Here is a 71563-nt window from a genome sequence, read left to right on the forward strand (position 1 = left end):
TGAACAGTTAACACTATGCGTGGCATCTTTCACGGAAATCTCGTCCAATCTTTGCAGCAGTGAAATGATGAGACCTGCCCTTGTTTTTTTTGGAAAAAATGATCACATACCCTAGAGACGACACATTATTCATTATGCAACAACATTGCTGCTTACAATCGATAGCTGCATAGCATAACAGGATTGTACATAATAGCCAGTTGACGAGGCACAGGGTCCGTTTGGTCCGGTGGATAGGGTCAATCGGAAGATGACGATCCAATTCTTTTTATGTTTGGTTAGCTGCATGGCATGGACAGGGCGGCTAGCATCAAAGTATATTCTCTTAGATTCCTAAATGAGTTGGTCCAGTCGAAATCGCTGGACCAAGTCATTAGGACGGTCTGGTCCGTGCGTTCGTCCGTATACGTGTTTGCGAATTTTTTTTAACTCTAGATTTTATTTGAAAGTATAAAATTAGTTTAAATATTTTAAATATTTTTATAAGCAAACTAGAGGTCGCTAGCAACTTATTTTAATTGATTTGATAAAAAACATAAATCAATATTTAATTAAATTTCTTCAAAAAAACTTACTTTTATAGCTCATTCTATCCACATTAAACCCACTGACCAAATAAAAAATTAACTCATCTTATTCACTCACATCTTATCAACTAAACAAAAAATTACTTCATCCTATCTATCACAACTAAGTAGAAAATTAGATCATCTCATTAAAAAAACATAGATAATTCTATCCCATCCAACTTCATCATTTTAACCAAACACACCCTACCAGAGCAGTATAGTATCACGAACATTCAGCTGTATGAGCTTAAATTCAGTGTCATAATATATTAGGAGGTCCTGGAACAAAGTTTGGTACAAGCAGTTTTCAGAAGAAAAAGAGAATGAGGCAACTTGGAACTTACAATAGCAGACGTACAACAGAAAACAATTTCCAAGAACTAAACGAATTAACCAATGCTGCCAGTGTGAGCCACGGTTCTCTAACACAAAAAATTATATCCTATCCATAATCACCATTAGCAAAACAAAATGCCTCCCAGATCCCAAGGGAATACTACAGGTATTATTTGACTTCTATCCTCGCTGTCCAATCGCTGAGGCGTGGTATAGGATTTGTTGCAGTCGGCCCCGATGTAGTTCCCCATCATATATTAGCTCTGGGCACTGACCGGACAAAGAAAGGATGGCCATATTTACTGTCTTCTAGTGTATTCACGGTTTGCTGCTTCGTTTTTTGGATTCACTGTAAAGAATAACGCCTATAACTGTAAGTGTGTAACCGAGCATTCCGGTTACAGAAACAGGATTCTTGAATATCATAATTGAGACGACAACTGCCACGGCGCCCTTCGCATTCCCAAGAACCTGGGGAGAAACATGGATGTTAAATCTTTCAACCATAATTGAAGGATTTAATGCATAATTCTTATACGAGCCAAGGTAAAGCAAGATGACAAACAAACATTATAGTTATAGTGCATAGTTTGCTGAAAACCAGGGTTACGTACTGGCAAGTGGTCAATATAGCAATATGATGACGTTTTGTGCCTAAAAGATGGAGATGAGCAGAAAACTTTACATGTTTCATTTAAGTCATGGAACCAGATGTTCAGTAAGGCATATATGTTACATTTTCCAAATGGGTTTTTAAATGGGCTGTACATCTCCACACAACTACAGTAGCGATACTGCAGCAGTTGAAAGGTAAATAACATAACAATATTATTCATTTTGACAGACCTATAAATTGCTTCAGTTTCACAGACATAAATATCTACTATTTGATGTCGGAATCTTGGAATGTAGATTCTAGTACCATTCCCCGACTCATCTTAAGTAGCTACAGCGCATAACTCAAAATCAAGATATGTTGATGTCGCATGTGAATGATGCAGGATAATGGATAACTAGTCAACGTAACTTCATTTTTAGACCATGTCTACATGGGGATATATGTCAAATGTAAAGCTTTCAACAAGAAAAGCCACATGTCACACTATATCTTGCACACAGCTAAACTCTAATCCAACTAACTTCTGCTGGAGAGTAGAATTGATTAGCAAGATAACATTTGGTACCTGTAGAGTCAGTGCACTAGTATGTTTGGTCACCAAGAAATTGGTCAAATTGACAAAATATGCCAAGCAAGAATTGAACAATAGCAACCAAACAATGGTGAAGTCCTTTTTAGCTAGTTCAATTGTAACGCCGACAACATTGTCCTCCATAAAGATAGTTGCAGGAAGCAAGAGAATAACAGCAATTGGAGCCATGTACAAGAGTAGATTCATAGAATTAAGCTTCTCCCTGCAAGATATCAGAACAGAAAAACCCTCAGCATCCACAAAAATGAGCAAAATGAAACTAGTATATGAATCTAAGACCATGAGTACAAAATAGCCAATACATATAAAAAAAGGGGGAGACAAATAGAGTGTTACCCCTCAGAAGACAGAAGAATTCCTTGCAACACTGTCTTCAACGCCCTTGCAGCAGTGGCTCCTATGCACATGATGAATCCAAACAGATGAAAGCTAGGCTCGCCCTGTAAGTTTGATTTGCATGCTCCATATCAGTTGATGTCAGAAACTTAGAAGTCCAACAACAGCTTTAGTAGTACACAATAGTATGCGTGACGCAAAGTGCAAACATAGCTCTAGGCTCTCCATTTTGACCCACAATTTGGGGTATACATACTAGCTGATGCAAGAAAAGTACAAATCCTAAAATCTTTCTCATAGCAACCATGAATAGCAACACAGAGGTTACAGTAAGTTTGCCATAGTCTTATTATGATATTATATGTAATGCCTCCACTAGTCATCCAACACTTTGCTAACCCAGTATGTCGTATTGCGTGCAATAGCCATTACAGAATGCAGTATACATTGCAAGAGAATCAACTTAATAATAGCACAATTAACACCAAGGTCCAATTAACGCCAACATTTAGATTCAACGAATGTATAGAAAACCTTTTGAGTCAATCTAGAAAGAGTGCAGCAATGCTTGAATATTAGATCGCAGACATTTTGCAAGTCCAATTTCAAAATATGGAACTCTTAACCGACAAGATTGAAAGACATATGTGATGTTTTTAGGTACTACACGACAAAAATAGGACCTACAAAACCACAAAATAGAATTTTGCGGCAGAACAAGCTATCCCTATCACATTTCCTCAGGGAGCGATCTCTGATCGCGCAGAAGCTTCGATCAACTTGATTGCTCTACAGCTGATCAAACAGATACTGGACAACTGTTGTGCCATTTGATCGTCTCAAATAGCCGGTGCATGGTAGAGGAATCAACAAGCACAGTGACACCCAGAGAACCGTTCCACAACTGAAAATCTCAGAATCCTATTCCCCAACGAAGGGATCACCACCCAATGAATTGAGGCTAGACGCATACAATTTTATTCCGGTTATAGTGAGATAACAGATCCACCTCTCCTCGTCAGCTCGATCCCAGTTCTCCTGAATTACGAACCAGCCAAAGCCGAATTCCCCTCAGATCTAACCCCAACTCCAACAGATCTATTGAAACGGAAGACGGAGGCGGAGCAGGCAGTAACTTACGCCGCTGGCGATGATGACTCCGGTGACGACGGGGACAAGGGTGAGGTAGGTGACCCATGACTCGCGTTTGACGGTAATGAGGTATGCGAAGACGGCGGTGAAGAAGGGCGTGGTGGCGCCGACCGCCTGGTTGAAGGAGACAGGGAGGTACCGAAGCGAGACGTTGCCGGATACAACGGAGCCGCAGAAGACGAGGCTGAGCGCGGCGATCTTCGCGAGCTGGAGGCGGGAGCGTACGAGCTGCATGGGCACGACGCGGAGCCAGGCGATGGCGGTGTAGGAGAGCAGGGCGCAGGCCGACATGTGGCACATGGTGAGAAAGATTGGGTACTTGAAGCCGTAGTTGCTGAGGAGGTACTTGTTGAGCAGGAGCACGCCGATGTTGGAGGAGTACCACGCGGTGACGAGGCCCACCGTGAAGAGGCGCCCTTTCCCCGCCGCGGCCCCCGCGCCGCCCGGCGACGGCGAGGCGCCGCCCTTCGCCGTCATCGCTCGGTCGTCGTTGCCGCGCGGATCTGGGGAGGAGTTGGGTTCGGTCGCGGTTGAATTGGTGGTGATGGGCTTGGGCTGGGAACGGAGGCGTGTGCGTGAGCCTGCGTTTATGGGGAGGGAGGAGACTCCCCTGTCGGTGGGTGGACGGAGACGGAGACGGAGAGAGGGAGAACGGAGGGAATAGATTTTTTTTTCCCTACCTTTTCTGCTGTGTTTTTTTCTGTAGAGGTTGGTGCTGTTTTTCTTTTAGAATCATCCCTTCTATATCATTGAAAATTTGCCGTATCTTATATATGCCACTGAAAACTAGTTAATACTGTAAGTACCATAGTTATTAAATTTGATGACCGAAAATATAATTGTCGTCGATTCTATTAGAGTGGACCATTAGTCAAACTTTGAAATACCTATTATACCCTTCCTCTCCCCCCTCTCTATGTTCCCTTCCTCATCCCAATCCTCTCTTCTCCCTCTCTCTCTCTGAATTCCCTGGGTGCCTCCACCACTCGCCTCGAGTGCCTTCATTCAGCGTTCTCCTAATTCAAGGATAGCAGTTGCAACGTCTGCTCCGGTATAGTTAGGCTCAATGCTGCCAATCAACGTGTCGATCTCACTTGAGGTGGCAGCGTGCGGGCCCCCTTCCCTCGTAGCTCGCTCGCCGACCTCAACTCTGGGGATGCCGACTCCACCATGCCTACACAGTAGGACACGATGATGACAGAAGGACGGCAACAATCAGACCCATGGAGGGGCGATGTTAGAAGGGCGGCGGCGGCCGAATATGTGGAGGGGCAGCGTTAGAAGAGCGACGGCTGCCGAATCCAACAGGGAGCAGGGCGCGACGAGAGGGCCACGTAGGCTCGCCTCAAAGAGACCCGTGATCTTGCCCTCCGCGTTGAAAGCCGCCATGGTGCCCAAGTTGGCCATAGCTTTGCCGCGCGATCTGCGTGGCCCTCGCGTGCACACCCTCTAGGTCCCTGAAGAAGCCCTTAATGAACATCTTGTGCAGGACGGTGGCACCGACGACGAGCGGGAAGACAGCGAGGAGCACGAGCTCGAGGTGCCACTGTAGGACGAAGCTCACGGTGAAGGTGATGAGCATGAGCACCGAGTTCTGGGCAGTGATGGGGATGCGGTCCCCGATGGCGGAGCGCACATTCTGGGTGTCGAGTGCGAGCCTTGCGGTAACGCACATGCTGGTGTTCTCGGTGTCATAGTGTCCCATAACACGTGCTGAACAACAGCGCCGCCAACTACATGCCGATGAGTATGTAATAGTACTTGGCAATCCCACGCTTCATGTACTGGGGGTCTAGCACGTAGTAGATGTTGAGCATGTCGCTGAGGATGTAGGCGAAGATAGAGTTGAAGGAGTCACATGCCTCCTCGAGCCAATCCAGCGAGGTGCAGCAGATCTGGTCACTGTTGAGCTCGTATAGGAGGAAGAACAAGGAGCTGCTGACATATGGGCCACAAGGGCAATACGGTCTTTTCACATGTTTGACTACCATAATCTAGTCAAAAATGGTATTTCTGGGTATAAAAGTTTAAGGATGGTAGCACTGAAGGAATAGGCACATTTTCAGTGGCATATTAGAGATATGACAAGTTTTCGATGGCACAGAAAAATTGCCCTTTTATAATGACCGGCAGCTCGACATTTGGGTTAGGGTGTTTTCAATTAAATATTTACTAATTAATTATCTAGAAAAACTATGCTAAACCTAAAAGGAACTAGACAACTTCCTACATTAGGAAAAATAGTCACATAAATTCACATCGAAAATAACTTAAATCTAAGACGTTCTAGTATAATATCATACCTTCAACCAACTAAATTAGATTCGATTAGTACTGATAAGTTTTCTAGATTGACTATGTAATAGTGTAATTGTACTTTTGTAGTTTTATTTGTAGAAATCGATTCACGTGATGTTGTTTCTGGGTAAATCATTTTTAACATAGACACAATGGATCAAAAAAGGCGTCTCGTTTTATTTTTTTGTGTAAATTCAATACAAATTTCTCGTTTGAAGCTCTATTATTGTAGCTATGTTGTACTAGCAAAGAGTCGTCTCGAAAGGTAGGACTAGACTACAAGTTATCCACCCAATTTAATAGTAGCCTAAGTTACGATCATTACACTAACTAACCACTAGGACTACTCCAAGAACTACAGGTGCGTTTGGTCAGAAGTTTGGCAGGGAGGCGCAAATTGGCAGCGACCTAAATTCGTTCGGCAACAGAGCACGGCAACACCGTCACAGAAACCCAACCCAACTCCGTGCCCCTCTGATTGGATTTTTTGCAATTATAGATTTTAAAAAAATAGCTATCGGCGATGGAAGCTGCAGGAGCCTAATTGTGGACCCTGCCGACTTGGTCGCCCAGTTCGGTGACACGGATACGATCAGCACGAGCAGAGCAACGCGCCAAACTTGGTCTATGTTAGAATTTAATTTCGCTTAGCGATCAATTAGCAATAAGGTATCTTTTTCAAAGATTTATTATTTGATTAAGAGACTTTGTACTTTTTATTGTGTTTATTGGAGAGACATATCTCTCTAATAACATATCTTCATCATATATATGTAAATATTTTATTGAATTAATATAAGAGTTTCATTCTACTACTCTCTACTATTCATTGCAATCTACACCGCAATACGTTATCAGCTCTCTGTGCTAATCGACCAATCTACCACCGATGAGAGCAGGATGAACACCATGGGAGATTCGTTGACACGCGCCTTCGTCTCAACGACCATGGAGCACATGATGCACGCTGTTCTCCATCACCAAAACAACATCAATATAGAGGCACGAAGACCTCTGCATAGACGGACGTGTGTGAGGATGATCATTGCTCGACCAGAAGCAATCAAGAACAGAGGCTATTAGGCCTTGACACAAGGTAAGCACCAAGGCATCATCTTTCGATTGAAGATGTTCATACCTTGAATGTGGTTCCTTCCGTCGTGCATGCCCTCCGACGTCCCACGGCGGCCTCCTCGCTCGACCCTGGGCCAGCAACGTCTAGCCGCGCGACGCACTGCGATGGCGTCCCTCCGATGACGTGCACGCACAAATCAATCCGGCGATGGCCGCACCCAGAACGGTGCGACCCGGTAGGCTCCCGCCCCCAGCGACCACCTGACCACCCGCCGCCTAACTACTAACGGCCGGCGGTGGGCTACCGCCAAATGGGACGGATCTAGGTCGGGTCCACGACGATCCTCAGCGACTGCTCCATCTTCACCAGGCACAGGTTGGCAGCGCGAACCGCCCTAGCGGCGGCAGTGGTGCCTACTCAACCAGTGGAAACCGGTCGCTCCATCGACAGCCTCATGTGACGCTCGGTCTTGCCGCACATTCGGTCCGCATTTCTTCCGGCGTCTCCCCTTGCCTTCCGATGGCGGGCCTTAGGCCGGCGGCCAGATCCCACGGCCCACAGCCTATGCTGGCGTCAACCTAGTGGTGGTGGCTTGGCTTGCCCGACGGTGGCCAGGTGATGACTTGGCCTGCCCGACGGTGGTGACTTCGCGATCGGCTACTTCTCCTTTCAACCGAGTGATCGACACCATCCCTTTTCGAAGGCGGCGGTGCATAGTTCAGCCGCCCAAACGGCAACGGCCTCAGCTTAGCCAGCAGCGGCCTACTAGGACGGTAGCTGCGTCCAACCCACCAAGAGAGGCGGCGACCAGAGAGCGTGAGGAGAGGGTGGAAACCTAACCCTAATGTTCCCCTCTCTCTCAGTTAAATATGCCGCCTAAACCCCTTCCACCTGGGCCTAATGGGCCAAAAGGCCTCATGGGGTGTAGCCCATGTGTCTCAACCCCTCACCGAGCCTAATGGTTATTTTACAGAAGAGCTCATATTTTTGTGAAATTACGTCATAAAATATACCGTGCACTATATTTTTACATTTTAACCCCTTTGGTTTTAAATGTATTGCACTACATTATATTTACATTATGTAAATATGCATTCCAGACCCTATATTATCTGGAATCATGTAATATTCAATGTGTTTGCTATTAATCATTTCCTATAACATGCAGTTGAATTAACGATCGTGTTAATTTTGCAATTAAGAATTTTCTTGCATAATTGCATATTAATTCTCCTTAATTAAGCCCAAAGAGCTTTTATGTCCAAAAGTGCTTAATTCAAGTAGAATAAAAATGCAAAATTAAGTAACTACCTCAACTAATATAGGTATAACACAAAGTCGTGGATGTTATGAAATCTACTGCAATATTTGCATATTATGTTCATAATAGTGAATTACCATTACTATGCGGTCTACACTATTTTTTGGTGACTACTGTCAAAGTATTAAACCATTACTATGCAGTCTACACCATTTTTGGTGACTACCGTCAAAGGATTAAATCATTATTTTTGAGGTCTACACCATTTTGGTGATTACCTTCTAGGTGATCACCTCATTTTAATATTTACGAAACATAAGGTGATGGAACAATGGCATCTGCTGTATATTTGTAGATTATCCCACATTACTGTGAGGTCTACATTTTATCATCATAACTTAATGATTACCTTCAATATGTTCTTCTAAATATTATAATTAGCATAACACAAGGTAATATGAACATAGGTGTCTACTGATAAATACCAGATTATACCTTCTACTACTGTGAGATCTACACCATATTTAGTGATTATCTTCAACGTGTTAGCTACATAATTTGAGGTCTACACTATATAATTCAAGTCTCAACTTGACTTTACAAATTTTTCATCATTATTACAACATTAATTTGATGATTTTAATTTACCTACTATAATTTAATTAAATCTATGGTCAATGGCCGGCAAAGAGTTCGATGAACTCGCATTCAATGGTCACAATTATCCAATATAGACAATTGACGTCAATGTCAGTCTTGTGTCCTGCGGAATAGTAACAGCACTACCAACCTCGCCAAAAGGGAGATCCACCGCTACCAAATCATGTTTAATATGGTGCATTATACATATGACATCATATCCATCCGAATCTCAAATCTGAGTATCTGATGGAAGAAAATCCAAGCACTATATGGCTAACTCTCAAACCCATATATGAACAACAATAGGCAGTCATTTTGCCCGATGCAAGTCATGAATGGACACATCACTGACTCCAGGAATTTATGTCTATCAGAGAACACAATCGTGATGTTCATAAATCTACTCAAAATTATGTTTTTGCAAAAAAGAACCTACAGATGCGGAAAAAATAGATAACACTTTATCTATTATGCTTCCCGCAGATAGGATCTTACAGCAACAATTGCATGCAAGAGAATACCAAATTTATTCTAACTTAATCCTTGTATTACTTCAGACCGAAAAGCATGATAAACTCCTTCTAAAAAATCATTATTAGCACCTAATAGACGCTGCTACTTTACCTAAAATACATCATAATGTCCAGAATAACAACAATTTTGATGGCTCTTTTAGATACCATCCAAAGAATTTTAAAGGTGAACGTAAACGCAACAGGAAGCAGAAGCCAGATAAGGGTCCAGGCTAAACTTGACAAATCTAATATTTATCGCAAGTGTGGATGCTACAAGCACTCTACTAAGAAATATCGCACCTTAAGATATTTAATTGATATGTATTTCTAATCCGTGAGACGTAACCGGCCTGCTTAAGGGAAAAGATTTGAAGTACACATCAACCTTCAAACTAACTCCACCAAAGAGGCTAGTTGTTCATAATAAGTTCTACAAGAACCAAGTAACAACTATACTCTTTTCAACCAGAAGATCCCATGAGAAAAAAACATGTTTATCAAATTTGATTCCCATGACATGTTTGGAGACTTTATCTAGTCTCCCAATTCCTTAGATACCATGTTATATGCATCATATTACATGTTGTAATACAATATTGTATCAGCACTTCTGCTACTACATAAAGTTATATATAGTCTATATATCTGATAAGAATTTCATATTAAATTCTTTATTTCTATATATAGATTTTTGTGCAAGTCAATCTGATGGAGGAAGATATATGCCTAGTGGACATATGCACCATAAATTCTATACTTAGGGAAACCAAAATATTTCCGAACTCTCACTAAGAGACAATGAAATATTTTGACAATTACTAGACGCGATACAAAGATTGTTGACTCTGATCGTGCCATAATTACTCTCCTTTTGGGTACACAAGTCATAATCGATAATGCTCTATTGTATTTCGATTCAACCCGTACCTTACTAAGTTATGAAGATATCTGTTAAAATAGTTTCCATATTGAAATCCATAATCAGAATAACGTATATGGCAAGTTTTCCAATATAAAATCTGGATTGTACTACATATACATCAAATTATGTATCATATATTGCGTACAAAATACTTTTCTATCTTGATCAAATCAAGACTTGACATGATTATCTTGGTCACTCTTCCTTAGAGATGATAAGAAAAATTATTAACAATTTTATTGATCACAATATTTCTAAAATCTTTAGATTTGTGTGCACCACATGTGTCACTGGGAATTTAATTTTAAAGCCCTTTTAACTTAAAATTCAAAATGCGTCACCCAATTTCTTGAACACTTTCAAGAACATACATGTGACTCTATTCAATAATTATGGACCACCTAGGTACTATACAATGCTAATGGATGCATCTACAAAATAGTCTCGTATGTATACCTTATACATAAGGCACCACACTTATGCTAAACTTATTACTCAAATAATTAAAATTATAGCAAATTATCTTGGACGCATGATCAAATCGATTCACATGGATAATGTCATTTCTTAACGTGCATTCAATTATTGTTTAGTTTTGGACACTACTGCATTAAGTATTCTATATGCACATTCATAATGTTCTATCTGAATTTCTCATCAAGAGAATTAAATCATTTGCATGACCAACTATAGATTACAATTTTCCAACAACTTTTTGGTGACATGCAGCTTTACACATCGCATCATTAAATTAAATTCATCCAACTACAATCATACGGCTCCCTCCGTTGTAGTTAGTATGTGAAAATTTGGCCTCGGATAAGTATTTTCCATCCGTGAATCAGTTACGTTCTGCACATACTGATATCACCACCGTACAACATACATCAAAGAGCATTAGGAATCTATATGAGACATAATTATTCATAAATCATATAACACCTCAAGCCCCTCAGAAGGGGTTAATTCATTGCTCGTATGCTCGTAATATTTTGATGACAATTTTCAGTATTATGGGGATATTAATACTGCAAAGAATGTCAGGAATTGTAAGAGAATGTCACACATGTTCACATTCAGTCCTCATATCCACTTACCTGAGATCTAAATCCTTATTCAAAATATCTTGTATTTGCAATATATCGCAAATAACCTGCCAAGATACATTTACTAACAACAAAGGTATCACTAAATCCTACTAAGAATGTGCTAGAAAGAGTGGAGGTACCAAACAAAACCACTCAACTTTTAAATCAAAATAAGAGGGGCGGGGGGAGGAAATACGCACAAAGGATAAAGCTTGCAAGCTACTGCAGAAATAGAAGAATCCTTCCTCCACAACAGTAAATGCAAATCAATATTAAATTGATTGACACTTATAGATATTCATTGTCCAAACGCCTATGGATGTTCAACATCCAAATATCTAGCACAAATGTGTACATAAATTCAGGCACTAGGTCATAGGAACACCCTAACTCCATTGTGTTAGGAAATACACGGAGTTAAATAGGATAATATTTTCACAAATTATATTGATTCTATAGAATCAATTAATACCAAAGACTACAAATTGTTGACATATATTTCTCCTCAAATGGCCATACACCTTCAATTGGATTCAAACCAAAAGACCTAGGTAGAGTGCTTCAGTACTCAAATTGGTCAATCCAAAGGTGGTAATTAAGGAGAATTACTTTCGCTCAACAACACAATATATTCTCTATGGAAGCAAAATTGATTTTTATTTCATAAGGTGGTGAAATAGCGAGGCTTATAGCACAAGGGTTCACGCAGAGATCCAACATCAATTACGATGCTACATACCCCATGGTATGTGTGAAAATTATATTCTCATGTTTAATATAATTGGCAGACCAAATGAATTGGATAGATTCGGACATATAAGTCCCTAATAGAGTTCGTATTCTGAATCTAAATACAAATCGCAATATATATTGTGTACAACTTAAAGTCACTTCATGACTTTAAATAGTTAGTTGATTTTGATACAACTGACTAAATGAGTTTCTTCCACAGAAGAGTTACTCCAACCACGATGATTGCATATGTGTGTCCATAATGAAATCCTAATTAGATTTTGTATCATCTCCAAACCACACACGACAAAGTATGAAATTATCTTAAGACGGAATTTGAGATGAATGATTTAGGTAAAGCCAAATTTTCGCTTAAGTTTACAACTTGAAAATATTCCTTTAGGAATATTTATCCATCAGTACACTAGTATCTAAATGATATTGGACAATCTTATCTATCAAAATACTCATGGTCATTCAATCCCTAAATATGAATCAAGATTTATTCATACCCTGAGTTGGCGATGAGAAGATATTGAATCGAAAGTTCTATATCTTTGTGCCATTTAAGCGCTCATGTATATTGCAAATCGCAACAGGTCTGATATTGTATTTACAGATATCTTACTAGTTTAAATAGCGCAGCTCTAATAACACCATTAGGTAGGAGTCAAAGAGGATATCTATAAATATCTTTATGGAACCAAAAATCTAGATTTTTCTATCAGAAAAATCAAGATATGACCATAGTATGATATTTAGATTCTAGCTATATAACTGATCCCATACAACCAGATCATAGACTGATTTTATAGTGATATAGCCTTCTCGTAGGTGTCATCAAAACAGATTCTAATGGCTACTTTCACCTATCATTCTGAAATATCACATGCATGTGTATGTCTTTACAAAATGATAAACCACATGCATCAATCATGTGGTAGTAGTTTCATTAAATCACCGACCAATAATTATCTATGAAGATAATTCTACATGCATTGCTCAAATGCAAACATGTTATATAAAGAGTAATATAATCAAACATATTGCTCGTACTTATTCTATCATCATAATGAGGAGATAGAAATCTTGCAAAATAAATCATATGATAATCTTACTGATTAATTCACTAAGTCTTTACTAACTTTCACATTCAAAAATATATTCATGGAATTGGTATACGATGACTCCGAGATTTGTAAGGTTCGGGAGGAGTTTATCCCTAAATAATAACATGTTCATATTATATTGTACTATTTTTCTTTATGAGTTTTTCCTATACAGTTTCTCATATAAAGTTTTTGATGAGGTAATATCTATACAAGATCATACGTCATATCTCTTTTTTTTTCCTTTTAGAGTTTTTAAATGAGGTATTAAAGACATATCTATTATTCTCTAAACTCGCTAATGAGTTTTCCTTTTAAAGGTTTTATCATATAAGTTTACAAAGAAACAATAATCAATATATGATATACTACTTCTTATTTTCACTGAGTTTTAAAGGAGTTTTAATAGCATATCACCACTATTTCTTCTTTTTTTCAAGAAGTTTTGGGAGGTTTTAATATAATCTATAGATCATAGTTATTGTTTTCTAAGTTCATCAACGAGTTTTTCCTATAGGTTTTCCATGTGAGCTTACAATAAGATAATAATTAATATATGCTATATTATTTTCTTCTTATATTTTTTATTGGGATTTAAAGGAATTTTAATGGCATATCAATATACTATTTTATCCTCATATTTTCCTACAGTGTTTTAGAGGAGTTTTTTAACAAGAAGTTTACATTACAGATAATTGATTAAAGGGATAGTGTTAGAATTGATTACAGTTAGTGATCAATTAGTAACAAAATATCTTTACCAAAGTGACATATCCTTTGGTTAAGAGACTTCGTACTACTCTTTATTGTGTCTATTGGAGATAGACATGTCTCTCTAATAACACCTCTTTAATATATATATATGTGTATATGTATATATATACATTTCATTAAATTAATATAAGAGTTCGATTTTATCTACTCTGCTGTTCATTGTAATCTACACCGGAATAATCTAGACTAGTAGAGCAAAGACAAAATGCTCCGCCAAATAGGACCGCGCTCGGTTCCCGCGTGCCATCGTGTTGCCTTCCTGCAAGGCTTCAGCTCAGCACGCACGAGCTACACCACTCAACAGCGACGTGTCTCAGGTTTGTCGTTCGTATGCCGCAACTTCTACATGTAGTGCCGAGCTGGCACGATCGTCAAGAGAAAACGGCAGGTTTAAACTGTGCATGACAAAATGAAAGAAAAAACAGAGAGGAAATCATGACAGGATCGATCCGCTCTGTTGGCATCACAAAAGCTGCGAGGCTCAGTCACAGGTGCCAAGCGGGAGGCACATGCTGAATGCTCCCCATTTCGTAGGGATGATTATTACTTTTTGTTTGGTTAGATGGGGTCAAGGCTCCGATTCCCGTCAAAGCAAACGAGGAGAAAAGGCTAATGCTCACTACGATAATCAATCCAGAAAAGAGAGCATAAATTGTACGCAAGCGAGCAGCCATCAAGGGAGACCGTTTCACGCGAACCAAAACCAGTGCATGTGGTGGTGTGTGCGAATCTCAGCAATTGACCAACCCCCCCCCCCCCCCCCCCAGCTTCCGTTCTCTATAGGCCCTCTTACTCAGTAAACCAGACAATTTGATATTCTCTAGTCATTCTGGTTCGTTTTGGATGCTAATGGCTGGGCCAGGAAAGACATGTCACACGCGGAGGCCGACACCAATATAAAGTGGCATGGAAAATGGTAAGTTCTGACATATTCTTTGATCATTTGTAAAAAAGTAACTAAAATTCCAAGACAGAATCATCCCAGGCCGGAAGCACATGCTAGATCTTGCGCAAGAGCATAGTAATATTCTCAATGCTTCCCACTTCCAAGCCCAGAACAATGCCTCCAGAGAAGAATATTCTCCTGCTCTGCACCAATTCTTAACATTAGTTACAGAGTAGTGGGACTAAACTGCAGTCAACTACTCGGCAATCACTTGGTAGGATTATAAAAATAAGAGCAATCCCATTTGACCTGGCACATATCAAGGCAATCAACCAGGAGCAAGAATTTTCTTACACAGACGGAAAGTATGGCGAAGGACAGAGCCCCAAAGGACAGCCATATGACTTAATAGTATGTTTGGTTCAAGAAACGAGGCGATCCATCTTATTTGTTTTCGAAGAGTTAAATAGATTGATCCATCCTTACATCATTTCTCACAAGCACATGATTAGGTTAAACATAATGGATCTCTATAGGTATGAACACCCCGTAAGAAAACGTCGGTATGAACATGGAAACATTAGTCAAGTATTTGTGCCATGATGGCATGCAGGAAGGGAACAGATTGCCGAACAGTTCATCTTTCGTTTCGTTTCACAAACAAAAAAGGACGAATAGTTCTATGAAAAAATAAAAATCTTCTAGGTGGCGGGACGATGGAAGGAACCAATCCCTAATAACAGGATTATTCTATAACTGTTTTTTACCAACCAAATATTCCACCCTTTGATCTCTATAGGTGTTTTAACAAGCTCCTGCATAAAATTAGCAACTGTCCTTTCAGATTCCTCCTTGCATAACTGGAGATAAAAGAAGACTGCTCTTTCAAAATATCTTGCTTAGAAGAGCATCGCCAGCAAAAGATGTGATTTTCTTCTCAACATTATAACCAAATGCATGAATCACATGCATCTTCCCTAATGTACTAATGTAGATATGCCTTTTTGCTCTGTAAAAATTAGCATCAGCCTCATAGTTAATTCTGGCTTTTCAAATGGCTCTGAAACCAATTGCCCATATTCCACCCATTCCTGCTAATCCTGGATTAGAAGACATTTGAGAACTAATTAGATTCTTGAGAGAAACAAAAATAAATATTGCAGTGACTACTATGATTTAGAAGGGAATTGGTGGCATGCAACGACAACTTTTCATGTTCACAGATGGCCAGTACTTTCTTCAGCAAATGCGAGTCAACTTCTGCTAGTTAGTTTCCTTGTTTACTAGAAGTTTTAGTAGGATACTTTTCAGTAAAACCCAAAATGCCCATGTAAAAGGGAAATTTTGTCCAGTTAACTGAATTAATCCATAAGGCCATATGTCAAGCCGTCAGCGGTGAGGACTGGGACGTGAGGAAGTCGATGAACTCTCACCGGATACAATTCCCATGGCCACCGGCAAGATTGCCGTGACGTGAGATGGAATCATCAAGGAAACCTCGAGAGGAAGAAGAGGAACTCAGATTCAATTCATTTTGTCGCCCCTCCTCGATGCTCCTGGCCTCTCATTTGTAGAGCTGTTGATGCTCTAGCTTGGGCCGTGGGCTTAGCCTTTTAGCATAACGGCCCATTGCATGACCCAGTTGATATGGGCCATGTGTTACACTTCCACCCCCACGAAATGCTACTTGTCCCCAAGCAATAGCATTACCTGCAGAGTCTACTCCTATTTGCTCAATCTCTTCTTGCCATCTTTTCTGAAGAATTTGTGCAACTCCAGTTCCGAACGAAAGCTAAGTGCCGTAACCATCTCTCGCTGCCCATTGATGACAACATTAGAGCTAGCGCTGAAGCTCAACCTCAAATGAGCCAAGATCTTACTCATAGTTGCAGGAGATAACATTTGCAAAACAGGCAGTACAAGTTTTTTTTTTTTTTTTGAACTCTGTTCAATCTTGATTGAACTTGAAGTTGTATCCATGTTGATGTTGTAATCTCAAAAACAGCACGCAAAGAATTCTTGGATCCCATTGCACATAGAACTCTGTGACTGACTCTGGGACCAAGCAAGTGAAAGACTGAGACATTTGTTCACCATCAAGCAATAAGGACCCATGAACAAGGTGTTCAGCCTGATTGGCCTGCACCTCATGTGTCATTAACCTGCCAATGTATAATGTCGCTGGCTGCAAAAGTAGTGAGACCCACAAGTTATGGCCACATAGTGGCTTGTTCTACCAGCTTGCCCCAGCACATCCTTCCTTATCTCAATAATTCCCACTTGAAGTAGTATTTCTTGCCAAGAAGGTATCGTCCATGGAAACAACAATTGATCTACATCTAGCTCGGCAGTTGGCTTGCTCTCCTCACCAACCAAGTACTCTCCATACTGGGTTACTTGCTGCAATAAACAGACACGCGAGTCGAGGCTGGATGGCATGTCCTCATCTCCTGTGCATCACCCATCGACGCCACCAGAACCTCGAACCTGACCTGCTCAGCTTGTTCTGTTGTGTCGTCCTCAAGAGGCATTTCGTCGAACATCTCATGTGAGCTCCCTTGGTGTGGCATTTCAGTGAGCACCTGGGGGGCAGAGTGCACAGCAGGTGCCTGCTACAGCAAGGTAATGCCACCACCTCTCACCACGATCTCCTTGTGACCTCAGTTCAGGCCAACTGTCGAATGGCTGGTGGGCATGTCCCTTGCTGGAGGAAACAGTATGCCTGGCTCCCCTGGACCCAACTCCCGTGGTATAATCAAACTTCGGATTTGAATAGTGCTCAGCTATTTTGTAGTGGATTGTGGCTATTCTCTAAACATGCAATTTTACAACTGCGAGTATCTGATTTCCCGCATTTATATGCCATCCCTAAAAAAGAAACCTCAAAGAATGGTAAGACATGCTACTTAGTCCGTGTCCTAAAATAAAAGTTTCCATTTGCTGGTTAGCATATATTTTGAGTGCTGCATATATCACTTAATTTTCATCAATAGATTAATTTACTAAGTTATCCTTCTCTTTCCCTACAATTCCTTGTTTGGGAAATATAAAGGATGAGCACAACCAAACATAACACATTAGAAAACATCATAACATGTTTCATGGAATTGTTTACCTGGGAAATGGATCAAAGATCCGTAGTCTTTGTTTCAGTGGTTGTTTTAAGGCTGTTAAATAGTGTCTGTAAGCTGGTTGATCTATCTTTCGAGGTTGTCAATTCGTCTGTAAAAAATGGTGGTTGGGAGGGTAAGGTGGCAGTTGTCCTCAGTTATGGTTTGGTTATTATAAGGACATTAGTGTGGACGGTTTTTTCTTAACAAAAAGCTGGGGAGCCTGGGGCTTCTAGACTCTAAAAGATAATGACATGTTTCCATTCAACTTAGTTTCCCTTAGTTGTCTCCGCATAGGAGTTCAGTATTATACTTCTGCTCGACCCGAGCAAGCTCATGTAATAGATATGCACCCAAATTCCTAGTACATTCACATCATTCGATTGAGTTGCCCAAGTTCAGCCCCATTCAAATAGGTCCATGAAAATAGCATGCTTTTCATCCCATACAAGTCACAAAACAAAAGGAGCAAAAGGCAGATACTGATATACATTACTCACTAGCATGTGATCTGCAGAAGTACTTGCTATTTATAGTTCGCTCACATCTGTAGGATAGCTTCCCAGGACTTGTAAAAAGGTTGCAAACTCCTGCGAATAAAGCAATATGAGCATTGTTCACTTGAACAGATTGTACTAACAAAGAAAGTGCACCTTTAAATTTCCAAGAGCATTCTGAGTCTTTGGATCAGCTGTCGATGCCTCAAGGTCGACATAAAAGAGGTAATCGAAGTGCCTGGTGCAACCAAGGATCGAATGGGTTAACAAAGTGTAAACAGCACAAATGGTACTCATATCCATGTCGAATGTGGGAAGCAAAATTGCATAAATTAGGATGTCACGGGTTTGGCATCTAACTTTAAGGGTGAGGAACAGTCATCAGCTACACGAAGAGGTCTTTTCTTGTGTGGACGACTTTCAATCTGCATATCCATTAAAAAACAGACAGTAATAGTGAGTTATTTCTACAAAATGCATGCAAGTGACAAGCAAAAGTTGTTGGACAGACCTTTGCGAGGTTGATTTCCCTCAGTGCGAATACAGCAAGTGCCTTAAAGAGCTCTCCAGGTCCTTCTTCAAGTGAAAAGACTATGCTAGTCTGAAAATCAAACAATCATAAAACAAGTCAATGGGGTTGTTATAAGGTGCGGGTGAGGGGCAGAGAGCTAAATGGAAGATGGAAAAGAAGTTGCACAGCGATTTGTACCTTGAATGGTTTATCAGTGCGAGATATGATAGGTTCTCGAGCCAGCATCATAAAACGAGTGACATTATCTTTGTCATCCTAAAGAAAGAGATAGACTAAACGCTGAGAATAAAGAACACAACATGTTAGTTTATGAAGAAATCACTATACCTGAATATTTTCAGCAAGAATCTCCAGTTCATACAGTTCAGCAGCCAATGAACTAGCAATAGCACCAGTGTCTTGGAGCATTTGTTCTGCAACAAACTAGGAAAGAAGAATTGTGTTATGATTAATGACAGTTCACTTGATGAGTCACTGAAAAATGACAATCCCATTCTATCCAAAAATCAAAATATAGTTGCTCAAAAAGAATGAGAAAAAAGGTATCTGCATTAGAAGGTGAATCTTCCAGGTGAAGAAAGTAGCATTCTACCTTTGCTGCACCAGCAGTGTCATCAACAGCTTCTCTGTGTTCAATTCCTAACTCTGTCAACGTGCCCTCACATTGTGCAAGAGCCTAAGAATTAAAGAATGATGAGTTTGCAAGGTTATCTCCACCAAAAAAGAAAAGAATAAGGAAAAAAACATTAATGCTAGATCATCTAAGCAGTTCACCTGGGGATGACTCATGGCACTTGTCAGGTCTTCAATCTTCACGCCAGGATTGGCTAACAAGCAATGACGAACTGCAAGGCGAACCTCTCCAACAATGTGCAACTTATGCCGAAGCAAAAGGTCATAGTTCCGATGTATGCTACCTCCCAATGAATTCTCAAGTGGCAGTACTGCCCTATCAGCAAGCTTGTCTTGAACAGCCTGTCAAAGGAGCACATGATTCATCTATGTACTGAAACAGAAAACTATGGAAGTAACATATATGGATCACAAATCTTAGTGTCTGAAAGGCAAAATAGAAATAAATGAGTACCAATTGTTATAGTATTTTTTGTTTGATACACTACTGTCTGAAAAAACAAAGAGTTTCAGAAAAAAAAAAGATTCTGTTACATAATAATTTACTGAGGCAACTGAATATTACGTGCTAGCGATAAGTTCTTTGGACAAATGAGTATCTGTTTGCACAACAATGCATTCAAATAAAGCAATGTGGAGCCAGTCCAATTCAGTGCCAGTATTTCAAATTATCAACAATTATAACAAAAAATATTTAACCTTTTCCTATTTGATGCCCATCATCCGAAACCGCAACATGAACCAAGTGAAGTAACTAGGATATGTATTCCAACAAGCAATAGTAAGCTACCTGAAATGCAGTATCGAAGTGCTCACAGGGTACAGTCTGGCAGTTCGGGTACGCCTTCTTTGCTGCCGCCTCGCTGTATGCTCCAGGGCAACCCTGAATTAGTCACCAGATCCAAACTCCTAATTGAGATTATCCCAGAAACACACACACAAGCACAGAGGGCAGTACGAAGGAAACTGAAACTGCACACAGAGAGTTTCGTCGAGCACCTGGTAAGCAACCTTAAGCCCCACCCCGCTCGCCTCCATCACGTCCGCACTAGTGAGCGGCCCTGACCACAGTAGAAAAAATCCACAAACAGACCACAAATCAGCACCACAAGCTTTCGAGGGATTAATCAAACCCAAAATCAACTAACGCAATCGAGGCCACGCGACTTACGAGGCAGCCAGTGGGGATCGCGGGCGGCGGGGACGGTGGAGACGGAGACAGGCGCAGGCGGGCGGCGCAGTCCGTTAACGTCCACGGACTCGACGCCGTCTGCCACCGCTGCCCGCGGCAGCGAGGCGGGAGAGATGGAGACGGAGTTGGCGCTGGCGCTGCATTTGAGGGATAGGCGGCGGGGGGGCGAGGAGGTTGAGGCCGGGTTGGCGGAGCGGGATCGGGTGGGGAGGAAGGGGAGCCGAAGGCAGGCTGTAGAGACCATTGCCGCCGCCGCCGCCGCGCTGGGGTTTATGCCCCGGAGCTCACACAAGACGAAAGGACGCGCGGAGAAGAGGGGAGGAGCCGATGAGATTTTTTCCTCTTCTCTTCCGAGCTTGGTACAGTAATAGCACTTGGTTGGGTGACGTGTGTGAAGGGCCTCGCGCCGCGCGCACTTGGACCAATTCTTAACCGTCTCGCCGGCCACACCGGACGCGGTTGTGTATGTTAGGAAAGCTAGGTTTTATAATTGAACGTGGGTTCGTTTGGATATTTTGAAATATTTGATTATATTTTTTATAGTTTTGAATACTTATATATATAAGACAATATTTTTTATTATAAAGAGAGATTAATAAAAAAAATAGACATTCTTTCCTCTATATTGTGTCTCTCTTTTGCAATCGTTCTCGATCTCTTGAAAGATTCAATTATATTTCTTAGAGATTTTTACCACTATATATATAAAACACCACCTCTCATTATAAACCGAGTTGAATAAAGAATAGGGAGTCAATCGTTCTCTCGTGAAGTTATTGAACTATACTGAATAGTAGCAGTTTCTCACTAAGTTATTGAACTACACTGAATAGTAGCAGTTTCTCAGCAGTATTTGCGGGGTGGGGGGGCTGTCCATTAAGGTTCGGCCCATCAGGAAGAAAAGGTGCCATGCACAATCCCCAACATAAGCCCTGCCCAATATTTAGAGCGCTCTGCCAGCTTGCAGCCCATTGACATGGATGGCCGGCATGTCCAGACTTTCCTGATGGCTGGACTGCTCTTAATTATGGAGCATCATGTCAATTTTCTACCCTAATTTTATAAAAGGAAGTCATCATACACGTTGAAACCACTAAAACATTATCCTTTGTGTTGTTAATGTACTATCTGCTCAAAGTAATCGCTCTCATGGGCCTCGATGTTGTCACAACAAGCATATAATGTGACTGTTGAGAGCCAAACTTTGCATGGTACTAGTAACATGCAAATTCTCAGCTAGTAATTGTACTGCCACGCCGTGTATCAAATCTTCTGTACTTGTTTGTACTCGTCAAAAAGAAAATTATGAGGATAGATAGATGCCCCTAACTTTTGTAACTTGTCCCTCTCCCGAATTGAAAGCTTGACACCAGAAAAATAGTTGGTTTGCTCTGGAGTAGATTTTTTGTCAATTCGATTAGGTTTTGATCAACTCGATTTTGATTGATACAGTCTATTTTGACTGGGTATAATTCTGGATCCATATATTAGATTGGTTCGATTCATATTTGGTTAATTTCATATTTGAATCTAGTTTCAGTTGTCCAAATTTGAGAGCAATCGGACCAACGGATTTTTCTCTACATTGCTTTTACTAGAGCATACAATTTGTTTCAAGTGGAATACTAAGTTTAAATCAATTTTTGATTTGGGTGAATTAATCTTTGAATTTGGTTTATGGAATCATTCATCCCCTATGATTGCCTTATTAGAGTATAATCGATCCTACACGTTGTCTCCTCAATCGAAGGCAACCGACAGCCACATCGTGGATCCAACCTTTATACACCAGAGACTTAATATGTCCTTTGGTGCATCGGCTGGCTCCGAAGTATGGTGTTGACGGAGCCGTGACACTAGCGTGTTGAAGCTTGGGCTTTGTCATCTCGTCGAAGTGGATAAGAAATGAAGTACCAAAGGAAACGAGGAACACCTCGCCCGAAGGGTCTACACAGAAGCAAGGAGATGGCTAACAGAATAGCAAGGACACAATGGGTGTGAAGAAAAGAATTGCCACAAGGGGGAGGGGTACCCCCCCCCCACACACACACACCGCACCTAGGGCACAACAATAGAAAACTCAGGACACGTCATAGCACGTCACCACACATATGACGTACTAGAGCACGACACGTGTCCTGACACATAGGGCCCATAATGTTCACATCACATCTGCACGATGAGAAGGACACAGGGCATGTGAATGACACATGGCAGCAAAAAGTGAGGCCATGTAGTGCCTCGAATTTAACCGTGTCGCTACATGACACCATAATGACATACGACATAGGCATTGAGACGCCTGAATTTCCATGGAGAATCACAATCGTCGCCACTTAACTCCAAGTGACATGCGATTTTTCACCTCCTAAAACCGACCTAATATGCCGCATATAAATACGGAACTCAGTGTTGTGAACCTCACATAACATTCACGCTTATTCAGCATCCCCGTCCACCCTCTACCCAACGATGTCAAAAGCTAGCTAAGTCTCCATAAAGCTAGTCATGGAATGGGCATAACTCCCATGGCTAGCCCTTCACGCCATCATCGACTGCTTCGAGGAGCCAAGGAATTTTGTGTCCTTCAAGGCAGTTTGCACTGGGTGGTGCAACAACATCTATCGTAGAGCATTCGCAATTTGTCCCCTAGATCCTTTGGACTGACGAGGCCCATGTGGGGCTCTATTCACTGGAGGAGAGGATCCTCACCGTGCACGTCCCGTCATTCGAGAGGCGCCTAACGAGAATCAAGACCTTTGAGAGGGGCTACCTGATAAGGTTTGAATGTGGCGATGAATATGTGAGAGTCGCAAACCTGCTGACCAGAGAAGCATTCGTGCTGCCCCAGTTCCTGGAATGGGCTCACTATCAGAACCCAAAGGGCTTGTTTATACACCCGAAGCTGCGGGGTGAATCGAGAAAAATCATCGTCATCTATGTGTACCGCAACTGCTCCCTCAAGTTGTAGATCACCTCTAGAAAACATCATGGTGGCGAGTAAGTAATGCAGATGGCTGGGTATCAGAGCCAGCGGAGAACATCTGGGCGAGCATATGGCCTGAAGGGGGAAAAACTGCATGGGTCATTCAAGCAGAGGCCATGTACTCCTCCTCCGAAGTGAAAAGCTATGGGTTCCACCACTCGACAATATCTGTTGGGCTTCACCCTGCAAGCACCGCAAAACTTCGAAGAGAATATGCTCAACGATGGGCGCTAGAACCTCGTAGATCGCATAGGCTGGCATACGATCCTAGAGCTATACAGGAAGATCATATTGCAGGGTTGGGATGACACATGGTACATCCTCTCAGAGGATAGGGACCTCGTAGACCTTTGTAAAGGCTGCTTCCACTTCCTCAGCTGGCTCGAGGGCCACGGTGGAACCTAATACTATGTGTGGCAGTGGGACATCACAATGAATGTCCAAGACATCGACCAGGTCATCCCCGCAGTACATCAGTGGGCGCTAGACGCTTGGTTTGTGCCAAGTCTGGAGTAAGGTGCCTCGCAAGAGGAGAAGAATCTATCGTTTGCACGCATAGATATTTTGTATAGGTCGCGCAGGATTATATTTTGAAAATTTTAGCGGGTAATCGAAGGTCAATGTCATCGTGTGAATGATATATTTTATTTTCAGCATATGAGAGTGGAGGGCTATGCCCTTATTATTATTATTATTATTATTATTATTATTATTATTATTATTATTATTATTATTATTATTATTATTATTACTATTATTATTATTATTATTATTATTATGGATTTTTGTCTGTGGGACACTGATAAAGCGTGGTTTGGTCCACACCACACCGCACTTCTTGTTTTTGTCTTAGTCGCACTACGAAAATGTAGCTTGGTCTCTAGGACACCGCGTCGAATAAAATAATCATTTTTAGCTAATGAGGAGAAAGAATAGTTTGAAAATAACACAAATGCCCTTGATCTCTCTCATCAACATCTCACCTCTCTTATTGTGGCTGACAGGTGGGTCCCATCTGTCGGTCATACAGGGAGAGGGATGAGTCTATGGCTCACCATTTGTTGGGTTCACGGAGGAAGGATAAAGAGAGAGAGATGGGCAGGGCTCACTGCGGTCTGGCTCATGGTGGGCAGCGGATTTTGGCAACAAGACAGTGAGAGGTCGGCACCGTGAGCATCTACGCATGATGGAGAGCACGTTGGAGGGGTTCCCGGTGGATGGGCCTAGCCAAAAAGAGGCCAACAACGAGCCACAAGGAGCGGCGGCGAGCGGTGCTCGTGGAGGACCACGCCGGTGGTGGGCTAAGACGAAAGTGACGCGTGCGAAATGTTGAACAACATAGAGCAAACACTGGACTATAAGTTGGAGGTTGGAGCTACAGGGAGGCGGTGCGACGGTGAGGGACGGATATGGTCACCGAACTCGGGGAAGAAGATGGTGGTGCATGAGATTCGATGCAGTATCCGGTGGAAGGCAGTCGAAGATGACCTGGACGACCTCTCCCTTCGCTCTCCTAGGCTCGGGTGGGGCAGATTTGTCGGTGGAATCGGGCAGTGCTTTGGATTTGGTGGTGGCACGTGAGCAACTCGGTGGCATCACTCCCTCTACAGTGCTCTCGGTGAGAGGAGAGTGAGGGGTAGGAGAGAACAATAGGGGGATAAAGCGGCGTGAGGAGATAACAGAGCTTAGGCGTGGGTGCCATTGGCCAGCTTGGGCGGTGGCCTGGCTCCTCAGTCACCAATGGCCGCATGGCGGTAAAGCACTGTCCAGGCAACGAGAGGAAGGAGAAGGAGAGGCTGGGGACGGATTTGAGAGTGGAGGCGAGACTTAGCAATCTCCCGTGTCATTTCGCTGTGGTCCGGCGATGCAAGGCCTTCTTCTCCACGACCGGCGACCTGGTACCGAGCTGCCATCAATCTGCTATGCACGACGATCCCACCTAGTGTTGCTTGCTCGAAGGAAGGGATGGAGCGGATCTCAGTGGTTTTCTGGTGGGACTTGCTTGGTAATGAACCACTGAGATATTTTCTAGTAATATTCTGAGATATTTTCTAGTGTTAAAAGAAATATTTCTATGGATAATGGGTAAAAATGTAATAATTACGGAAGTAGTTGAGGTATACCTATAAATACTCTACTTATCTAGTGTAATAAGAGATAAACAATTATTATAATAACAGTTATAAGTATTATTCACTGTGTTCGCCTATCAGCACATTTTGACAGCTCGAATTGACTGTAAAAATGGTGGTGTGGAGTATACTTTTTATTGTGGTCTTGATCCTGATATCTGTTTGTAATTGCCAGTACACTGCATAGCAGCTTACATGGATTAGGACTCGTAACCATGGGCAAGCCACTTCGTGACTGAAGGTCGTATCTTATTAACCAAAATTCGGCCTTTCAAATCATTTTTCACCACTAGATAACAGATGGCTTTAAATCATTTTCATGCGAGCATGGACAGCCACTTGCACTTTACTTGAACTGCTCCGACGCCCAATTGATCAAACGAACTCTCCCACTATCCCACAATCATGCATAGTTGCTATCGCGATCTTGGTGATCACAACAAAATGATCAATTCCAGGCTTCAGTCCCAGCTCCCGTCCCATCGAACTTTATCATTGTTTATTGTTCCTCTACTTTTTCCTTCTATTCTATCATTGTGTTGTCTCATTTTTTTATTTGCAAAGCCTAGATTTTATTCAGACTGCATTCAAATCCTTCAACTCCATAAGAATAAACCAAAAACCAAAGAGATTCCTGATCACCGCCGATTTTGGCAACCAATAGTCACAGCTCACTAGTAGTCTAGTACCGAACTTCGTTCGTACGAACGCACACACCACAGAACTACTGGCTTGCTAGCGCTGCGGAACACCGACCCGGGCGGAGCAAGCAAATCACCCACGACGCGGCGCCCAAGAGACGCGGGTCCGGGAATTCCACGGCCCCGAACTCAACGACCAGCGTGGAGTCGTGAGTCGGTACGCAGAATTTCAAGTTTTCCGCGCGGCGCCATGGGGCGCTGGCGCTGCGCGATTGAACGAGAAGGACGCGGCCGATCAAACGCTGCCACGCCACGCCACGCCACGGGCGCACGGCCACGAAGACCGCATCGTCCATCCCTGGCCCGCTCGACACACGACACCCCACCTCTCCCCGTCCAACGCCTACGCCAACGCCAACGCCAACCCAACGCCAACCAAACAACGCGTCGGCTATCTCCGTCTCCCTCCCGCCGGCTCCGTCCCCATCACCACAGGGAGAAATCCACGCCACCAATCTCTGACACGAGTGGAGCACTACTCCAATACCTATACCCCATCTGATCGGGTTGGTGCCTGCTGGATGCGTTCTTCGCTGAGCTGCGGTTTGACCGTTGAAACGTCATCCACACCGTCGGATCCGCAGAGGCTTCCATCCCGGCCGGCCGTATCAGTGCCCGCCCTCGCTTCACGAATCGCCAGGCGGAAAGCATGGGGCTGAGCAGCATTGTGGTCTAGCCGCTCGCTTTCTAGTTAGCTTCCTCAGCTGGAGTCTGTTCGGGGGCAGAGCATTCCGCAACGCCTGCCCAAGCCGCCCCTCCTCCTAAATCCTCCCGTCTCCTCTTCCGAAATCGAGAGCGCGGAGATAAAGTCGTCGCCTGCGCCGGCTTTGTGCTCCTGTGCTTGTGAGGAACGAGCGCTTCTGCCTTGTGTGGGGAGTCGGGTCGAGGGGGGATGAGCGGAGGCATGGACGGGGCGCCGGTGGCCGAGTTCCGGCCGACGGTGACGCACGGCGGCCGGTTCCTCCAGTACAACATCTTCGGCAACCTCTTCGAGGTCACGGCCAAGTACCAGCCGCCTATCATGCCTATCGGCCGCGGCGCATACGGGATCGTCTGGTACGTTCTGTTCATCTTGGGTATCTGATTTCTTGCGAAGCTGATTGCGGCTTCCTCCGATTGGCAACTGTGGAGGATTAGTTCAGAGGACGGGTTGGGCGAATCAATAATTTCTTTAAATGCAGTGGAGTTCTAATAGAAATTTTTATCTAGTGGCTCTGCAGTTGAGAGAGCAAGTTTAGTTAATCTATTAGTGGAGTGGTTGGTGCGTTCTCAATTGAAGAATACTTAATTTGCTAGTGTTCATTGGTGGTATGGTTCTGAATTTTCTGTATGGGCGCGTGCAGCTCGGTGATGAACTTGGAGACCAGGGAGATGGTGGCGATCAAGAAGATCGCGAACGCCTTCGACAACCACATGGACGCCAAGCGCACGCTCCGGGAGATCAAGCTCCTCAGGCACCTCGACCACGAGAACGTAAGCAGAGCACACGCGTGGATGTCACAATTTGTTGCGCTTCAGATAGAATGCTTGTGCGCCTGAATCTGACCTTCATGTTCGGGCATGAACGACAAACAGATCATAGGCATGAGAGACGTGATCCCGCCGCCGATCCCTCAGGCGTTCAACGACGTGTACATCGGTACCGAGCTGATGGACACGGACCTCCACCACATCATCCGCTCCAACCAACAACTCTCGGAGGAGCACTGCCAGGTAAGTGAAGTGATCGTCGACGATGTCGCCATCAGTTTAGTTATCTTCTTGGCATGACCCGATGGAGTAATTGATATTGGCGGTATGTACCGTTCGTCGCGTTGCAGTACTTCTTGTACCAGATCCTGCGCGGGCTCAAGTACATCCACTCGGCGAACGTGATCCACCGGGACCTGAAGCCGAGCAACCTGCTGCTGAACGCCAACTGCGACCTCAAGATCTGCGACTTCGGGCTGGCGCGACCGTCGTCGGAGAGCGACATGATGACGGAGTACGTTGTGACGCGGTGGTACCGCGCTCCGGAGCTGCTGCTCAACTCGACCGACTACTCCGCCGCCATCGATGTCTGGTCCGTTGGCTGCATCTTCATGGAGCTCATCAACCGCCAGCCGCTCTTCCCCGGCCGCGATCACATGCACCAGATGCGCCTCATCACCGAGGTAACTTCACCGGTCCACATGGAGATTGCACTCGGTTCTTGGATCACTGACCTCTCGATCATCTCTGAAGTTTTTCTACTCTGCTCGTTCAGCTGATCGGGACGCCGACGGACGAGGAGCTCGGGTTCATCCGGAACGAGGACGCGAGGAAGTACATGAGGCACCTGCCGCGGTTCCCGCGCCGACCGTTCGCGAGCCTGTTCCCGGGGGTGCAGCCCGTCGCGCTGGACCTCATTGAGAGGATGCTGACATTCAACCCACTGCAGAGGATCACAGGTGACCCGCGCCGCGGCGGCTAGCATTTTTTTTTCTTCTCCATGTGCAACTCGTGCGGTTGCTTTGACCCATCCTCCCTTATTTTATGTTTTAGGTTTTTTTATCGTGGGATTTTATAGTAATTTTGGAGGATTTCAGTTTTTAGAAAAAATTTCGATAAGATTTCTTTGGAACAAATTTGATACAAATGAATGGGCTTATCAACTTCCTATGAAAATAATATGAATTAGCTTCTTTTATATGAATTTCGGAGGAATTGTAATATGAGATCTAACCTTAAAGTAAATTTACTCTGAATCTATCTCTCATATGATTAGTATGTTTTTCATATGCTCCATCTAAACAATCACTTATGTAGTTGTCTGTGTTTTTTCATTATATATGATTCAAGGTGCTAGAACATTTCAATCTTATTTTTCTTATTTCTGTGTTTTTAAAATCATGTGTTTTTAAAGACCCTCACTTTGGAGGTTTCTTCATATTGCTTTTGTCAAAGTGACTATGATGATTATGGCTGTGTTTGGTTGGGTTGAGGGTTTTGGTTTTTAGATTGAAAAGTTAGCTTCTGTCTAATGGCCTTTTGTTATTGGCTTTTGTAATAAAATTTTAACTTTATTAGCATGTCAAAAGCTAGAAAAGCTCATTTCAATCAGTCTCTTAGCTTTTAGTTTATTTCATCAGAAATCAGCTTTTTAAAAACTAGCTTCTTAGCAGTCTCTTTGACCTTCTGGTTTTTGAGAAACAAAAGACAGAAAAAGTCCTAATAACATATTTTAAGATGAAAAGGAAGATGAGATTCCTCTATCGGCTCCAGACTAGTAGAGTTTTGCTTCAGAGATTCCTCTATTGCTTTCAGATTAGCAGAGTTTTACTTCAGGCTTTCAATTGTTGGTTTCAAACTAGCAGATCTTTAATTCAGAGAAATAGTAGGGGTTCAGGTCCGACTGATTTGAGTTCTCACCGAAATCCTTTTTTGTCATGCAGTTGAAGAGGCGCTGGGCCATCCGTACCTGGAGCGGTTGCACGACACCGCCGATGAGCCCGTCTGCACGGACCCATTCTCGTTCGACTTCGAGCAGCACGCCCTAACCGAAGACCAAATGAAGCAGCTGATATTCAACGAGGCCATCGAATTAAACCCGAATTTCCGATATTAGATTAAACCCCCGGTGTATGGTTTCCGTTTTATACATGTTTGTAAATAGGCGCAAGATTGAAGCGCTGGGTAGACTGAACATTGCATTGTTTGTTTGTTGATGTTCGAGGCCATGATTCTCGATGTAAGCTGTTGCTACTAGTTTCAGGCGTTGCTGTAATCGGTTGTACCAAGAATAAAGGTTTGGAGCATGCCAGTACGTCGAGTCCCAATTTTGCATGCCAACTTAGGACCCAGCCTTGTTAATGAGCCAGACGCAGCGTGCTCAAAATTCACGGTTTTCGATGAATTCGGTCCCAACCGAATTCCGGTCCATTCAAATTAAAAATTCAAAAAAATAACAAAATCCTCCTGGTTTCTACCAAATTTATACTGACATTCGCGAATTTTGGAGAATTCGCCGGCCACCGTATTTTGGTGGACAGACAAATTCGTGAACCTTAGATGCTTCACCGACTTTGGATCTCCTAATTGGTTGGGCGGGCAGACTTCTAGCAAGCCTAAGCTAGGACCAGACCAATTGAACCCTATGGGTGTGTTTGGTTATCTGAATTCTCAGTCTGGTTCGGTGTTTACGTATAATCTCATAAAGAAACATGTTTGGTTGATTGCATCTACTGTATCCGCCTATATGAACGGATACAAATATATGACCTAATCCTGGCTGAGTTGTGAAGCTCGATTTGAGCTTCACTACTCATCCTGGCTAAGCGAATGTAGGCTTTGTATCCGTTTATGTAGGTGGGCTCACTTGTTAGTATCACAAAATCATCTTTATGCGAGTAACTATTCGCAATCTCAACTCTTGCATCCGTTCATGCGGCCTCAGATTCAGTCAGCCAAACAGAAAAATCAGCTCATCTTGTCCAAATAGATACAAGTAACAAACACTCTTCTTTTCAATACTTATGACTCTACTCAACCTGTTTTTTCTTAGTCTGCTTATACGATATAACTCTATAAAACATCGTTCGAGCAACAAAACACACCCTATATTCATGAGTGCAAGATCATCCTCTTTTTGGTTTGCATGTACTAGCTACGCCTTCGTTGGCTTGTTCTTGATTGGTTGTCTAGCTTGTCTTGAGTGCGATCACCCCATCTTTGCTATGGTGAGTGCTTTTCTTCGTCACTAATGCGCCGATCGCCACGCTGGCCTTTCAGAACTAGAAATGGTCCACCCATAGCAGGTCGTCTAGGCATAGCACCATGTCATGTCATTCCACAGGAACTCAAGCACTGCCTCCAAGATCCACCAGTTGGTGGTGCACCCTACCCACACCACGTCCATGGTCTCGTCCCCCGCTGGGAACCGTCCACCACCCCGTGTGATGTCGCCTCCTCCAAGTAGGGCGCACCTAGGTTCATGGTTGTTGTCCCCACAATGGCATTGGTAAGCAGCAAAAATCCAAAAGTATACAACATACGGCACCGTATTTGCTAAAATAGAGAATATATCGGTGTATTTGCAAATTTAGCATGTGTATTCGGCTCCTCATTTACCGAAAATGGGTTTTTGGTACACCGTGAGTCCAAATTCTCCGATCCCACCCTTTTTTAGTATATAAGGTGCCGAACATGATACTATGCACTGTATTTGGCTCCTCATGTGCCAGAAGCTCCCATATTTGGCACATGAGGTGCCAAATACGGCCCACCGCATCATATTCAGCACACGAGGTGCCGAATATAGCTGGCCACATCATCATGTTGCTTCGAATGTTGCTTTTGTCGCGTCATGTCGCTTCAGCGTGAATGGCCCACAAATGATACGTGCTCCTGCCTTTTGCTCAGGATGCCTTGCACATTTCCCGCTCAGGGCTTTTGGCTCGCGTTAGGCCGACGTGCTGCTGTTGTTTCCTTTTGTTGCATGCAAGCTTTCGGTGTATGGCGTGCTACTGTTGTTGCGTTAAAGCTCTACCATGTGGTCAATTAGTGTCCAAAGCCTGAGTGATGATAAAGGTGTTATCATTTTATGTTTAAAGCTCCATTGTGTGGTTATTTTGTGTCTAAAGTCTAAGTTGGCAGATCGTTGTATCAGCGTAGAGCAACAATAGTACCTCACATAATTGGTAGAAGAACATACATATTGCATAGCTGTTGAATACCTAGATAATCTCAAGATAGCGGTGGAAAGTGACGAAGCAAATTAGCGGTATAATGATAGTTGTACCAGTCAATGCTATTAGGGTAAGATATTTGTCGTCTCTAAGGTGATGATGAGAAGTTGTAAGGATGGGTATAATGAAATCCACCTTCATCTCTAGGGTGTTGTCCTGAGATTGAGGCCTTAGAGGGAGGGGTCGTTGTGGCATGAAATTATCGTCTTCATCATCTTGAGCTATCACGGTAGGAGTATATCCTATATCATAGTTCGTTGTACGACATCTCAATGTGATGTGTAAACCTATGATTGCAGTGTTCTTTGAACCTTTTCCAATATTGCTGCTGAAACATCGAGGCATTGATGGCATAGAATCATCATCCGCATCGTCCTCGTCACTTTCTGGTTGAATAGTAGAGGGCGCCCCTATACCCCTTATGTTCGTTGATTTTCGTCGTCTTCTACGCAAACCAGGCATCACCCCCCCCCCCCACAGAAGTGCATATATATCACCAAGAAGTTTGAGATGTCTTTGTTGATCAACTCTTTATCTTTTGGGAATGACTAACGTAAAAGAGGAGTATTTGAATAAATGGAAAAAACGAGACGGTGACCAAATAGAAAATGCCAAATCTGATTATGGGATACATATTGGTCGGGTAACATTATTATCCTTCTTTGCCTCATAGAGAAACCTAACACAGAAGGATGGTTGGCTAGTTCGTAGACCCTGAGATACCTTTTGATGCGCTTTTGCCCGATCTTCTGAAAGGTAATATGATAAGTCGATTGGTGGAGCTTTGATGTTGATGATGCAAAGGCTCCGAACAGAACAGATCGAGAACCCTCGCAACCACTACACCACTACTCCGTGATTATCAGATAACTCTAGTAACTCTGATTAAACTGCGTAAATACTATAATTATAATAGTTAATGATATGCATACAATTATACTAAGGGAATAATCTAATTACACTTATTAATGAAATTCATGCTACTAAATTAACTAAATAACCTAAATACACCAACTAATCAAATTCATTAATCAAACTATGCAAATAATCTAAATAATATAATTTTATCAACTTAATGTATTTGAATGAAAAAACAATCTACCTCTAATTACCGTTACTAATCCAGGTATTAATTACATACAAAATTTAAGTACTTACTATAACTGAAACTCCTCGCATTGTTGCTCCCCCTCAACTTGCACTGCTACTCCTTGCCTCATACTGCTGCTGCTCCTCCTCTCATTTCGCTACTGCTCCTTGCCTCACGCTACTACCTCACACCTTGCCCTGTGCTGCTGCTCGTCCTCGCTGCTCCAAATTGCTAAACACTCCTCCTCCTCTCCTTTTATAGGATGCACACAATGGCCGCAACAAAGGAAAAATACACCACACATGCATGTGTGCAACACGGCCACGACAAACGAAATGTAGTAGCATGCGTCAGCACCGGAAGGAGACGCAACGTGACATGGCACATAGGAGCTTTCGACACACGAGGTGCCGAATACGACACTATGTACCATATTCGGCACCTCATATGACGAATATAGGGAGCTTTCAGCATATGAGATGCTGAATACGGTGCACATTATCATATTCGGTACCTCATGTGTCAAAAAATATAGGGTTAGAAAATTTTTGGTGCATGATATAAAAAACCCTTTTTAAATAAATGAGATATCGAATACACATGCCAGTTAAACAATTGTGCTGACATGTTGTACACTTTTGGATTTTGGCCAAAGTCGCGTCTCTAGTGTTCTTGTGCAGCTTAGCAACGCCAATCGTATCATCTACAACAACGTCAGGTCTAGCGGCCCTCACGCATGGAGGAATAGTGCAGCCTCCGTGCTCGCCACGTCAAGGAGTGGGGAAGGGGTCGGTGGGCAGGAATGTGGATGTGGACAGGAGCACCTTATAAGAAACGGCCTGGATTCTGATTTCAGTAGCTCAGAGAAGAACAGGAGTCAGCTGGCTCAAAACAGCCTTGGAAGCCAACAACCCTATCCCGCCAAGCTCTCTCCTACTCCAAATGCTAAAAAGCAGTCTAGACACTTCCGCACAGAATCAGTACACGTAAAGCGAAGCACGCAACTTAAAATCTCACAGGCTGTAAACGACAACAATCGAAACCAGATCCAAGAACAGGACACATGCAAGCATGGATTAAGCAGAAGGCACAACAACGTACTGCATCTTACAAGATAGATCTAGTAGTTTCAGCGGCATACAGCATCCAAGTCTAGCTATATGGCCCATTGAACTATCAACAAAGTACTAGGGATGATGGCCTCAGGGCGACAGATTTATTAGAGATGAACTTGGTAGTCTGCTGGTTCACACTGGCTCTAGACGCAAAACAAGATTACACGATCCCATCCTAGCAGCAGCAGTAGCCTTAGGGCACACTTTTTACGCATCAGCAAACCTGAAATCAAGGGTAGCTAATTAAATAGATATGTTGTTGACCAAAATACAAATTTTAGCGCTAAGGATGATTGGCAACACACCCCAGTTCGGAGAGCTTGAGGTGGGCCTCCTTGTAGTCATCGAAGAAAGCTTTCTCATCCTAAAATGAAGCCACGATCAGTGTTCAGCTCTTACAGATCTCCATAATTAATGTGGTTAACTAGATGACAAAAGACACACCGCAGCATATTTCTCCACTAGAGGGCGGAAGACAGGGTCGTTCAGTAGGGCTTTGTCACTTGGGAGCTGAAGGAGGCCCTCCTTGTCACCAATCAGAAGCTCCCTACGGAAAGAGTCCAGTAAAGGTGGGATTGTTATTAATCACTAAAAACATTCAGCTGCTTAAAAATGAGATGAAGAATATGGTTGATGCATTTTAAGAATTTCTTAACTAAATGCTGACGTTTTTAAAAAATCAGCGAATTTGTCAAAAAATTTCTTTCTTTTTTCTTCAAACAGGGATTCGCAAACAAAAAGAGGAATTCGTAGTCACTTTTTCCTGTCGCGTAAAAAAAAGGCTGTACACTCACTTGAAGTAAGAGTTGTCAAAGAGCAATGGGTTTCTAGTCCAAGGCCCCTCAAAACCAGACCGCTCCTTGTGGCACCTTCCCTAGAGAAAAATCCAAGAAAACTACATTAATAGATGCATACAAAGTACACTATGAAGCAGATATGAGCGTATAGCAACAAACCAAGGTGTGGCCACCAGAGAGGGCAACAATGTCCTTATCGCTCAAGCCCATCTGCTTGCCGAACACTTGCCTAAGGTGGTCAGTACCTAGTAAAAACACCAAGTAAACAGTAAGTGCTTGTATTTGACGACTTAAAGATGAGATTCAACATAATAAGAAATAAGTGGCATTTTTTTTGGAAGACAAGGCATTGCCGCCTTTATCAGAGTAAGTGACATCAAAGCCTCCAAGGGCACATGGTTAAAAAAAATTAAGCATTTCATTATTCATGACAGTAGTAGTAAAGATTAGTGATTTACCCTTAGTAGCATCAGGAAGGCGGCCCTCAGGTGGGGGCTGAGGCTTGTCCTGCAAAAGACAAAAGAAATATGTAATTACTCTAAATGAACACTGTCATAACCAAAAAAGCATGGAACAAATAAAACTATCAATCAGTCATCTCGATAACCATCCAAATTCCAAGGGGAAAGAAAGATATAATTGAACTAACAATGCTATCACCAAATATTAACTACTTATCACCTGACACTGTGTAATCACAAATCATAGATAACTAGTAAAAACTTTGGACCCCCAACGAAAATTTGATGGCCTATAATTTGACAAGGTATCAAGTGGGACCACATGTCTGCATAATCAATATAATGCACATCACCACCAGGGCACTACAATCAGAGCCATCTAGACTCCAGAAGAAGTCTAGACTCAATATACCCATACCCAATGGCATATTCTGGTAAATTCAAAGCATGCAAGAACTTGACAACTGGCCATTCACACCAAAGACTTATGTTTTTGTATTGCCCAACACATTTATAGAGCAGCATTGATACCTCACATAACCTACTCAACAACATACGAACAAGACTCTAGCAACTGATGTTGAAATATGTATATACCATTCAAAGCAATTAAAAGTTGAGCACAGGAAGCTATTGTTGATTGGTAACACTAATAACAAAATAAGGCATGCGATCATAGATAAATCCAGCATATCGACAGTTTTTTTACCAAAGGAACACTATTTAGTCGTTCTCAATATGCCAAACCACCACACAAGAAACCATTATGGTAACAAATAAGCCAACATTTTTTTTCTAAATGTAAAATTTGATAATAAGTTACATAGTTTCATACAAAGTATAAAATGTGCAAAAAAAATCATTTCACATGACTCACCTATCACAAGCACAAGATCAATGAATGCACCAGTACTAGTGCTAGCCAAATGGGCTATGCCTAATGGGCCAGCATGTGGCCCGGTACTGTAGGCATGGCCCGAACACGGCACGGTATGATCCGTCAGGCCGTGTTTGGGTCGAGACATTGGCACAACGTACTGGCATGGCCACGCTTGGCTAAGCCACCCTGCCGCCACTGTCACCTGCTGCCGTCCCCCACCTTTGCATCACCTCGCCCTTTCGCCGCCCAGCCCCATCATCACCATCGCCCCATCCCACCATCACTCCACCCTACCGCACCATCCTACCATCGCCCCACCCCGCCGTCGTGCCTACCGTGCCACAGACTAGCACGGCACAACTCGACCTTAAGTGGGTTGTGTCTGGGCCAAAGACTCGGCATGCGGATTGGCACGGTATGGCCCGCTTGGCTAATGGGCCGTGCTTAAACAAGCCCAGGCCACCTATTTGGCAAGGTCTAACCTGTGCAAAAAATTAATCAACAAATCCTAACCCTACACAAAGACTAAAAGCGGCATGTTACCTATGGACAAACAATACAGTAAATTATTGAGGGTACTTTTACTGCACACTTGACCACCCTTCATAGATGATACCATATTGTCATGATAATAGATTAGCAGTCATATCAAGCCAAAACAACCACCCATAGCACAAAAAGGCGATGGCATGCACACAAACCCCAACAAACGATATTGCAGGGGGGAAATAGTGTACTGTTAAATATCAAAATCGCTGTGGCGTGAATGACCAGTTATCGCCCTCTATAGGAGGCACCAACCAAACGATAATAATAGGCACATACATCGGTGATACTAATTGGAGTAAACTCTCCCGGTCTCACCTAACTACAGGCCTGTTTGGTAAAGTTTTCCATGATCCAATTTCTCTGAGAGGAGTGATTCTATGACAAAGTGATTTTATAGCTGAAAATGATTCTTCAGTGATTCTCTCTAATGTAAACATTATGGAAAAAGAAATTTTGTTGGGGAAGTAAATCAAAATAAGATGTTTTTCAGCTCCTAATTAGGGAATCACTCTAAGATTGAAACTTCTAAACTACTGAGAGCTCCCGATTTTAATGTGAGATGTGCTCTAGAAGAGCTACCAAAGAGGCCCCACCTACACACCCTGACTAGTCCGTTTGAATCAACGCCTTAAACCCTGGCAAAACCCCAAAGGTAGTAAAAGGTTAAGAAGTCTCACCTCCCTCCCAGGGTGGAAGGGGATCTCAGGTCCACCGGTCACTTCCACGGCCACAACTCCCGCAAGCTACACAAAAGCAGAGGAAAAAACCCCCGTAAAAAACCACATCCATTTGGGCATCAGACCAGATAGAGCGAGATCGCGTGCGAACCTGGTACAGATCGGCGTAGGAGAGGATGGAGAACTCGTCCTTAACAGGCTCGAGCATCCGCACCGCGATGTCCAGCCCCGCGTTGGCGCCGTGCGCCTGCTCCGCTGGGTTCTTCATCGTCCCGAAGGGGCCCCCGGTCTTCGTCGACACGTCGAACGTCCCCGCCGAGTGCCACCTGCGCGTTCGAACAAAACACCCAGATCAGGCCTCCAGAACCTTCCAGAACGATATGGACGAGCGCGCGGGGGCGTGTAGGTGGAGGAGAGGCTTACGCGAGGCGGAGCATGAGAGGGGCGCAGCTCTTCTCGGCGAAGAGGGCGCGGAGCTTGCACCTGGCCTTCTCAATGGCCTCCTGGTACTCGGTGCTCACGGTCGGGTAGTTCTTCGCCATGGCTGCGACGCGAGCGAGCAGAGAGCTTCGAATCGGAGAATGCGATGCGGCGATGGGGAAGATCACAAAAGCTTATAGGGCAAATGGAGGCCACGCTCCCCAGGGGTTTATATGGTGAGAACCGCGAGGGGCGGAGTGCTAGAGAGAAGCGAAGGTTCTCGTAGGGTGCGTCCTGGCCGTCCATTTGGGTGATCGTGTGGTTAGTAGCGAGCTACATCTGGACGGGCATGATTGGCCCTGATGGACTGCCATTTGGGCCAATGAGGTTTTCCATATTTACCCTGCCTGCTTCGGGCTAGACGGTGGACGGTCCGAGGATGTTTTGGTCATTTGGCTGTGGCCCCAGTCCTCCGTCTGGGAGCAACAGCGCCGGTTCACGGCTTCACGGAATCACGGGCCCGCTGGGCGCTGGACATTGGCTCGCGGCGGTTGGTAGCCGTGTTTAAAACGATCCGGATATTGCTGCCTCGGTGACGCTGCCCGCGATTCTCGTGCAGTGTGCCCCCCGGCCGCACCGGGATTCTCTACAGTGATATAGAGTAAATTAAAAATCACTGACATAGATTAGAGGACTCAATCTTCCGTCGGTGACTTTTAACTGTAGAGCTACAGACGATCTATATCCCTCTCAGCCTGGTTCTACCTTATTGTCCATTGCACCTAGCCACCCATGGAGTTATCGTTCTTACTAAAACTGTGGAGCTTGTGTGGTATATAGCTAATGGTCTTTGCGTTTGGTACTTGTTGCCTTGGTAAACGTGATGGAAACACTGAAACGATTAGAGATGGCAACGGGTGGAGCGGCGCTGAGGTGTCCCCGGTTCCTGTTCTGTTTTTATTCTCATCTCTATCCCACCCTCAAAAGTCATATCGAGATAAATACTCGTCATGTCTATGTTTTCATCAGATCTAAGAACTCTAGTGGGATGAACATGATAGGTGCATCGGGACAAGCGCGCCGAGTAGACGTAGCGACGAGCGGGCATGGTGGGTGCGGCGAGCAGATGCTGCGACGAGTGGGCACAACGAGCAACGCGACGAGCCACGAGTACGGCGAGCGACGTGCGGGTGCGGGTGCGGCAAGTGAGTGGCGGACTCGGACCCCATGAAAACCTATTAGGAGAACTCCATTCTTGCCTTCGCCCTAACTTGAACATAGGGCCCGTCCTGTTGCCCCCACGAGGTAAAATATGGTCCGTCCCTGTCCTACTCAAGGCGGATCCCCACCTCCATAAGGAAAATGGTCACTCCTAGAAACGGCTAGCAATGGGTACACGGTACACCTCATTGAACCGAATCCGTTTTTGTCATCTTTAGAAGTTTGGTCTATATTTTCATCTTCGAGCACCTCTTCGTGTGATCCTTTTCTCAGAAGCTTGGTCCGATTTATCATTTTTCCATTCCAACAAATGGGAAGAGCGGCAACTGCTTGGTGGAGAGCACGATTAGCCATTGCAGCAGCCATTCTCCAGAAAGAACATGATGTCCATGCATCACGAGTTTTGAAAACCATGGGTGCTGACTTGACGTTGATCGTTTCCTTTTACCGGTCATTCAAAGAACTGACTGTTGACGGGAAGACGGGTGTATAGAAGCAAATTGCAAAGTCTTCTTTTTTACGAAAGAAAGAAGTCTATTTTACTCTTCAAACTACGCCGTTACTTCATATAACCTTTAAATTAGTAAACTGTCCAATTTACTTTCTCAAATTATTAATACCAGATCATTTTATCCATAAAGTGGTTTTGTACCTGGTTTAACTGACATATATGCCACATTACCACGTGGGGTCTAACTGTCAGTCTCACCTCCTCTTTTCTTTTCTTTTCTCTTTTTTTCCTTCTCTTTCTTTTTCCTTTCTCCACCGAAGCAGAGAGGGGGGGGGGGGGGGAGGCGGCGACTTGGGCGAGCGGCGACCCGGGCTCCCTCCCTCTGCTCACTCCATCGAGGCGGCGAAGCGACGGTGGCCTGAACGATCGAAGCAGGTGAGGCCGTCGATGTGGCGGCAACGGTCTACACCGACAGCTTCCTGAGATCCTGGAGATGGTGTGAGAGGATGGAATCGGCCGACGGTTCTTTCTAGAGGTGGTGCGACGATGAGCGGCGGTGGCCGAAGCAGGCGCAAGGTGAGGGCTCACCTCGGCGCATCGTAGACAAAACTGGGATTCGGGGAGCTTAACAGGATCACAGTGATGGTGCATGCACGCTAGATTGGTCGGAGATGCCTCAGGTTAACGGGACGACTAAGAGGGTTAGCGGTGAAAGCAGCGCATCGGTGCGGAGGAAGAAGGGTCATGGCCTCCTGCGATTGAGTGTGGTGAAGGGTGAGAGAGGTAGAGTAGATGCTCTCGGAGGAAGTCGAGAAAGGATCGCCTCACCGTTTGCGGGAACAAGCACGCATGGCGACAACACTTTCCGTCGGAGATGAGGAAGAAGATGGGGGTGTGGAGGTCATCGGCTCGGGCTTCTCTTAGCGGTAAAAATGGGTTGGGGGGAGGCGAGACACTCATTCCTGGTGGCAGCGTGGCTCTCGATCAATGGTGGCCGTCCCATTCCTTGGCTCGTCCACCGGCGCTGGGGAAAAGCATGGTAGCGCTGTATAGTTTCTCTCGCATTTGGACGACATCTGCACTCCTTGCCGTGTGTACCATTGCCGTGCGATGCGACGGCACGGATCAAGCTACAGCACGCGTGGAACATCGTGGACGATGGCGACAACGGTCTTACATCGCGGCCAAGCGGCGCGGCTCTGTGGGAGGGAGATAGCCGGAGGGTAGGTGTGCGGGCGACTGCTCGCGGGGGAGGCGACGGACGCAGCGGAGGAGAAGAGCTGTTAAAGGCAGCAGCTTGGACGACGTGCACGAAGGAGCTATGGGCTGGCTGGTTGGAGATGCAGAGGATCTGCGAGCCACGGTGGCTCGACGGGGAGCAGGGCGGGACAGCGGTGGCAGCATGCACGACGGCATTGCATAGGCAGAGTAGCGGCATGGTGACAGCACGCATAGTGGCTCAGCGGGCAGGAAGGGTGCTTGGCGGCGGCGCGCACAGACTGGAATTGAGATAGATGACATGGCAGCCAGATGACAAAAGCCGGTCTCAGGGGTTACATCACTCAATTTTTGCCATGGCAGAGGGAGGGAGCTCACCATAGGCCCCGCCCGCCCCTACGCACCACCGACCGAGCCGCCGCCTCCCCTTCTCTCTCTCTATTTCGGTGGAGAAAGGAAAGGAAAGAGAAGGAAAGAAGAGAAAAGAAAAGAAGAGGTGAGGCTAACAGTTGGGCCTCACATGGTGATGTGGCATATATATCACCCAACCAGATATAAAATCATTTTTTAGGTAAAATGATTTGGTATTGATATCTCAGGAGAGTAAAATGGACGGTTTAATAATTTAGGGGATTATCCTGACAAAATGGATTTCTTATTTCACAAAATGCATTCCAGTTTTGATCCGAGAGAGTGGCTCAGTGGCGGACCGCGGACAACCCCAAAGGTGGGATAAGCCAGACAGATCAGTGTGCACGCTTACCTCGCTAAGCTGCTGTTAGCATGTGAAAACACGCGATTGACCTAGCTTCGACTCCGAGTAAGCAAAACGAGCGCAACGAATAGGATCGTCACTGCAGTTGTAGAGGAACAGAGAAAGACGATAAAAAAACACGGTATCAGTGAAAGGCATCGAGGCGAGCGACGGAAGCATCTTATCTGAGCCGGGGAAGGTGAGTAGTATATTGCTCGGGGGAATCCGCACCAAAAGCGTAGGCGCATGCGACCACGGGTAATGGTCACCGCAGCGGTGATTCGTGTGAAACTGATGGGGACATGTCTGATACCCTATCGGCGTTCGCCAATGTTCTCCAGTTTGTCCACTTGGATGGACCCCACGGTGCACAAGTTTTTTTATTTTTTTATTTTTTTTTATTAATATTTAAATAAATAGATCTCCGATGACAATATTTATATAAAAATGTGTCAACCGTTCTTTGAAAGGGCTGCAAAGTATCTCAAAGAGGGAATAGGACTCAACCCCATGCCTGCCGATCAGATCGCCCCTTATCGCCCTATGAGAGAAACTTAGTGGGTGGTTAGCCCCCGCTCCCACCCCGCACTGCCCTCACAATATAAAAGGCTGAAAATTAGCTAAAATAGCTATTTAAATCTAGAAAAAAAAAGAAAAAGAGGGGGAGGAGAGAGAGACAGCGCGACAAAGCTTTACTGTTTTTGATTTGTGAATTTTAGATCTCGGTTTCTGGTAATTTTTTAGACTTATATTTTTATTAATAATTAAAGTACTACTAGATCTAGGGTTTTAGTGATGTAACAATAGTTATATTATATGAGACCTAGGGTTTAGAAACTGTCTTTTGTAGTATATTGTAAAGAATGGTAGGATAGTCATCAGATGTATAATAGTATTTAGGGTATGGTAGTTTTAATTATCTAAATTTTACAGAATAATGATGTAAGTAACAATTATAGATAAGTAGAAACTTTATTAAATAGACAGATGATTAATTAGTTTAAATTGGTTAGTTTGCTTATGAGCAATATTGATTATAGTGAACTAAACGTATTGTTAGGTGATCATCAGTATCGGTAATTTTGTTAGAGTTTCAATAATCAGAAGTATAGTTTTCTGGTATTAACATTGGATATATTTTCGGATGTTTCTAAGGATGTTTGATAATAGGGCAATTTGTTGGGTACCATCGCAAAAATCGCAAAAGTTGGAAAATACCATCAGTGTGAGGATGACATGTGGGCCCTGGGCCCATATGTTATCCTCAGAGCTGATGGTATTTTCTAATATGGACACTTTTACGATGGTATCTACCTAATTTTGCATTGATAAATTATATTTTTAGATATATTATGGTGAAAGTCAAATTGGTTATAGTCCTAGCGGTGTAGATCTCTCTGGATTTTAGTATGTCGTCAAGGGACTTAGTAGAGCCAATGAGAGGCCCATCGTGGGTGTGGTACGTGGCTGATGCACCATTTTCAACTGAATTCCCAGTAACATGAGCTTAAGCTGAGAGCTGTGGTAAGTCATGCTGCTCAGGGGTATTTTGGGAGCACGTCCCGATTAATGCGACATCTACTTAGAGATAGTACATAGATATATCATGTGAACGTGGTCTCCCTCTTCTGCTGCTAACTGAGGCATACCAGAAGAATCCAATAGAGATAAACATTGTGGAAGCAGTAACAGTAACAAGTCAGGTAGTGGTGGATGAAGCAGGCCTAACAACTGTGGGGGATGAGTAAGACGTTGGGGATATGCGTGAGATGCAATCGAGGGGTGTAGCCGATGGGGGGAGCACATCCCTAACATAATTGAAGAGATAGAGAGGGAGGATTATGAGCTGGAGGAAGCCATTGCCAATGAGGATTCATTCAACGAGGAGGAAAATACTTATGTTCCTGCAGAGTAGAGGAATTAGGAATTTTCAAAGCTAGTGGTGGGTGAGGGTCATCGGACACCTTGAAAATATCATGAGAACGAGGTGTCCTAGGGTGCTATGTACCATAGTAAGGAGATTGTTATTGATGCAGTGAAATTATGTTCGCTGTCTCTTCGGAGGTAGTTCAAGGTTGTGAAGTCAAGCAAAAGGGAGTATGACGTCAAGTGTTCGGTGTCTGATTGTTTGTGATGGGTGCACACATTCAGGGGGAAGTGGGTTGACTACTGGGAGTGCTTAATAGTTATGGAGCATAACTGCCACATTAAGGAAATGGAGTTTTTCCACTGAAACCTATCATCTACTTTTATTGCTAATGTTATGTACAGAGAGATTATGGACAACCTAAAGTATGAGCTACAATCAATAATCTGTGCTATTGAGGAAAGATTCTAGTACACAATAAACTAAGTCAAGGCATGGAGGGCGAACCAAAAGGTTATTGAGATGAGGTTCGGGACATACAAAGATTCATATGATAACTTATCCACATCAACTAGCCACAATATATGCGAGAAACCCTAGATGTTACTTTGACATCATGCATTACCTCTCGACTGATGTGAAGTATAGAGGGAAGCGAGTATTACAACGTGCTTTCTTTGCATTTGCAACAATCATCAAGGCATTTAGGCACTATTGACCCATCATTTTCTTGGATGGGACGTTCCTCACTGGAAAGTATAAAGGACAAATATTGTCTGCAATTGGGGTAGACGAGAACAACCAAGCCATGCCACTGGGGTTTGCCTTCATGGAGACTGAGAACGGGGAGAACTGGTATTGGTTCCTTGAGCAAGTCAGGCATGCTATTGTTCTGGACCGACCTGTGTATGTTTGATTCATGATAGACATGCAGGGCTATTGCAAGCTTTGCTAGATATGCAATATGGCAGTGTTCGACGGTGTGTAAGAGCAAAGTGGCCCGACTTGAAGAGCAGGTGGTGCATGAGACGTATGGGTGCAAACTTTTATAAACAATTCAAAAACAAGGACTTGATGAATCTTTTCAAGAAATTATGCAGCTAAAACTAGAAGAGAAAGTTCAATGCACTATTGGTAAGACTAGATGAACTAACCACGAAGCAGACAGCTGAGTTAGCAGATACAGAAGATGACCCGGTTGCTCTTGGACCCATCCCAACGGATACTCCTTAGATAGTAAGAAGGTCAGGGTCAATTGTTAGGAACTTTTCACAGTGGATACAAAATGAGCCATGAGAGAAATGAGTATTAATGTATGACACTAGAGGGGCAAGGTATGGGATAATGACAACTAATCTTACTGATATCTACAACTGAGTTATGTGGGGTATGAGGTCCCTCCGACTTGTTGGATTTGTTGAAGGTATTGTGCATGAGACTTGCAGATATTTCATTGATCGTTACATAGTTGTTTCAAAGGCAATGGCGGATAACCGTATGCTATATGGATCGATGCTATGTGAGTAAATGGAGAAGGCCATAAAGAAGGCACATATGCATAGCGCCAATCAAGATGGAACTATAGAGCATAGATTCAGTGTCTTGTGCCATGATAAGGGTCGTAGGGGTGGCATACATGAGCGCTATGTGCAAGAGTGCGTGCTTAGGATTGAAATATGCATCTGTACGTACCAGAAGTCACAATTGCTACACAAGCCGTGTACACATATTATAGTTGCATGTGAAGAGCACAATATGCTACATAGACAACATGTTTTCCACTACTTTATGATGGATCAGATACTGAACATATGGAATCATGAGCTTTATGACTACGATATTGTTGATATGTTTACAAGTAATCCAGGTCCCTCCCTCAGAAGCCTCCATCTTTGGAGGATATTGATGACCTAAAAATGATGGTGAATTTACTGGTACCTATCCTTACAACTTCGTATCACCACCTCGGAGACGACAATCATCTTACCATAATAGCATTGATTGGCACAATTGGCATTCTTCAGTAAATTTGCGTTGCCACTTTCCTCCGCCATCATGAGATAATCTAGGTATTCAACATCTATCCACTAAGAGCTATGCAAATGCCAGCCATGACTATTTCTTTTGTTTACATTTTCATTTTATTAGTTTAGTTCGATGGGTATATGGTTACTGTATTATATTAACGTACTATGTTATGAACTATTTATGAATTTTATGTCTAATTAATGTGATGATATATTTATTATATTAACGTGCTATCCAAGCACAATTCTATCCAATATATGAAAAATATTACTTAGAAATCTACTTATACACGAAGTGACCACACAACAGAGCTTCAAGTATGAAATGACAACACCTCGTCGTGAGTCTGGCTTTAAACATGAAGTGACCACACGACTCAACTTTAACCATGAAATGACAACACCACTTCCTGACGCAGGCTGTAGATATGAAGTGACCACACGACAGAGCTTTAATCATAAATTAAATGACAACACCTCTATCCTGATACAGGGAATCTCTATCTAGCATCAATGCCACAACTTTTTCATCTTTCACAGGAAATCCTATGCTCTAGCCTCATCCAAGCCCATGCACTCAGTCCATGCACCAACCCTCAGCCACCAGAAATAACCCCACCCTCATCCAATGATAGACCACTCTTTTCTCAGCTCTCTCAACTACAATATCTTCCCCAGCTCCACCAAGCCAACCCAAGAAATATTGAGGGATTTTCATCCCCTAGGGGGTTGAACCACCGATATGTTTCTGTGGTGACCTTTGTAGGCTTCGTGAGTCCCATAATATCTCTTACATCTATGGCCTATGCCTTTTCATTTGTGCCAACTACCAATACAATAAGCCTCAACATGGACCATATTAGTACCCATCGGTATAGCGACATAGATCACTTATGTAACACTTTTCATATAATGTTATGCACTGTTTTACTAATCTCACATCTTGTTTCATTTGTCCAGTCTACTCCACCTATCTATGACTTCATGGAATGGCTCGACATGTGCATGCGGTGGAGGAGAGAAACGTACGAATGTCAGGAGTATGAGCAACAACAGGAGGAACTATAGCTGAAACGGCAGGAGGAGGAGCGCATGAGGAAGGCAGCAAAGGAACTCACCATAGCTCAAGCATGCGAAGTAGAGAGGGCTCATCGCGCTAAGGTGGGTGGCCCTGATGCCCTAAGAAAGGACAAATATCCCAGTGCACTCAGTAGAGAGCATCTACTGTAACCGACATATTTTTATTCACTAAGGCATGTTAGGATTAGCAGCGACATGCTATTAAGTTAGTCTTTAGGCATACCATACATGCCAACATTTGTTATCATCATGTCTTTATGGTTAGGGTCCATTCGCGTAACAACGACAAACCCCATGTCCCATGTAATGTTTGTCAGCAGCATATGTAACCTCCGTGCCGAGTATTATGCTAATAGTGCTTCACAACTACAATTATTCAACAAATTAGATTTGTATCCTCCCAACATTACGTCACTAAAAACATTACTTATAAAATTTTACATTAAATAAATAAAAATATATCAACAAATTTACATCGATCCAAAATTTTCAAAAAGTAACTACTTCGTAATGCCATTTTGATAACTTTTTGCACAACTAATATTTTTCATCGAATGAATGTGCAGTATTTTTCAAATTGACGTATACAAAATTTAAATTAAAAAAATATTTCCAAGCAGTAGGGCTAACCACCCCCTAAGAGAGTGGCAAGGGCTAATCGCCCTCTCACAGGGCTGTAAGGGCATCGTGCTCGAAGGTGGGCCCTACCAACCCTCTAAGAGGGCAGTAAAGGGTGGCGCTACAACCGTAGCATTCTTACCGCCCTCTGAAAGAGTTGTAGCTCTTTCAGAGGACGATAGGTGTCTATCTGTGCAAATATTATCATCACAGATCTATTTATGTAAATATTAATGATAAAAATATAAAAATAAAAAAACTCACGGTGCACGTTAGGTGGGCTGCTGCTTCCATCGCGTGATTCCGCAATGACGGCTCGGGATGCTTGACGAAAAGAAGCATGAATTTTTTTATATATTTTTTACAAAATTTTCAAGATTACATGCCCGTTTCAAAAATAACAAAGTCTACCCTACCGTCGCTCGTTCAACGGGTGAGAACAAGGTCTCGCCCGTTGAACGGGTGACACCTTGTGGGCTCAGGCTGGCAGCGCATTTAATAAATGGGGAGAGGAAGGTCTCGCCTGTTCTGCGGGCGAGACCTTGTTCTCGCCAACTGAATAGGAGAGACCTTCGTGGCTACGACATCGTGCGGGCGATACCTTTTGAGTATTTAGGCTGGCCCAGCTAGCATTGTTGACGTCAGCACTTCATTTGACACATTGAGCTGAGAGAGGAGAGGAGAGGGAGGGGAGGGGAGGGGAGGGAGATTTGTGCGGCGAAGCCCTGCTGAAAAAAGAGGTCATTTTTCCCTTTTTTTTAACAACCTAAACTACGAACCATGGTCCATAATCAGGCAAATTGAGAAGGAGTATAAGTACACTATCAGCTACAAAAAGGCATGGAGGGCGGAGAGGAAGGCAATTGAGATGAGGTTCGAGACCTATGAAGCGTCATATGAAAATCTGCCACGTTTGCTATAGACTATTGCTCGAAGGAACCCGGGGACGTATTACGATATTGATAAGTACCCATTGCTGTCTAAACCTGGAAAGTACATCCTGAAGCAATGTTTCTTCGCAATAGGGTCATGTATTGAAGCTTTCTACTATTGTCGGCCTATCCTGTGAATCGACGAAACTTTTCTTACTGGCACGTTTATAGGACAGATCCTGACTGCTATTAGGGTTGACGGGAACAATCAAGTTCTATCGTTGGCCTTTGCATTTGTAGAGAGTGAGAATAACAATAGTTGGTATTGGTTTCTATACCGAATGTGTGCATTATACATGACCGGCATGCTAGGATACTTAAGGCAATTCTGGATCTGCAAAATGGAACGAATTATGGCTTGATTTGACCTATGTGGCCAAACCTACATAGTAGGTGGTGCATGAGGCATTTGGGTGCAAACTTCTTCCACCAATTCAAAAACAAGAACCTCATGAACATATTCAAGAGGCTGTGCGGTCAGAACAAACAGTGGAAGTTTGATGCTCTTTGGAAGATACTGGACGAGCTGACGAAAAAGCAAACACAGGAGCATGTAGGGAGGCCCGTGACGGGAGCGGAGGACGTACTGGTACCTCTTGAGTTCTTGCCAAATGACAATAAAGCTGGCATCACACGGAGGAGCGAGTCATCTACCAGGTCATTTAGCGAGTGGATTGAGAATGAGCCCAAGGAGAAGTGGGCTCTTCTATCGACACAAATGGGGCTAGGTACGGCATTATGACTACAAATTTAGCAGAGGTTTACAACTGCGTGATGAAAGGTGTGAGGGGGTTGCCGCCGGTGGGGATTATAGAGTTCATACTTCAAGGGACATGCAAGTATTTCAGGGACCGCTATGCAGTAGCGTACACGACGCTGAATAATGCTAGTATGATTTATGGGACGAAGATGACTAAGTACATAGAAGACAATGTGGAGAAGGAAAAGATGCATCGGGTGAAGACCATGGGGACTACACAGTATAGATACGAAATTCTATGCAGGGACAAAGGAAGGAGAGGGGGCAAGCGTTAGAGTTATTCACGAGTGCACCATCTTCGATGACAGGTGTGTTTGCACTTGCTACAAGCCGATGCTACTACATAAGCCCTTCTCCCATGTGATTGCCACGTGTGGTGTGACGGGGCTGAGGACTCGGAGGTTCGTCTGTGACTATTTCAAGGAGGTAGCTCTGTTCGACACCTAGAACCATGAGGTCTATGGCTTCGAGATTTATGGTTCTTTCACGAAGGAAAATGAGTCCAATGCTTTGTTCATACCGGATCCCAACAAGATGAAGCATAAAGGGGGTGGCATGGGACTACGAGGCTCCGTAATGACATGGATGAAGCAGAAATTGGACGTCGCATGAAATGGTGCAGGAAGTGCAACGAAACAGGACACACTTACAAGAAATGCACCGTTGTTGTCCCAAATGGGAACCCCGCGGAAGCAGGTCCGTCCGAGTCTACTGGAGATGGGAGGTGTCATCGTAGTCGTCTATCGTCGGCTTCGTCGGCTCATTGGGATTGATTAATGTTGTAATTTTGTGTGTGATGGATATTCATGTGCACACCATTCCCACAAATAAAGACCAGTTGGCACTTTTTACTCTTTTTTGCATATAAAAATGTAAATAACTTGTGAACATGCACGTATGGCGCAGCCGGAGCTGCTCGACCCCTGGATTGATTTCAAGCACCATTCGTACCGCATCGCTGTGCAGGGTAAGGAACTCCCGGTACTTCGACCTCGTGTGCTAGATGAGCTAATGAGGATTGACGAGCGCTGGATCTCGAGGTTTATTAATTTTGAATTTACAGTTCCATACGGATTTAGACACTAACTGTAGTATACTTGCAGGTTGTGTGTTGCTAGCCTACTTCCGCTATGTCGGCTTGTGGAGGTGGATGCGTTGGCGGGGTCCTCGGAGGCGGCGATGTGGTTCAGCTATGACAGGGCCCTCCTCGCAGCCCTTGTCGACAAGTGGCGTCCCGAGACACACAAGTTCCACCCGTGCGGTGAGATGGCGCCCACGCTCGAAGACGTCTCTCTCCTGATGGGTCTGCCTTGCGCGAGTGCCGTTGTTGGGGCTAGGGACGTGGGAGTGGGATGGCGGGATGAGATGCTAGGCCGCTTCTCTGTCGTTCAATAGATGGACGGTGTAGCCCCATTCAGGCCTTTTCCAGCGAACGAGAAGCACATCCTGATGGCCTTTCTTGTTCAATTTATGGTATGTATGTCTTTAAATGGTTTCTCATCTCCTTTACGTTATTAACAAATGCAGATATTTGTACTTCTTCCTTGTTTGACATGCGGACACCATCCACCATAGGCATCGAGGACGTCTCCCAACACTTGGAACCGTATCTCCTGTGGTTGTTCGGGTGGGTCATGTTCACCGAGACCCACAACAACACGGTCTTAAGGAGTATGATCCCCTACGCCAGAGAGGTTGTGGACATCGACCCGGTGGAGGATCCGCAATACAGCTGTGCGTCAGCTGTGCTGGCTGCGACGTACCGTGGCCTGTGTGACGGGTGCACGAAGATTGATGACAACGCGATCCTGAACGGGTGTCCTCTTATACTTCAAATGTGGTCGTACAAGCGCATCGCCATCGGCAGGCCCGTTGTGGACCTTCGTGCATACCCGTTTGGTGCAGACGATGTCGACGGTCCGACCATAGGGTCCTTATGGTGGAGACGTAGGGTAAGTGCAATGCTATTTGTGTATGTTTATTTTGATTGCTTTATTGTATTGTCTAACTCAGTTAGGTTGCACAGCCGAGTTAGTCCAGCGTGCAGACACACCACCTTTACCCGGACTTCGTTCGCCAGTTCGATGAGTTGACGATGGACTATGTGCGTTGGTGGCCGTACACGCAGTTCGAGGTACTTTGAAGTGCTCCGTTTGGACTTTCAGTGCTCTGCCTACGTGACCCAGAGTACTGGCTCATGACCCATGCCCCCGTCTGTGACATATACGTTGAGGAGTACTCGCCGCATCGTGTGATGCGGCAGTTGGGGAAGTTCCAGTCGTGGTCGCTACCGTTGACTAGATCGGTGCCTACCAACATACACGAGTGCGTAACATTGTAATTACATTTTCATACGACCCATGTGTACACCTTGAATTCACAAACTTGTGTTTTTGCATGTTGACATGGAGGGGGACTCATTCCACTAGCGCATTTGCGTCACGTGTGCAGAGATGGGTTGAAGAATGGGACGTAGCTGTAGTACATGTCGTGGACGAGGAGCGGCCACACTCGTGATTCGTGCATCGCACGCGGGTTCGGGTGACGTACACAACAGTGGAGTTTCCACGGCATGTGGTGGCCGTGCGCGACACGTACCTAGGGACCAGGCTCGTTCGCTTGAGGTACGAATAACCCTACGCGATTCATTATTTACCTCAATTGTTAGCTTAAAAATTGTGAAGTAAATGAAGTTTATCTTTGCAAAGGCACATACTACGCCAGATTGATGCCAAGACACGTGCATCGAGATTGTGGCTCGATAGTGGGGGTGAGGTCCCCGGGGTTGAGATGAGCACGTCGTTTGGCCAGATTATCCAGAACGTGGCAAAGGCCTTAGGATCGTTGAGCTGTAGTTCATCCTCAGACATTACGACGGGACCACGAGCGTTGGCACACATGCCGGCAGGATCGTTTGCCACCTTCACCAAGCCACCGCACCTACCGGTAGTTCCACCCTTCGCCGCCGAGCCATCGAGGACGTCTTCGACACCGTCTTCCTCTTCGACCCCTAAGACGGTACTACAGTGGCACGTTGCCGGTGACCCCTGCTACGGTTCCACTAGCCATGTTGCCGGTGACCCCTGTCGGTGACCTCGGTTTCCATTCTCTGACACCGGTGACCCCTTCTACGGTTCCGCTAGCCACTTCCACGCCTTTAGTGGTGCGATGCACCCTTCCTCTACAGACGCAGGTCCTTCGTGCTCTCATGTCCCTGGTGCAGGTAGGACACTCGCTTCATGCATGCCATATTGTTACGTATGTCACAGTTTACCGGTGGTAACTTGATTTCTTTGTTGTTCCATGTGCAGACTTTGATGATCTCTGGAAAGTAGAGGCACATGGTACCTACATGGAGCTGCTTAGCAGGGACGTTAGTCAGGTCCCTGCTTACGACTTCATCATCGGACATAGTGACGAGCTCAGTGTGTCACAGCTACCTGGTGCGCCACTCCCAAGGACTCATCCCTTCCAGGATGACTACGCCACTCCACCGCCCTCTAGCCGACCTGAGTGTCTGGTCGTTCCACTGAAGTGCCTAACGTACTCAGGTCACCACGTGCGAGCGATGAGGCATAGGGTCCCCAAGACAGATGCAACCAAGGGCGTCGTTCCTAAGAGGGGACGTAACCTGTAGGATTCTATTGTCATTGTTAGTTTCAGGGTGTTATGTAGTAGTACTACGTGTTATTGTTTTATGTGTATTCTGTGCTAGTATTTATATTATGTGCCTGTCATATCATGTTGGATGTTAATGTGGGATACTCCCTCTGGTTGTAAATGTAGGTCGTTTTAGCCTCCTCAATTATTCTCTAAATATAAGTCATTCTCGAACTTCTATGCACTTTTTTCTCTTTTGTTCCCGTCTTGCCCTTGTTTAATAAATGCTACCACTCTCACAAATGAATGAGTTATCTTTTTCAATGCAGAATAAATAAAGGGCAACAAGGTCGTTTGATCTATTTTCTTAATCCTTGTGCACAAGTCTAAAACGACCTACATTTGCAATCGGAGGGAGTATTTATTATCAGCCATGTTTTTATTAATTGTGTTCTCCATCGATACCAAGGAAAACCATCGTACGGTCATATCCCTTTTCAAATCGTTCACTTGCAACTTTCAAAATAAAAAGCCTTCGCATAAAAAAACCCTACTACTATAACACATGCAAATACAATAAAACGTTACATGACGGGGTATAATTTATTCAATTATGAACAACACGGTACAAGAAAATATAACAAAATGCCTAGGTAACACGTCACCATAGAGCGTCGGTGGTGGTGGTGGTGAGGAAGCAAGCTCTTGGTTACTCCTGGGTACATATTGTGATTCACACATTTAGAAAATGGTAACATAATACAGGTTAAATACGAAATCAAATCATCGATCGACCGCTAGAACACATTCTTATTACTCCTAGTTGTTCCTTCGACCTGCCATGCGACGTGAGATATAACGCCTTTTGACGTTGCTGCATCTCTCTTTGCGCAATTGTTCCTATAGTTCCTCGATAACGATGTGCAGGTGACGGATGTATTCTTGAAAGTGTGGTTCTATCAGCGGGTCAATCCAGTACTGGAACCCACAATTGTCTGTCTGGAAAAAGTGATAGATGAGACAAGTAAATAGTTTTGAGAAAATAGGAAAGAAAGTAGGTACTATTTGATCGTACTTTGAAATGTGGACAACAGAAGAAGCGACGGCCTGCGTCACCAAAATGCTCATAAACCTGGACTACAATATCATCTCCATGTCGACATGGTGGCCAAAACGAGCAAGGAAAAGCATTGTGGTTTCCGTAGAAATCTCTGCCATGGACGTCTAAATAGGGTTGTGGAGGTGGTGGATCGATGTGGCCATCGAGAGGATGAGGAAACACCATTGACTCGATTCAATTCGTGGTCAGAACATGTGTGAGTTGAGAATCGATTGAGTTTTGTTTATATACAACAAGTCCTGATGGTGTATAAACCAAGTGTAGGTATGTAATTTAGAGATAGTGCATGCATTGGATGCCTTTCTGTAGCGACTCTGAGTAGTCGGTAGCGTTTGGACACATTTCTCTTAAAAGGTGCTAGCGACAGGTTATGTCAATATGAACATGTAATGAGATTGTAAGTAGTAATATATCATACACCTATAGCAGACGCTTCTTCATGCGTACCAACTACCAGTAGAGACTCGATTGCGTTGTGTTTGTAGACAAGACGTCCCAACGATAGAGGACATATGAGGTGACACTGAGTGACCACACACCTCAGCTTTTAGCAAGAAATGACAACACTTTTCCAGCTTCCACAGGGAAGCCTATGCTCTAGCCCCGAGCCGAGCCCATGCACTCAATCCATGCACCAGCCCCCATTCATCATAAATAACTCCACCCTCATTTATAGATAGACCACTCCTTCCTCAGCTCTCTCAAATGCAACGTCTTCCTCAGCTCTACCAAACCCACCTAAGAAACATCGGAGGATTTTCATCCCCCAAAGGGTTGAACCATCGATATACTTCTGTGACGACCCTTGTAGGCTTCGCGAGTCGTAGGACATATCCTACACATATGACCTAGGCTTCTTCATGTGTGCCAACTACCAGTACGATAAGCCTCGACATGGACCGTATGAGTACCCACCGGTATAGCGACATAGATCACTCATGTGACACTTTCCACATGATTTCATGCACTCTCTTACTAATCTCCCTTTTTATTTCTTTTGTCCAGTCTCTTCCACCTATCTGCGACTTCATGCAATGACTCAACATGGAGCAAAATGAGGACCAGAAACGATGGGTGAACATGAAAATACGATGAAGGAGGGAAGCTTACCGACGCCGCGAGTACAAGCGACATTAGAAGGAACTACAGATGAAGTGGCAGGAGGAGAAGCACATCAGGAATGCCACGAAGGAGTGCACCGCGGCTCAAGCACACGAAGCAGAGAGGGAAAGGAAGCGGGAGAGGGTCCATCGCGCTTAGGCGGGAGCCCGATGTCTTAAGAAAGGGCAAATATTCTAGATGCACTCAGTAAATAACATCTATTGTATCTCGATCTATTTTCATTCTTTAAAGGCATGTTAGGTTTAGCAGCGACATGCTATTAGGTTAGTCTTTAAACGTACCGTACATACCAACGTTTGTTATCACCTCTTTACGGTTATAGTTCATTCGCGCGGTGATGAAAAACCTCATGTTTCATGTAATGTTTATGAGTGTATGTAAATTTGGTGCCGAGTATATGATATTTGTGCTTCATAATTACTATTATTCAACAAATTAGATTTTGTATTCTCATAAAGTCACTTCGTACAAAAAATTTCACACATTTTTACACCAACTAAATATTTTTTAGAAAATTAATATACAATAATTTTTAATTTATTGAATACAAATTCTATTAAAAAACTAATTATACATATAGTTCTGCAGTTGAATTATACATATCGTATCATCGCCCGTTGAACGGACGATACCTTCCTCTCTCTAATTATTAAATACGCTGCCAGCTGAACTGACAATACCTTGTTCTCGTCTGTTGAACGGGCAATAATACGATAGACTTTATTAATTTTAAAACGGAGACCTGTAATCTTACAAAATTTTAAAAATATATAAAAAATCTAGAAGCGTCGCTATCAGGAGCAGCAGCACCGGCCCCGATTCGAAAGTACAATCATGCGACGAACGCGAGCAGGCCATAACCAGATTTCCATGTTCGTGGGATAACCGAAAGGTTAGCCCAACAAGTGCATTGCGAGTTCGGCAGCAAACCAGGATTCCCTACCCAGCGGGAGATTCCCCAGGCAGAAGCAGGGTTACTCGTTTTGGGCCTTCTTGGACGTCCGAATTCGAAACAAGACATCCGCTGGATGCATAGTGGCGAAAACAAATCTGGGCCTGCATCGTAAACTACATTCGAGGCAAAGATAAAATCAGGACCATAATATCGTGTAGGGAACTTTTATACTGTGTACCGTACAGAGTCGATCTTGCAGGCGTAGTCAAGAGCAAGAAAACGATGACACAAGCCCGTGACAGCTTATTAGTGACGGACCACACGCGTGGTTAGCTTTGGCCAAGGCAAGTCCACTGAAAGTGAAAAGCGGACGGCAGCGAGCCAGTGAAGAACAAGCATGAGCTGTATGCTTGTATCCATCACATCTTTTCTGGGTTCCTACATTCAACACTTAACGCCGAATCGACCTAGCACGCGTGCTCGTGAATATTCTACCAGGGGTTTGAGCGAGCTGCCAATTAAGAACGATGCGTACTTTTTATCCGCGACCCGATATGATTCGGTTCCTGGTTAACGTGAAGTCTCCCTGCACGTGCGAGTGGGCGGGCACTTTCGTGCACACGTACCAGTACGTAGATAATTTTATCGACAATGGGGATTTTATGGCACTGTGCACAAAATTTGTCAAATTAAAGGGGGAACGGCGCAACCAGTGGATTTCGCCCAAAGCGAAAGCGAACATGTCTCTCTCTTTAATCTAATTCACTGTTCTTTGAGTAAATAGAGACAAACAACATAATTAGTCTTTTTCGAACAGTCTTTTGTATGATCTGTTCAAAGAAACAGTCGCAGTGCAAAAGGAAGGAAAGAAATTAGAGTCTCAATTCGAACTGCGGCATCGACGGATCGACGTGATGGTTGGAACTAATAGATTTCCCTTCCCAATCCGTACATGCATGTATTATTCTCGATCCAGTATGCCGAAGTTGCGCACAAGAATTCGGTGGTAAAACCGAGAGAAGGCAGTAGTAAGAAGAACACGAGCGAGATCTATAATTACCCACTCACGCAAGAACTGCAAAAGCACTAGGAAGAACAAGAGGGCGATATCATTTGGTGCAACAAAGTGAGCATTCAATCAGATCCAAAAGCACGACCCCATGGATTAATAACTCCAGAGTTATTGACCACAAAGCACACAACCAAGGAACACAAGAACAGCAGGATCCTCCACCCAACACGATCGATACACTTAGCAGCCGCATAGAAGCAAACCAGCTGCAACCCAACATAAGCAACAACTAACCATCTCCGGGGCTCGCTCCCGCGTACGCAACCACGCGCGCACGCATCATGCGTCAGTAAGCGCCGTAGCCATCAGCGTTGGAGCCGCCGCCGCCGGCGTCGCCCCCTTTGCCGTTGTCGTAACCATCGTTGCCGCCGCCGCCAGGCCTCGTTGGGGCCTTCTTGCCGATCCAGTCCTGGAAGATCCCTTTCATGATCCCGCCCCTCCTAGGGTACTGGTTTCCATGGGGTTTCTTCCTCTGGCCGTTGTCGTAGTCCTGCCTGTCCATGGTATCGCACGACGCGCGCAGCGCACACAGGAATGCTGGTGAGAGGCGCCGAGCCGATAATGGTTTTGTGTGACGATGCGAGTGACCTGTGGAGGTGTGGAGGGAAGCGCAACGTCCGGTACCTTTCTTATAGAGGCAAGTGCCATTTGTTTAACACAAACTTCTGATTTCGCGGTTAGCTGTAAACTAATTATGCGATGAGTCATCACCAAAAAGCCTTTATTTATATTAAAAACATGTAGGTGTCGTACAGTACGTACCAATAGCAAACCGTTCTCCGATCATCACCTTGTTGCGCATTATAACCTCATAATGCTTCACATTTTCTTCATCTGTGGAAGCATCAAATTCAACCAAGCAAGGTTCATCCTCTGGATCTTCTTATTTGAGCGGTCTATGTATATGCTGCAGGCTGACAAGGGGAGGCCTCAATCTGAAAGCTCTACCGACACTGTGCATGATTCTTTCTGTGAAGCAGTTTGGCGCCTCGTGCGTAGGTGCGATTGTAATATCCAGATTTAGTTAAATGGTAAGTATTTTGATGATTAATAATAATTATATTATTATGTTTAACAAGTTTACTTTGAAAAGTAATTAAAGAATTAGTTTATAATGTTGTTAGACGATTTTAGTCCATTAATTAATTGTATGAGCGATTAAAGGATGTAAACGTTAACATAGACTCGTTTTTATTTTTGAGTGTACTCTAAAGAGAGGCTAAGAGTGGTAGTTTCACCTAGTTAAGTCTAAACTTTATTAGATGTACACTCATGATATTTTAGCACTAGTTAGCTCAGAGAAATCCATATATGAGTTGAAGTGAAGATATAACTAACGCACCTCTGGTGTACCAGTTATCGTGCCTACGGTGAATACAACGAACCTTCTTTAGTACTACTGTAATTTTGAAAATGAACACGTAAATACCCATCAAAAATAAGTAAATATATCTGAAACATATAAAATACAGTTAATACTGCAGTAAAAGAGGTTATTATTCCAAAAAAGGGTGAATACAACCAACTATTACTAAGGATTTCATCTTTGGACCAGAAGCAAGCAAGAGGTGGAATACCCCAAAAAAGAAATTTGAATTGGACAAGTTCTGAAATTTCTCTATACGTCGGATGGTCCAGCGTTGAAGCATTGTACACGTTGGAGCTTTTATCTCGGTGCTCTTTGTACACACCAGATGATCCGATGAAGTCAAGTTGGCTACGCAGAAGATGGACTTTAGATTTGTACACGCTGGATAATCTGACTTATACACCGAATGCTTCATCGGAGTAAAGTTCAAAGGTTTTCTATTCACTGAAAAATGGGATTATTCACACCGGATGGTCCAACGTATACATCAAAGGCTTCGCCGGAGCATTTAGTACAGTAACAGCTAGTTTGGGTTGATGATACACGCTGAATGGGCTAGCGTTTGGAGTGTATGCATGTCGGATCATCCAACGACTGTGGGTGGTTGTGCAACGAATAGTTTTGGACCTCTAGCCTATATATACCCCATTTCCTCTCCCTGGTATCCTTTGCTATTCAGAAGAGCTAAAACATTTAGTGTGAGATCAAGAGGCAATGAAGTGCACTAGAGTGATTTACAAAGTTCTTAATTGAAGATTAATAATATCATTAGTGCAAGAAGAGTAACAAATGTGCATCTAGATGTAGTTTAGGTTTGATTTAGGTTAAGTGAAGCTATTGACTTGTTACTCTTAGTGGTTGGTAACATCTAGGCGGTCTTGATGATTGGAAGTATCTTTGTGAGCTCTTGAAGATCTTATAGGAGCCCTAAGAAGAAGCTTTGTGCTTGGTTTGAAACCTACCAATTTAGAGATGGAGAAGTGACTATCATTAGAGAACACTTGAGTTTTGGTGGTTCAAGGAGGGGCGATATCCTTAATGGATGCTCCACCGAGGATTAGGGGGACCAACTCTTCAAAACCTCGAGAAAGAATTTAGTGTTTTCTTGCCCATCTCTTTATTTTCCTGCATTACTTTGAGTATTTCTTGCAAGTTAAAATTTCATCTAATTTGGTCTTTGTAATGTTACTTTCTATCTAGGCTAAGGTTGTTTACTTGTTCTAGATTTTGTTTGAGAAAGTTTTATTAGGGTCTAATTCACCTCCCCCTATTGGGTCATTCGATCCTTTAGTGATGCGATTGGTCCTAGAGGTCTGGCTAGGATCTTTGTGTTTGCACAACGTGTTCCATGGGCGCCTCCATGCTACGCGCGGCTACCATGTCGTGAGTTCAAAGGTGGTGACATGCACGAGGGGCAGTGCAAGGCTCTGTATGAAAGCTTTGCTCAGCTTTCTGCCGGCGCTAGCGACAACGACACTCTCAGACGTTGTTCCCCTCCTTAAAGGCGTCACTATGGTGCCCCTACTTCCCACACCCTCAGTGGGTTCTTCGGGTTAAAACCCAGATCTCATGCCGGATCGAGTGATGATGACATCATGTCCTCCTTGAATACGTTACTTTGGAGTTCTTCCTAGTGTTGTTGGAACTCGCTTGAAGAGAAGATGTTCAACTAAAACTCAGGGGCTCATCGTTCAGATCGTCTGTTGGTCATGCTAGGCAGTTTCCCAATCACTGTTCAATGATGACAGTTTGGTTGTGTGCAGCTTTAGGGTCACTATCTAACCGATCGCCGAAGGCAATGGTAGTTTGTGGATTCTTGTGTAGTGCTTTAGGGGCCTTTGTTGCTCGTCTCCTATTTGCGTGAGGGTGTTGAATGTTGGAAGTCTTTGAGGTCCTCTTAATATGCATTGTAAGATAATATGTGATGGTATTTCCAACTTTGTGTGGGTAGTGAAATAGCATCAAGCAAGCACTCATGTTCTGAAGTGCAAGGGGTTTGAGCTGTATGTTCATGTTTGAGATTTGGTGCCTTTTTGTGCACACTCAGTTTCAGTCTTTTCTCATTAATTTCTTTTTTACTTATTTTCTTATGTAATGTCTTGGGTGTATTGGTTTTTACCACCGGAATAATATTTTATATAAAAATAAAGCTTTCTTCACTTAAAAAAGATGCATCTAGTCGTAGTGTAACTAATATTTCCCACCTCTCCCAAATCTAAGCTATAAAGACATCCTAGGCCTGAAACAGGGAGATGGATATGGTTCTAAAGAAACTAAGGGAGATGGATCGATGGAACACTGTCACTGATCTAAGTACTAAAGGAGAATAACAAAATAATGGTCTTCCATCACTATGTGAAAGCAGACAAAAGAAACATAAAATTAGTGACAGAATGTAAAATAGCTTATCATTTATGATAATAATGATGGGTTATAGTTGTAACCTATCACTGATGACGACTCAATAGTGATGGGTCATTCTAAGCTAGTTATAGGTGACGGATTACAGTTATGATCCGTCACTCATAACGACTCATCGGTGACTGGTCATCCTAACCAGTTATTAGTGACGGGTCAAGTTGTGACCTATTACTAATAATGGCTTTGTTTTTTTAGATAATAGAATAAAAGCTATCTCTACCTCTGTAGAATCATTAACCCGTCACCTATTACAGAGTTACAGTTAACATCATACAAATCCGTAACGGAAATAACCAAATGATAAAATATCAACATAATTTTGAATGAATAAACTTAGGACGCATATAACCTAGCTATTACAAAATATCCACCCATACTTAACAAAAATATGCATGATTGTAGTCTTAAGAGCATGACATACTACATCATCTCTTTGCCCGGCTTCCTCACTTTGGTGCAACAGTGCTCACAAGCGGAGCCCATATATGATTAAGAATCATAAGCATAATGCTATATTTTTTATTTTTCTTTTATTTTTTCGTACCTCAGCAGTATTAGAATAGGTATCATTGTACATTTATGCTCATCTTTGATGTAAGGGATGATAGCTATTGACACAAATGCGCGTCCAAAAATGGTGTAGAAATTTCAGGGGATGAGAACTCAAGATTCCAAACCCGATAAAGTGGGGAGAAACAGATGTAATTTTATCTGTAGATGTCCGTAGAGTTTAAAAAAAATATTGAAATCGTTTTCCGTATGCAAAAGTTATGCCCGGTTTACTAAAGGCACTCTAAGTCACCTATTTGAAACATTCGTTATATTGCTTATTTCAATTTTGCAGCTACTTTGGATCGAAATGAATAGCTCAATTAAACTTTAATTCCACTATATGATTCCAAAATTTTGAATCAAACCATTAAAAGTCTTAAAGGTCCTCTTAATATGCACCATCATTAATGACGGTTTTCACGTAGTGCAAATGTATAAAGGAGAACACAATAAAAAACATGAATGCTCGTGTCACCATCTTGGGGCCTCGTTTGTTATACACCCGCTCGTGGCATTGGATGACTTCACCTCGAGCGTCTGCGCAACAAATCAACCAAATCTATTTCCCAATACGGCCTCTTTTGAAACGCAAGATTTTTTTCTAAATTATATGTTCTATGGAATTAAATTGATTCATGTAAAATTCTTATATGATTTCTGTTAAATTCTTATGTTGCAAAGGAACCCAACATGTATACATGTATGCCTTCTACGCCTGAAAAATAAAGTAGGAAAAGTTGCGCCCACGAATCTAAAAGAGAGAAGACAACTAAAGGTCTGTTTGTTTTTTTATTATGATTCTTACAATCCAGATTATGATTCTCATAATCTAAAATCTAATTTGTTGTAATTTGGATTGTACAATCTGAAACAAACAACACCAGATTATTATAATCTCTCTTTCCTCTCCCCCTCCCCACGAGAGAGCAGGGAACCAAGTTGCATTGAGGCCGAGCGCCATCGCTGAGCTGCACCGAAGCCGAGCACCCAAGAGCTTCTCCGCGTAGATTCACCATCTTCCACCGCCGAATTGAGCCACATGACATCATTCTCCCCAACTCCGCCAAGTATACCACTGTCGCACCACCGAGCTGTCGTTGTCCTGCTTTCCTCAACGAGCTGAGTACATGGCAAGCAACGGAAGACCCTCCGCTATCCTTTGCACGTGCAGGTTCCTCCTCGGCTGGATGCCGGCACGGCCAGACATGAAGCACCGAGCACTGTCGCGCCGTGGCTACCATCGGTGGCCCCTGCCTCCTTCCACCAGAACCCAGCCGTATTTGGCCGAAATTGCGGTCTCCTCTCAAGCTGGCCACTGGTCTCCTCTCAGCGCTCGGTTCCCTACTTAGGCTCGACGCTAGGTGCTCGGGCCAGCGTGGAGCTCAGGCGGCGGGAGCTTGCGCTGGTGTGGAGCTTGGGTAGCGGGAGCACATGCTAGCGGGAGGGAGTGTCGGAAGAGAGCAGAGAGTCGAAATGAGTTTGATAGGGCCCATCATCTCTGTATTGCCCGAGAGATCTGGTTATATTGCCCGAGAGATCTGATTAATCAAATTAAGGCCATACGTCAAAATACATATAACCAAAAATACCAAATGTTTGTGCAAGGGCCCAGTGAATCTCTAGATGCTATGCTTGCTCGTTTTGATGAAATTGTGAGCAATCTTAGATCCACTGGTATTTTACCCTACTCTGACCATGAGAGGGCGATCAAGCTCCTCTATGCTCTCGATTGTAGCATATGGAAAGTGAAGATCTTGAGCATTGAAGAGTCACCAAGTTACGACATGTTAAATTGTGATAAACTCTTCAGCAAGCTCAAATCCATTGAGATAGCCAAGACGGCTCGGATTGGTCTCGAAAACCCCTTGTCTCAGAATATGGCGTTGGTTTCTGGACTTAGCAGTGGCAACCAGTCTGGAGGTGATATTTCTTGTGCTAACACTTTATCTGCTGGATTTGCTTTATCATTCCTTGTCTCTATCACAAAGGAGTAGGTGGAGGTACTTAATGATAAAGACCTTGCCCTCATTGTGAAGAAGTCCACCCGCTTCTACGACAACACAAGAAGAAGAACAAGAAGCCCTTATTCAAGAAGAACCGTGACAAGATGGCCAAGAAGGCAGCCACAAAGGCGGTTTCTAGGGCATTTATGGCAGCTCTTAGCGACATCGACACCTCATCAAGCGAAGAGGAGAGCTCAGATGAGGATGAACCACAAGTGAAGAATAAGAAGAAGGCCAAGGACTTCATCGGCCTCTGCTAGATGACGGATGACAACGACAATAACAGTGATCCTGAGTTTGTTCCTACCGAGGTATTGTCTTCCTACAACCAGCTTTTCATCCAAGCCGATACCTTGAATGGTGCTCTTGTTAGCCAGGATAGGTTACTTAAGAAAAATATGCGTGAGTTGAAGGGTCTTAGGCCTAAGTATGGGTATGTGTCTTATGAACTTGTATTGCTTAGGTCTAGGATGAATGTTAAGGAGTGTGAGAGTTGTTTGATTGTTATGACTGAACTTGCTGAGCTTCGGAATATGTATGCTCACGTCGCTAGTCAGCTTGAGAATGTCGAAAAGAAGCTCCTTGAGGAGTCTAGGTCTACTCTCTTGAGTGCTTGTAAGAATTGTCATTTGCTTGCAAATGATGTTGAACTGAAAGACAAGAACCTTAGGGAGTTAGAAACTAAATTGGAGAGAGCTAGGTGTTCGAAGGATGTGCAGCTGAAATGTTCCACCTGCATTATCTTTCAAGATAAGCTCAACTAGGTTAGAGGGCAAGATCAGAAACTTTTGACTAAAAATGAGTATCTCCTCTCTCTAGTGGAGAAATGTTCAAAGGGCAAAAAAATGAATTTGATCTTGACCAAGACTAAGATATTTGCTGATAAGACGAGATTAGCTCTTAGGTTGGGTTTTGAGAGGATGACGTACAATGGGGACAGTAAATGGGGACAGTAAGACTGTGTTGACCACACCTACTATCCTAGATGATGAGAAGTCCAAAATTGATTCCACACTACTACCCATTAAGAAGAAACCCATACTACAACCCATCAAGAAGAAACTCGCACCAAATCCCAAGAAAGCTCCACAACCTAAGGTGAGAGCTCCTGTGAGAGAGCCTAGAGTGACCGATAGCCGAGCTCGTGAGAGATTTTACCATTCCACTTACAATCAGAGGGAGTGCCACTTAGTTGGTTTTTGCTTTCTTCGTAGGAGAGGTGAGCAGCGTGAGTGCGAGTGGAGTACCTAGAACATGTACCACCCCTCTGTTGTTGTACCTGAGCTTTTTCCTCTATCCTATCCATGAATCTCTAGCGCTTTCTAGTCTCTTCCTAGAGGCGTTGCCTGGCGTGGATCATACCCTGACTCATATGGTTTTGATTCGCATGCCGAAGGCCTTGTGTCTCAACGCATTGGTAGACCATGTTTTCCCCATCGTGGTACTTTCCCTCAGTGCACTTGAATTGATTTACTTGCACCTGCTTTTACTGCTTCAGAGCAGATGACCCAGTACTGGATTCCCAAGAGATGTATCACTAACCCTAGTACTGAGCCATCCACCTATCTTTCTTCTCATATGTAGGTGACAGGTGGAGGTCTGGAGAACAAGTAGCTCATTGACTCTGGTTGTTCGCACCACATGACCGGAGACTTATCATGGTTCTCCTGCCTCACACTGACGAAGCATCATCAGTACATCACATTTGGAGATAATTGGAAAGGTAAAGTGAAGGCAAAAGGAATGGTAAAGGTAAATAAGAATTTCACTCTTAAAGATGTGGCTTTGGTTAGAGCATATGGGATACAACTTACTTTCTGTATCTCAGTTGCTTGATGAGGACTTGGAAGTGCGCTTCAAGTGTAATACTTCTCGAGTTCTTGATTCTTCTGACGCTTTGATTTGCAAGATTTTTAGAGTTGGGAGAATTTTTGGAGCCATTTTTTTTAGTCTTCTGGTTCTTCTCGGTGTTTACTTGTTCAAACTTCTTCTGAACTTTGGATGTGGCACAAGAGACTAGGGAACATGAGTTTTAATTTTCTTACTTATTTGAGTGCCATAAGCTTGATCTGAGGATTGCCCAAGCTCAAGTTTGAGAAGAATCTTATTTGTGCTCCTTGTCGGCATGACAAGATGGTCGTCGCTCCTCACCACCAGTCAATCTGGTGATGACTGAACGACTGGGAGAACTTTTCTATATGGATATTGTTGGTTCTTCTCGGGTTCATTCGGCGGGTGGGAAGTAGTATGTACTTGTCATTATTGACGATTACTCTCACTACTCTTGAGTTTTCTTTCTTATGAGTAAGGATGAAGTGTTCTTACACTTTCAGAGCTTAGCTTTGAGATTGTTGAAGGAACTCCCTGGTACATTGAAAATAATTCAAAGTGATAACAACATCGAGTTCAAGAACTACCTTTTTTATGCTTTCTGTCTTGAACATGATATTGAGCATCAATTTTCTGCCCCACACGTTTCTCAGCAGAATGACGTGGTTGAAAGAAAGAACATGACTTTGGTGGAAATGGTTAGGACAATGCTTGATGAGCATAGGACTCCTAGGAAGTTTTGGCTGAGGTCATTAGCACAACGTGCTACATCTCTAATAGGATCATCTTGTGCTCGATCTTGAATTTGACTCCTTATGAGTTGCGCTTTGGGAGGAAGCCGAAGGTTTCACATTTGAGAGTTTTTTGTTGTCGGTGCTTCATCCTAAAATGTGGGAATCTTGACCCACCATAAAATTGGAAAGAAAGATAAAGTAAGTAGATCTAATCCTAAAGGGGGTCTTTATCCTCGTCGTATCCTTTATATGGAAATCCGGGGCCAGGGGGTCATTCCCTTGATTCGTACACTAGTTCGAGTCGCGCTTTTCTGAAGGTATTTTCTTAGGGTATTCTCTTCATAGTTATGCTTACAGGATTTACAACCTTGACACGAATATCATCATGGAATCCTGTTATGTGACTTTTTATAAGTTAACCCATGTGCTAGTTCTACCTTTGAGTGTGCAGATGATCAAGAGATGAGCTAGAGTATCTTTGTAGATGGTGACCTTCTAGCTCTCGGTGATGACGAGGATGATCCACTACTTCTCTTGACCACACCTGCTTCAGAGCTGGCTCCAGCTTCTTCTACTCTAGCAGAGGGTCCTAGAGTCTCTATATCCACTTTAGCTACTCTCGAGCCTGCACCAGCTGTGTTTTAGGGGGAGGTTCTCTCACGGTGGAAGTCCCCTTAACACATTCAATGACAACACCCACCCTCCACATGATGATCGGAGATCTTGATGAGAGGGTAAATAGGTCCAAGTCCACTTCTAATGCTCATTTTATTGATTCTGTATTTGTTACTTCTTTTGAGTCTCATGATATTGGATATGTTTTATCTGATTCAAATTGGATCAATGCTATACATGAAGAGTTAGAAAACTTTGAGAGAAACTAAGTTTGGGTCCTTGTAGAGTCACCTCCCAATGTTCACACCACATACACCAAATGGGTTTTAAAAAACAAATAGGGGGAGGATGGATCTGTAGTAAGAAACATGGCTAAACTAGTGGCTCAGGGTTTCACTCAAACTGAGGAGATAGACTTTGGAGAGACCTTTGCACCTATAGCTAGGCTAAAAACTATTATGATTCTTCTTGCATTTGTGGCATCCAAGGATTTCAAGTTATATCAAATAAATGCCAAGAGTGCATTTCTAAATACTTTCATTCAGGAAGAGGTCTATGTCAAGCAACCTCCATATCTTGAGCACCCTAAATACCCACATAGAGTATACAAACTTCATAAAGTTTTGTATGGACTCAAGCAGACTCCTAGGGCTTGGTATGATAGACTTAGGTCCTTCTTCCTAGAGCATAGGTATGTGATTGGGTCGGTCGATAAAACGTTGTTCACTCTCAGGCATGGCAAAAATTTCCTACTTGTTCAGATTTACGTGGATGATATCATTTTTTGGGCTCTTCTCATACATTTGTGGCCAAATTTACAAAAACTATGAGCAGAGAGTTCAAGATGTCGATGATGGGCGAGCTTAACTTCTTCCTTGGATTTCAAATCAAGCAATGCAAGCAAGGTACATTCGTCCACTAGATGAAGTACATCAAGAAGCTGCTGAAGAAGTTTGACATGAGCAACGCGAAACCCTTGGCTACACTGATGGGTACCTCAATGATGCTTGATCCAGATCAAGATGGCGATGCGGTGGACCAGCGGGAGTTCAGGAGCATGATTGGATCCCTCATGTACCTAACGGCTACAAGACTGGACATCCACTTTGTCGTCTGCTTGTGCATTCGCTTTCAAGCTTCACCATGAACATCTCACCACCAAGCGATGAAACACATTATGAGGTATCTCAAGTACAATCTCGAGTATGGACTTTGGTTTTCTACTTCTTCTTCGCTTTCTCTTCGAGGTTTTTTGATGTGAATTTTGCTGGTTGTAGAATTGATAGGAAGAGTACCTCTAGTACTTGTCATTTGTTGGATACTTTTCTTGTGTGTAGGTCTTCTCGCAAGCAGTCTAGCGTTACACAGTCTACTGCTAGAACTGAATATGTAGCTAGCGCTAGCTATTGCTCACAGATTATATAGATGGTTACTACCTTGAGGGACTTTGGATTAGATTTCAATAGTGTGTCACTTTTGTGTGATAACACTAGTGCCATAAGCCTAGCCAATAATTCAGTCCAGCATTCTAGAACTAAACACATAGATGTGAGATTTCACTTCTTGAGAGATCACAATGAGAAGGGGGATATTGGCTTGAAATATATTGATACCAAACACCAGCTAGCCGACATATTCACTAAGCCTCTAGATGCTACTAGATTTACCTATTTGAAGGGAGAGCTTGGTGTGTGCCATCCCTATGATATTGTGTGAGGGAGAATTATTTTTGTACATACTCTATCTTGCACTTATTGCATTTGCATTTACATTGCATTTTGTAAAATATTCATAGTAATTAAGCTTTACTTCTATGTTAATTGCACTTTCTTGTACTAGTTGTGAATTTGTGCTAGATGTAGTATATATATGATAAATTGTGCAAGCTTAAACTCTTTTTGAGACATGACATGAATCTATTGAGCTAGCTTGTATTTTCTAATAGTGAACTTGAAATATGAATGTAATCATTTGTCACCATTGAGTGTTTGCTTTAGCTTTATCAGTGCTTAAATTAGTGCTAGTTCTGTGAAAAGCTTGAGCTATACCGCTTTGCTCAGTTCAACGGATTAGGAGTCTTTGACATTTGACTATGTAGATGTTTAGCTCACGATTAACCCTTGCGAGAGCATGTGCTCTTTTGTGTCACAAAGGCATAACTAGTCTTGGCTTTGTGAAAAATTACATCTCTTAATCCTATGTTAAGTTAATCAAATAAATGATAAAATTTTGAGCTAAATTGAATCTAATATGGTGTCTTAATGCTTCATGTGATTTTCCAAAGAAGTGAACCTCTGGTTGCTAAAGTTCACTTGGGGATAGGAAAATAATCAAATGATAAATTTAACATGTGTTTTTTAATATGCTAAGAATGTTCTTTTTTATCTTGTCAACCTAAGGCTTGGATTGATATGTGAGTATTTGCATAGCCCGTCGGGTTGAACTTGATTGCCTAGTTTGAACTTGATATAACACTAGTTTCCCTAATCTTTGCACTGATCATAAAACTGTGGATACTTTTATGGTGGCATCTTTTTTTTTATAAGTGAACAACTTATCAAAACTTGCTTTCTCCCGGTGCTTATGACATGGAATTACTTTGAGACTTTGTGCGTCTTTGCGTTATATTGTTTACTCCTTATAGTGCTTTGACATCTTTAGTCCTTGCAAGTATTTTGTGATCTATATGTGAAGTTTGGTAGGTTTAATCGCATTTGTATATCTTTTGCATTACTAAAGGGGGAGTAAAATGAGCGAAATTGCATAAGAAAAGATGAGCTTTTGCATTCATATGTATCTTTTTTGCATTCATGATGAATCCATTATCAACAAGGGGGAGAAATAGAAGATAGCATGATAGCTTGAGGGAGAAAATTCAAGCCTTTTTGTCAAGGAGGAGTTTCTTTTAGGATTTAGGCTTTTTCCAGTTCTTTTTTATGCTAAGTGATCATGTTCTTGCTTCTCTTTGGCTTTTGGATCACTTAGATATGCTTATTGGTTCTCGTGATTCAACTCTTTGATCTTCATGTGTGTTGTCAATGGACTCATCAAGGGGGAGATTGAGGAAACAAGTTGAGATGTGCCTTGGTTTGATTGTGATGAGTCACTAACAATGTTCGAGTTGAGTTCAATTTGGTTAGTATGTGTTTGTTGATTCTTATTCTTGTTCATGACTAATTTGAATTGGAGGAAAAATGGAATTGGTGTGTTTGTTTCTGAGTCTAAGAAAAATGAAATCATCGAAATATCTGGTGTCTGGAAAGTCAACTTGACCGGATGGTCCGGTATTGTGCTAACAAGCACGTCGGACTATTTTTCTTTGAGAAGAAATCTGGACGATGCACCGAATAGATTGGTGCGGGATACAAGAGTTCACCGGAGTATTTCCTGCAGACAAGGAATCTTTCAGAGGAAAATGAAGTTCAACCCACCGAATGATCCGGTGATTCCATTAGTGAGTGCCGGAGTATTATTTAGTGCGCGACAAAGTTTGAAATTTGATTTTAGCACCAAAACTGAAGTAGCCATCGAATAGTCTGGTGTTAGTGCTTGTGAACACCGGATGGTACACCAGACTAATTCTTACAGAGAGGTTGCCAGTCGCTGATCAGGTGCAATTGAACTCACTAGACATTCCGCTGACTAAAGGGTTAACACCGGAAGCTTGTGCCGAACCAATTCTTGCAGAAAGCATTTTTTTAGTGCGCTAAATGGAAACACACTCACCGGATGTTCCGGTGCTCAGTGAGTGAACATGCCAGAACATCTAGTGCTCACATTTACTATAGAATGAGTTCTGAATTGAGGATTTGTGTTATGGGATAAATAGAGATATCCTTGGAATTTGGAGATATGTGTTCGCTTATTTCATGGTGTGCAGGAGATGGATGCAATTTGAGGGTCGATGGCGGGATGATCGGGGCCAAGCCGGTGCTTAGTGCCAGACGATCAAGGAGACTAGGCGGAGTTAATGATGATCCTAGCGATACATGTGGAGTTCAAGAAAAGCATGGAAAGGATAAAGGATGAAGACGGCGTGTTGACAAAGTCAAGCGAATGGGATGCCAGTGTAAGTGACAAGGTGACCCATTGGATCGGGAGCGGGAGAGATTTGCCGACACTCAATATCGCAAGATGGAGTACACGCGTTGATATCAGAGCACTTGCTTGAGGCAAAGCAAGTGGCAGCTAGTCACGCATTGAGAAGTGTGCTAGGATTTCATGGTTTGGCCACAAAACCGTGAGATAACTGGAGTGTCATGTGGCATCATCGTGAAGTTTGCATCGAGGCAAATTTAAGTCATGAAGAAGATGTGGCCGTTCAATGGAAGGAGCAAAATCTGGAATAAAATACCCCGTAGTAGGTAGGAGTGCATTATCGGTGAAGGATGTTTTGGGAAGAAAGAAACTTAGGTGCCAAGGAAGCTCTCAAAGGCTATAAATAGAGGGGTAGAGCTGTATGAGAGTCTTGAGCTAGCCATTTGAGAGGCTTGTGATAGGTTTTGGAGGAGAGAAGATGATAGACTTAGTCTTTGTAATAGGCTAGAGCTTTGTGAGAAAAACAACTTTGTAATCTGCCAAAAGTAGGATTGGCCTCTGTGCTTAATGAAGATTATTTTCTTGCTTGAGCTTGTGTTCATCTCCTTTTTTCAATTCCTTGCCTCTGGTGTACGTTCTTCGATTTTTTGATTGATTTCGTTTTTGCCTTTAAGCTGTAATTTTTCAACCTTGGGAAGTTGTTCTTTTTGTTACTAGAGGCATAAATGTTCATATTCTCATATATTTGATAAGGTCTTGAACCTTCTTGCCTCTAGACCATCAACTTAGAGAGTTGATTCTTTCGATGATTGTCATTTGCTTTGTTCTTCGTTCAAGTTTCAAGCTTTTATTCACAAAGACACATGAAATGGTCTTGAATA

The 71563-nt window shown here is 43.4% G+C and overlaps 4 protein-coding genes and 1 long non-coding RNA gene across 6 annotated transcripts; 1 reads left to right on the forward strand and 4 right to left on the reverse strand.

Moving 5' to 3' along the window:
• Positions 1–811: 811 nt before the first annotated feature.
• Positions 812–4331, reverse strand: LOC133916350 (probable sugar phosphate/phosphate translocator At3g11320). The gene is made up of 4 exons (XM_062359986.1): positions 3593–4331; positions 2453–2556; positions 2090–2318; positions 812–1376 (listed from the first exon to the last, which is right to left on the reverse strand). The coding sequence occupies exons 1-4, from the start codon at positions 4079–4081 to the stop codon at positions 1224–1226; spliced, it is 975 nt and encodes a 324-aa protein (XP_062215970.1). The 5' UTR covers positions 4082–4331; the 3' UTR covers positions 812–1223.
• Positions 4332–15531: 11200 nt separating this feature from the next.
• Positions 15532–21292, reverse strand: LOC133916351 (arogenate dehydratase 2-like). Of its 2 annotated transcripts, XR_009909483.1 has the most exons (13): positions 20850–21292; positions 20678–20739; positions 20469–20561; positions 19820–20020; positions 19638–19721; positions 19373–19468; positions 19223–19300; positions 19025–19114; positions 18874–18938; positions 18670–18751; positions 18517–18606; positions 16340–17774; positions 15532–16006 (listed from the first exon to the last, which is right to left on the reverse strand). XR_009909483.1 is itself a non-coding variant. In XM_062359987.1 (12 exons), the coding sequence occupies exons 1-11, from the start codon at positions 21112–21114 to the stop codon at positions 18547–18549; spliced, it is 1176 nt and encodes a 391-aa protein (XP_062215971.1). In that variant the 5' UTR covers positions 21115–21291; the 3' UTR covers positions 15532–16006; positions 18517–18546. The 2 variants fall into 2 exon arrangements, 1 of the variants encoding a protein (XP_062215971.1); XM_062359987.1 differs by lacking the exon at positions 16340–17774 and having other exon boundaries at positions 20850–21291.
• A 6075-nt stretch (positions 21293–27367) lies between these two features.
• Positions 27368–30473, forward strand: LOC133916352 (mitogen-activated protein kinase 5-like). The gene is made up of 6 exons (XM_062359988.1): positions 27368–27745; positions 28033–28162; positions 28265–28402; positions 28510–28842; positions 28935–29118; positions 30103–30473. Exons 1-6 carry the CDS (start codon positions 27582–27584, stop codon positions 30273–30275), a joined length of 1122 nt encoding a protein of 373 aa, XP_062215972.1. The 5' UTR covers positions 27368–27581; the 3' UTR covers positions 30276–30473.
• Positions 30474–34531: 4058 nt separating this feature from the next.
• LOC133916353 (L-ascorbate peroxidase 1, cytosolic-like) lies at positions 34532–38602 on the reverse strand. Its single transcript, XM_062359989.1, has 9 exons — positions 38387–38602; positions 38115–38289; positions 37964–38029; positions 35855–35903; positions 35556–35641; positions 35394–35473; positions 35044–35146; positions 34905–34963; positions 34532–34822 (listed from the first exon to the last, which is right to left on the reverse strand). Exons 1-9 carry the CDS (start codon positions 38503–38505, stop codon positions 34807–34809), a joined length of 753 nt encoding a protein of 250 aa, XP_062215973.1. The 5' UTR covers positions 38506–38602; the 3' UTR covers positions 34532–34806.
• An 18584-nt stretch (positions 38603–57186) lies between these two features.
• On the reverse strand, positions 57187–57987 carry LOC133916355 (uncharacterized). Its single transcript, XR_009909484.1, has 2 exons — positions 57883–57987; positions 57187–57801 (listed from the first exon to the last, which is right to left on the reverse strand). It is a non-coding gene; the product is annotated as an uncharacterized LOC133916355 (long non-coding RNA).
• Positions 57988–71563: the final 13576 nt, after the last annotated feature.

The sequence above is a fragment of the Phragmites australis genome, chromosome 4, assembly GCF_958298935.1.
Source record: "Phragmites australis chromosome 4, lpPhrAust1.1, whole genome shotgun sequence".
In the NCBI taxonomy this organism is placed as follows: Eukaryota; Viridiplantae; Streptophyta; class Magnoliopsida; order Poales; family Poaceae; genus Phragmites; species Phragmites australis.

Bases quoted from the DNA above. Each gene is read 5' to 3' on its own strand.
- LOC133916350 (XM_062359986.1), bottom strand. From the start codon at position 4,081: ATGACGGCGAAGGGCGGCGCCTCGCCGTCGCCGGGCGGCGCGGGGGCC. The intron at 2,557-3,592 runs GTAAGTTACTGC...TCAAACTTACAG, and splicing joins GAGTCATCATCGCCAGCGGC to GGCGAGCCTAGCTTTCATCT. The intron at 1,377-2,089 runs GTACCAAATGTT...GTTTCTCCCCAG, and splicing joins CTAGTGCACTGACTCTACAG to GTTCTTGGGAATGCGAAGGG.
- LOC133916351 (XM_062359987.1), bottom strand. From the start codon at position 21,114: ATGGTCTCTACAGCCTGCCTTCGGCTCCCCTTCCTCCCCACCCGATCC. The intron at 19,469-19,637 runs GTAGAATGCTAC...CTTCTTTCCTAG, and splicing joins ACACTGCTGGTGCAGCAAAG to TTTGTTGCAGAACAAATGCT. The intron at 18,607-18,669 runs GTGCACTTTCTT...CTTTATTCGCAG, and splicing joins ATGCTCTTGGAAATTTAAAG to GAGTTTGCAACCTTTTTACA.
- LOC133916352 (XM_062359988.1), top strand. From the start codon at position 27,582: ATGAGCGGAGGCATGGACGGGGCGCCGGTGGCCGAGTTCCGGCCGACG. The intron at 28,403-28,509 runs GTAAGTGAAGTG...GTCGCGTTGCAG, and splicing joins TCTCGGAGGAGCACTGCCAG to TACTTCTTGTACCAGATCCT. The intron at 28,843-28,934 runs GTAACTTCACCG...CTGCTCGTTCAG, and splicing joins AGATGCGCCTCATCACCGAG to CTGATCGGGACGCCGACGGA.
- LOC133916353 (XM_062359989.1), bottom strand. From the start codon at position 38,505: ATGGCGAAGAACTACCCGACCGTGAGCACCGAGTACCAGGAGGCCATT. The intron at 35,474-35,555 runs GTTTGTTGCTAT...ATTTTTCTCTAG, and splicing joins TCTCTGGTGGCCACACCTTG to GGAAGGTGCCACAAGGAGCG. The intron at 35,147-35,393 runs GTGAGTGTACAG...CTCTTTCCGTAG, and splicing joins TTTGACAACTCTTACTTCAA to GGAGCTTCTGATTGGTGACA.